Genomic DNA, 72089 nt, shown 5'->3' with positions numbered 1-72089 from the left:
AGCTTGCTAACTAGATATACAGATAGGTGGCTGTGCTTTCCAAACTTGGGTCTCCAGCTGTTTTTGGACTACAACTCTGATCATCCCTGACCACTGGTCCTGCTAGCTAGGGATGATGGGAGTTGTAGTCCAAAAACAGCTGGAGACCCAAGTTTGGAAAGCACTGATGGATTAAGATAGGCAGACATAATAAGCAAAATTTAATATTTTGTGGCTTCCTTATACAGTGGTACCTCAGGTTACATACGCTTCAGGTTACAGACGCTTCAGGTTACAGACTCCGCTAACCCAGAAATAATGCTTCAGGTTAAGAACCTTGCTTCAGGATGAGAACGGAAATCGTGCTCCAGCGGCACAGCAGCAGGAGGCCCCATTAGCTAAAGTGGTGCTTCAGGTTAAGAACAGTTTCAGGTTAAGAATGGACCTCCAGAATGAATTAAGTACTTAACCCAAGGTACCACTGTACCAGCAATGTGCTGCAGAAAAATTACTGTATGCTTCTTTGAGTTGCTGTGGCATAAAGGCAACAAATAAATTTAAATAATAATGAAAATAACAATAACCATAGTAACCTCATATTTCAGAGAGCAGATTGTCCACACAACTCATCCTTGCTGTGACTGTTTTTAGGAGGGTGTTGATTCACACACAGTCCAGATCTGGTTCTTAGGACAGACACTCCTGGTCTTCATCTGCCCTGACAAAAATTTGTGAAGGTACAAAACATTGGTTGATAATAACACAGATTGCATTTTTACATACAATCCTGATAGCAGATTTCATAAAGATTGATTGGTGATGGCAAGACTGAAACCACAGCCAGACAGTATATTCATGTAACTTGGCTGAAAGGGCATAGACATTGGCATGAGGGAAGAACAGTTAGAATACATGAGTCTATACCTCAGAGATTTGGAAACTGTGGCCCTCCAGTTGCTATTGGAATTCAACCCTGACTATTGGCCATGTTTGAATGCTATAACACCTGAGGAGCCACAATTTCTCTCTGTCATCCTGGCAGAAGATGTGGTATGTAATCCATGGGCAATAGATTCTGCCTACTCCAACCTGAAGACACTTAACAAAGGACTAGGTTAAAATCAATTCAATGGCATAACAGTCTTTAGCAATGACTCTCTGATTTAGGATATAGACAGGAGAAGTCTGGACTTATCTTCATTTTGTTTTCAAGGTCTATGTGAAGCAAAGATCAGCCAGTGGAAGCAATTGAAATTAAGGTGGCTTGGTCCATGCAGATACAGACAAATAGGATGTTACATTTAATTTATTAAGCTACATTCTTAACTCTCTGTGACAGGCTGCCAATCCTATTTTAACATCTGATAGGATTACAAAGTTACAAAAGTTTGGTGGTTGCCTTGATTAAAGGACCTAAGCTGATTAAATGAATTAAATGAATACTTATCAAAATTGTAACTGGGACATACAGTTGGCTGCAATAGTGAATGACCAGCTACAGCTGTCTGTATACATTAGATTATGAGCAATTTTATATGACATTTAAAATGCTGAGTTAATCACTTTTCCTACAGTCTAGGAGTTAAGACTTCATCACCACCATTCAATTTCTCTGTTCCTATTTAAACCTTCGCAGCTGGGTGTTCATTGATTTGTCAAGTGTATTTGACCTTAGTGGGAACAGATCACTTGGACCCTGCATTAAGTATTTCAGATGCCTAACAAAATCTTGTTTTATGCATCCAGGAACAAGTACCTGTTAAGTACTGTAAAGTAAAGGTTTGGTTTGCCACCAGCTGTGACTGACTGGATTTTTAACCTACCCAATTCGCATTCCGCAAATCAACATGAGAATATAAAGGCAGCCATTTCTGAAATTTGCACATCTCTGAATTTTGCAATGCAGTTCTTCAAACAAACAAGAAGTACAAAAAAGAGCACATACAGTACTAGGGGGAAGTATGGAGAAAAAAATGTTCATGTTGTATTAGCAAAAATAATGTAGAAAAGTTCATTACATTGCGCAAAATCTTTGCTCTCCCAAGCACTGACCACATTGGCTGCTTAAGGCAAAGGCAGCCCTGCCCCCTGAAAACAGGCAGATATAGGTAAAGGTAAAAGGTAAAGAACCCCTAGACAGTTAAGTCCAGTCAAAGACAACTATGGGGTTGAGGCGCTCATCTAGCTTTCAGGCCAAGGGAGTCGGCGTTTGCCCACAGATAGCTTTCCGGGTCATGTGGCCAGCAGGACTAAACTGCGTCTGGTGCAACGAAACACTGTGACATGTGCCAGAGCGCACGAAAATGCTGTTTACTTTCCCGTCGCAATGGTACCTATTTATCTACTCGCACTGGCGTGCTTTCAAACTGATAGATTGGCAGGAGCTGGGACAGAGCAATGGGAGCTCACCCCGTCATGGGGATTTGAACCCCCGACCTTCCGATCGGCAAGCCCAAGAGGCACAGTGATTTAGGCCACAGGCAGATATATTTCGCTGCAACCAACTTTCAAGAGTTCCCTCCAAAGAGATGGGGAGAGGATTACTTCACAGCCAATCAGAGTGGAAGGGAAGGATCCCCACAGACTTCTGGAACTGCCCTGCAGAGAAATATAAGCCCTGTGTCCCTGACTTCCGGAAAGTCTTGTCTCCAGTCAGGTTGCTTACATTTTTTCATAAAAGAAAATAAACTCAGGCTCTGTGGCCCCTTGAAAGTGTGGGTCCTGGTACAATTACACCTAATCTGGCCTTGGTAGCTGGCAGCTAAGCTTTCTCGGAGCTTAACTTTTTTATTTTATTGACCCGTATCAAAGCTGACTTGCTGCCAACTGTCATAGCAGAATACCACACAAAGCACATAATTGTGTCTTTGGGAACTGAAGCAACGTAGCAGTTTCTTGGCAAACTGGCAACTGTAGAACCATTGTAGCTTCCAGGCTTCAGTTAGAAGCAAACCAGCAGACTTTCCCCATTCTGCAGTTAAGCATAACTAACATCATGTTTTACTTTCAAATTTAATTTACTTTCCTAGCATTGTTACAGGTGCAACCCCCCCCCCCCCCGCGCGCTCTATAAAGACATAGAAAGGAATGAGAGTTAAGGAAAGGTTTTAGGAGGAAGATCGGTTTGTCAGTGCCAGGGTAAAAAAGGTGAATTAACAGGCAGTCACACCCAGTTGGCACCAACCTGTCTTGCTGTTGATGTTCTTTTTCGGAAGATGTTCAGCCTCCCAGTGGACCTTGATCCCCTGGCTAGTGATAGGGGCCACAGTGACCTTCCCTTCACCCCTGCATTATTTCACAGGGCAGTTGAAGTCACGGTAGTTATGAGATTAGGAATTTCTAAATGCAGTGTCATCTCACCATTCATTCCACACAGGAAGAAGAGCCCAGCTGTACCCAAGAATCTAGTGAGTTTGCCATAAATTCCTCTTCAGTTTTACATTTAACTTTGCTATATCTTCTGGAAATAGAACAGAGAGACATTGATTAAGCATCTTGCCACAATTTCTCTTATTCTTAAAGTCAAAGCAGTAATAATTAGGTGCATAAGACCGCCTCATAAAGTTTTCATCGGTGCACTACCTGCAACCCCACTACATTCTGTGGTTTTATAATATCATCCTGCTACTTAGTTTTTACTATTTTTGTCTTCTCTTGTTTGCAGTTTTCCCCCTCCCTCCCTTCATTTTTAGCAAGTATGCTTGCCTTGGTAGTATGGCATGCTGTTTTATCTTGCACATCTTAACATAAAAACTTGACACATGTTTCTATCTTTAACGGTAAAGGGAGAAAATAAAGCTGTAGCAATTGTCTAAAATTCCAAATTATCGCGCCAAGTTTAGATACTATGAGTTGACTTTTGCTGGGATAATTGGTGGGGAAGTAGAGATTTGTGGCAGTTGTTATCAAGCAGGTTCAGTCTGTGGAATCAAAACATGGGGAACTCCTGAGTTTGAGAGAAATATAAAATAAGACAGGGAACTGAATGATGGCAGAAGTTTCAAGAACTTGCAAATACATCACTCAAATTTTTCACAGAAGGGAAAGCAAATAAAAGTGACATGAGGGTGGAAATCCTGTCCTTTCACAAAAAGTGTAAATTGTTTTTTTTTATTTTTATCCTCATGAAAGCCCAATGAAGTAGGCTAGCCTGACAGACAGTAACTGGTGAACTTCATGGCCAAGTGGATATTTGAATCCAAATCATTGATCTCAGACTACAATACTATGCATGCTTACTCTGAAATAAACCTTATTGAACTTAATGAGCTTGACTTCCAATCAAACATGCTCAGGGTTAGTCTAGCATGCTCCTGCAGCCTGTCCCAGGGGCAAAATTATTCCTCCACCACCAGTCTTCCTCACCAAACAGAATTAAGTCAGGGAGCAATGATGTGAGCTGTTGCAGGACATTGATCAGTCAGTGTAACTGATTTATAAGGATTGTGTTGACTGTCATCAGAATGAGGCAGGCTGTTTAAAAAATAGCAGGTTCTTTTTGCCATCAATACAGTGTTGACTGTGAGATGAGCAGCCAGCAGTGGCCAAAGCTGAGATGACACAGTATAATCCATAGAATTAAAAAGGGCTGTGTCTTTTTTGGTGAATCTCTGAACAATCAATAAGTTTTGGAATGATGCAGTTTTTAATACAGTCATACCTCGGGTTGAAGTTGCTTCAGGTTGAGCGCTTTCGGGTTGCGCTCCGCGGCTACCCGGAAGTAACGGAACACGTTACTTCTGGGTTTTGCCACTCGCACATGCGCAGACGGTCAAAATGACATCACGCGCATGTGCGGAAGCAGCGAATCGCAACCTGCGCACATGCAGACGCAGGTTGCATTCGCTTCAGGATGTGAATGGGGCTCCAGAATGGATCCCATTCATATCCAGAGGTAACACTGTAATTATCCCTTCCACCAGACGCAAGAAAGCAAACAAAGAGCACGGTATCTTTCGAAACGATTTACAATATTTTTCCAATATTGTGAATATTGCTTTGCATGTGCCGCAGTATTCAGCCCTGGAACTTACAAAGCAATGCTTCCTGATCTCTTAAATGTTCATGACCATATGCCATTGCTGTTCTTCATGGCTGGAATTTCCTCACATGACACCTATGTGATGCCAGTTTTCATTTCCCCTTCGAAACCTTTATCAAAAATCACCTTTGGCGTGATCCCTGCACACACAGGGGAACATTCATTTCCATTTATTCCTCACATCTTCCCTTGTTTGAGTTTCCCTTCTTCCCATCTTCCTCTGTCCTTTCCCACTCTGTGACCTTGAGCATGTGTAAAGGGATTTCCCCTTAATTCTGAGCAACTGAAACCAGACCCCACTTATCTGGGGTTATGAAAAAAGGGACTTCTAACTTAGAAGTAAAGAATTACACAGTGTCCTGAGTCACAGTATCTCTCACTTTAGAAAAGAAACAATGACAAAATGGGGGAGAATGCACACCCAACTTAATGGGGGGTGACTTTGCCACACCCAGAGCTCACCTAAGAAAGCAGACTCAGTGGTATTGCCCAAGGGGGGAGTAGACAATGATGGACAGATCCTAATGGGCCAATCCTGAGTGGGTGTTAGATGTACTTTATTAGGCAGCTCCTCTCCAGGACACCTCACTTTGGACACACCCATGGTCCCTCCTTAGGAAGTATAGGGCCTTCTGGTGATTCCCTCACTGTGAGAAGCCAAGTTACAGGGAACCAGGCAGAGGGCCTTCTCAGTAGTGGCACCTGCCCTGTAGAACGCCCCCCCCCTTCAGATGTCAAAGAGATAAACAACTACCTGACATTTAGAAGATATCTGAAGGCAGCCCTGTTCAGGGAAGTTTTTAATGTGTGACATTTTAATGTATTTTTAATCTTTGTTGAAAGCCGCCCAGAGAGGCTGGGGAAACCCAGCCAGATGGGCGGGGTACAAATAAATTATTATTATTATTATTATTATTATTATTATTATTATTATTTAGTTGCCTGTTTCTGGGAGCTGTGTGGGAATTTTTTGGGAGTCCAGGGACTCTTCTTTTTGCCTACTCCATACTTGTTCTGGAGTGGCGTATTTTCTGTTTGGCTGTTAGTCTGGCCAGGAAAGTGTTTAAGAAGGTGTTTGGGTGGCTTTATTTGTGACATTATTGGGTTTGGGGAACTCTTGGGTCACCCATTGCCTATTCTTTGGGATTCTGGGGTGCCCCTTAATCTTGGTCTATGCATCTGGGTGAACATCAAACCGGTGGGGTTAGTGTAATCTGTGGAAGAAGGAGAAGAAGAGTTTGGATTTGATATCCCGCCTTTCACTCCCTTTAAGGAGTCTCAAAGCGGCTAACATTCTCCTTTCCCTTCCTCCCTCACAACAAACACTCTGTGAGGTGAGTGGGGCTGAGAGACTTCAAAGAAGTGTGACTGGCCCAAGGTCACCCAGCAGCTGCATGTGGAGGAGCGGAGACGCGGACCCAGTTCCCCAGATTACAAGACTACCGCTCTCAACCACTACACCACACTGGCTCTCTCTGGAGAGTTTCATGGGTCAGAATGAGGGGTCTGGAGAGTTACATTTGCCCTCCAGGCCTGTGGTTCTCCATCCCAGTTGTACACTAAAGATTATGCATAGAGAGAAATATAAACTGTAATTTGGAACAGTGTTGCACACAATCTGTGTACAGAGCTTGCAGAGTAAATAAACAAGCAGTTAGCAAGCTAAGATTAAACATGAAAGCAAATAAGGCATAAGCCATATGAATAACTGGATGTTTAGAGATATTTGTCACAGAAGTCCAGAACATACTGACATGGATACAAGTCTTATTGATTATACTTTAGAGAAAATCAGATGTTGTATCTGTCAAATGCTGGAGAGTTAATATCCCTGTCTTTCTGCATTCACATAATATAGATTTATTTTCTGTGAATGCAGATACAGCAATAATACCAACATTCACAAACAGTAACATATAATCTACAAATTCTTAACTGTAGAGGAGAGTGAAGGAAACACCTATCACATTCAGGCTGCAGTACTGCAGACACTTACATGGGAACAAGGGCAGTGGTACCTTCAGGTTACAGACACTTCAGGTTACAGACTCCGCTAACCCAGAAATAGTGCTTCAGGTTAAGAACTTTGCTTCAGGATGAGAACAGAAATCGTGCTCCGGTGGCACGGCGGCAGCGGGAGGCCCCATTAGCTAAAGTGGTACCTCAGGTTAAGAACAGCTTCAGGTTAAGAACAGACCTCCAGAACGAATTAAGTACTTAACCTGAGGTACCACTGTACTATTGAACTTCTGTGTAGACATAACTAAGGTTGCACCAAAAGTGACTAGAACATATGATTTCTAGACATATAGAACTAGTGACCGTAAAACAGTGATAAAATCATTGAAAATAGGTTCACATGCCAATTATAATAATGCCAAACCTTTATCAGGGTTGTCAAGGCCTGATCAGAATCGTTGGTATCTCCAGATTCAGGTCCATGGTACCCTTTGTATACACCATACAAATTAGCCATCCTCAGGTAAAAAAGAAAGCAAAACCCTAACTCAATGAAGACATCATGGGTAGTGTGAAAAGTCTATCTGTTGTGTCTAAAGAAAGAATCTAAGAAAAGCCATGTTGGATCAGACCAATGGGGAAAAGCTATAGCTCAATGGTCACAGAGCATCAATTTCCCCCAATGCTTCCAGGTAGAGATAGAAATATCCCATCTGAAGCCCTGGAGAGCTGCTGCAGACAATGGTTTGGCTCTGTATATGGCAGCTTTAGAAGTGAGAGCTGGACCATAAAGAAGGCTGATCGCTGAAGAATTGATGCTTTTGAATTATGGTGCTGGAGGAGACTCTTGAGAGTCCCATGGACTGCAAGAAGATCAAACCTATCCATTCTGAAGGAAATCAGCCCTGAGTGCTCTCTGGAAGGACAGATTGTGAAGCTGAGGCTCCAATACTTTGGTCACCTCATGAGAAGAGAAGACTCCCTGGAAAAGATGTTGGGAAAGATGGAGGGCAAAAGGAGAAGGGGACGGCAGAGGACGAGATGGTTGGATAGTGTTCTTGAAGCTACCAGCATGAGTTTGACCAAACTGTGGGAGGCAGTGGAAGACAGAAGTGCCTGGCGTGCGCTGGTCCATGGGGTCACGAAGACTAAACGACTAAACAACAACAATGGCAGCTTCCTATGTTTCTGGGTCTGCCTAGCCCAGTGTTCTGAACACACAGAAATGTACATCTCTCTCTCTCTTTCTCTCGCTCTCAGAAAATGAACTTTAAAACACATTTTCTCCAAGAATACTGATTTCTCACCATATATTATTTCTGAATGCACTTCTGAATTTACTTTGATTTGTTCATTGTTTTCAGTGGAGAACTGAATCAGAATGTTTAGGAAATGTGAAAGCCGCTGATCTGCCCATTAGTCCAGGAAGTGGTGATCAGGTTTCAGTGGTCAGTTCTGCCAGATGGTTCCTCAGAAGAGGAGCAAAGGGAGCAAGATCCCCCACCCACCCAAAAGATCCCACCCTCCACATCCTCAGAGAGCCTGAAGAGCCTTCTGACCTAGACATTCCAGTCATGAGACTGGAAGTCTCTATACCAATTGCCTAGTTTCCCGACTGAATCCTGGCTGGCTCTTGTCATTCCAACCAGGAGCTGCATGGCTGTTTTCAGATGCAATTGAATCTATTCGGTAAGAATGGGAAGCTTATATGAGTGTCTGCACAGATCAGGGTCTACCTGAGAAGCATGAAGGGGTGGAACCTTAATTTGTTATATATGCTCTCAGTCTGAACTGAAACATTGCTGAGGCCGCAGTTTCAAGCTCAGGTAGCCTTTCTTGAAATGGGTAAGAAAAAACAGGTCAGTTTGTATCAGAGAAGCAATGTGTAATTTGACTATGGAGGCCATGATTTATCTGTAGGACGGGTGCTTAGATCATGGGAGCTGCAGAGGCAGCGTAGTGAAGGGATTTGGGTGTGTTTTGCTTGCAAGATGTGAAAGAGTAGCATATTAGAACTGACAGGTCAGGATAGATATCAAGTAGAAATTGTTCCCGACTTTGAAACTGGAAACATGGGGGTTAAAATGAGTGTGGTCCCAGGGCATTGGTTGGGTGAGAATAGATTTGAATGCAACAGCCATGCCTTATATGGAAAGGAATTAATAAAGGCATTACATATGGCAGGCTCATTTGCACAGCATCTTTTTGCATCGGTGCTAAAAGATGCCTCCAAGGAATTCACACTGTTTCCTAATATGTCTTATCCAAGGGATAATTTAATTTCATAGTGCCTCATAATGCGCAATCTTCTAAACAGTGCTGGATTGCTTTGTTTGAGTCATCTCGCTTAATAGGCATATGACAATGATGGCTGGATGGAATATTATGTCAGCATTAGGTTCTTACGAACCAGAGAGAATTCAGAGTAATTTAGCCCTCCAACTTTTTTTAAAAAAATCAAACAAACAAATCAGCATTAAAATGCCTTCCCTTTCCCCCTATTTTAGGAACAAATAAATGCCTTAGAAAAGAAATATAAATATGTAAAATCAATCATTATCATATCTTATCTTAAAAACACCACCACTATATACAGTTAACAATAAGCCTCATTCACACGGGCTTTATAACATGCCAAAAGTTAGATACACTTTGTTATGAGTTGAGAGATCTGTGACCCTCTGTGACATAACTCCCATCAGCCCCAATAGTGAATGCTGTGGTTGAGTGGTGCCACTCATCTGAACCCCCTTGCTATTACTTCTTCTTCTTCCTCCTCCTCTTCTTCTTCTTCTTGCATTCTCAGTGCCACTAATTTAAATTTAAATGGGCCTAATCAGTTAAGCCTTAAATGGTGACACCCATAGAATCTTGCAGGCTTACATTTTAGGGGTTAACGACTGACTGCTACTTTATTCAGTTTTTCTTTTTCTTTTTGGTTGTTGTCCTGCTTTATCCTTTCTATGTATCCAAGAATATGGCAGAGAATGATTACAGCAGCTTTTTATCCCTGCTGATGGAATGTGCCCCCTATTTTAAAATGACATGTTGATAGGTTTATAAACTTACCATTAGCAAGAATAATACTCTCAGGATGATATCGTACAACTTAATGGTACACTCTCTGTAACAGAGGAGGATTATGTCAAATTGGCATGACCTGTTGAGGCTGTCTGAGGCAACCTTAGAGCCTGCGGGGAGACAACAGCACACATTATCTTCGTAAAAAATGTTTTCTATGAGGAAAAAGGGGAATCTTAGAAAGGAAAGCGTGAATCTCCAGAGTGGTTCCATCCTGTTTCTACAAAATCTGCAACAGCTCCTAGAAAAGGCTCCTAGAAAAGTCTCCCAGAACAATTATTTATTGTTGCCAGTTAGTGAAAAGGTCATTCCTCTAGTAGGAACCCATCACAGATACAGAGGTTCTATGGGACTAATGGGGAAAATCTTCCAGGAACCTGCAAAAGGAGTGAAGCCTAGCAGTGCAACAACTGGGCTAATTAAGAAATTTCATCAGCTTAGACTTAGATTCCCCAGGCATGCCTATAGTTTTTTTCTTCCTCATCAAATATAGGCTTTCTACAGCATAACACAGGGACACGGGTGGCGCTGTGGGTAAAACCTCAGCGCCTAGGACTTGCCGATCACATGGTCGGTGGTTCGAATCCCTGCAGCGGGGTGCGCTCCCGTCGTTTGGTCCCAGCGCCTACCAACCTAGCAGTTCGAAAGCACCTCCGGGTGCAAGTAGATAAATAGGGACCACTTACCAGCGGGAAGGTAAACAGCGTTCCGTGTGCTGCGCTGGCTCCCGGCCTGTAGAGTGAGATGAGCGCACAACCCTAGAGTCTGGCAAGACTGGCCCGTACGGGCAGGGGTACCTTTACCTTTACCTTACAGCATAACACAAAAATTTTCTGTTCCTAACTTCTGGAAAGACCAATGATTTTTTATATATATATTAAAAAACCCCAATCAATATAGTTTCTTTTAGACATTAAGGTATTTCATTGAATTTTTAAAAAGTGTTTGCTATTCCATTATTTATTTCTTAGAAACCATACATTTATCCCAGAATTAATACTGATAATATAAATCAGTTCAGGTTTGCCTCAGGGCTATCAGTATTTTGCTGCAGAGATTTAAGCACATATTAGAAATTTAGGTTTGCACAATTAAAGTGGATTGAAATGCTATGTCAGCAGTGTTATTTTTCTAGAAAAAGAGGTGCTGGAACTCACAATGAACACCCCCCTTGTTCTCTTAGAATGGCACATGAGAGGTGCCAGAACTGAGTTCCGGCGAGTTCCAGCTGAAAAAAAAGCCCTGTTTGTCACTCTAGAAATCAAATCTGCTTAGAAAAAAACAAAACAAAACACTTCATGTGGTTAATAAAGTGACAAGGAAAAGTGTAGGATTAATGAATTATTAACTTGAACATGTATAAACATTGCACAAGCAAATCACAATGTATGTTCATTGTCATATAAACTCCTGGCAAACAAATCAGAACAAACATTCTATAAGGACTAGACCATTTGCTGCATAAGCTCTGTGCAAGCAAATTAAGATAAATTTTCAATAAACAGGTTGTCTGGAGTAGCCCCATATCTGTCAACAGTTATTAGCCATTATAGTTAATCCTCTTCCAATTGCCACCACAGGGCTACCTAAGGACCATATTGCCTTGAGGAGAGAAGAGAGAGAGACTACCGATCACCTCAGAGAACTGACCTCCATCTAGCTCAATCGTGGGGAACCTTTGGTCCTCCAGTTGCTGTTGAACTACAATTCCCATCAGCCCAAGCAAGCATGGCCAACGGCCAAGGATGATGGGAGTTAAAGTTCAGCAGCATCACAGCTAGGGGGAGCTGAGGCTGGTCTCTCCTTCCCACAGAGCAACTCAAGAACCTTTGTTCCTTGCAGACATAGCCCTAATATCTGTGGACCAATATTAGTTTATAGTCTGTTGAATAACTTGCTATGTTCCCCATAAGTAATTGCTGATTCATGAGTATACCATCTGAACAGTATGGTTCTTAATTCTCTGAACCGTGAGTAAGAATGAACAAAAAGATGTCTAGGCAAGTATATTACTTGTGCACAGCAGATATGTGTGTGTACCAACATATTAATTGTGTATGGCCAGAACAGCCAATGAGTTGTCAGTGGACTTATTCACATTTCATCACCATCAGAATACAAATATCCCATGAGGCTGAGGAATACAAGGTCAGAATGTGTCCCAAAAATTCTTTTTCTTTACCAAGATTCTGTGGATGTGTTCAGCAAAAATCTCCAGAATAAGAAATAGGATTACATGCCCCTTCAATGATCCTACACAGAATGTCAAATAGATTTAACTTCGCTTTTGGTTACATGATTCTTGATTGCAATCAAAATGTACCCAGCATGGACTTACACAGAGTGTTCATGATTTTTAATCTTGATTGGCACATCTCAGCTAAATAGCGTGCAGATTGAACATTCATGGATGGTGTTGTAAGTCTTGTTGAAAGACTTTCTCATTTTCATTTACTTACAGAAATATAAAATATAAAGGGCATAAAAGCTATTTTTTCATCCAACCATAGTTTCGTAGTCATCAGTATGACTGTTTTTGGCAGGTACCGCAGGACTGGAATGAGAAATCCTGTGGTTCAGTATTATAGTCTGGGTCTGGGAGTCTCTAAAGTATATATATATATATATATATATATATATATATATATATATATGGGTTTAAGAATAAGCTTCATAGACATAGACAAATTTTCAGTTGGTGTCCCCACATATAGCCTCAAGGAGGCTCCGATTCATTCCAGAATCCTTCTCATTCTTCCAATATAGTTTAAGTCCTGGGATAGATTTGGCATTCTGAGGTTGTGGCTTGTATCAAAGGGTTGATCTGGCAAAAACATCACAGTCCGATACTGGCTGCCAATTTCCTGTGTAACCAGAGTTCCGTGGTGAATGGTGAAATGGCAGTTAGCTAGATACTTACACAACAGCCCAGAATCCTCCTGATATCAGATGACCGATCCACTGTCTCTGCCTGATAAAAGCTCTCAAACCCACTGTCTTCTTTCACTTTGTACAACTTGTCATCGAAGGAGGACAGTAAGTGATCCCTCTGTATTGCCAGACAGCCTACAGTCAAGTAGCTGCAAATTCTACTGTTTAGTTTTTTGAACACCAAAGCCAGTGAAAATATTGGCAAGGATAATATTCTCCTGAAGCTTGTAAACTGTTTATAATTTGTATTTCAATAATTGGGGTTATTCTATTAACAGGAATTGCATTACAGAGAAAGAGGTAATAGAGAGGAATTCCTTTATCTCAATTAAAAATGCAGAAATATGTGTTCTATGTCCTTTGTGTGCCCAGCTTTTAACAAATGTCTTTAAAAGATGATGTGCTACCTTTTGCATTCACCCCAACACCAGGATAACATCCCTTTGTATCCCCCCCCCCCCCGTTACAACCTTGCTGCTCACTTTTACATTCTGTATTGCTAATACAAAGCTGTTCTTAATTAACTAGATGTCTACAGAGGAGAATATTTCATTTCACCCCCTCCAATACTTGAATAAAGGTAACAAGATTTAAAGATGTCTTCCACAAAGTCATCTAAATACAGTTTGAATCCTGTCCTTATCTAAACAAATCATTCTTTTATGTAGCTATGTAACATGATGCTAACATTTATATAACACTCCAGAAAGTGCAAAGCAGTTTATTCACAATTAAATTATGTCAGTAATCCTTACAAAAATCTCTCTAGTAGGTGAATATTATCTGAGGAATCGTATGTTCTCTGCTCACCTCCCGAAATGAACCTACATGGAACCTTCACTCTACTTTAGAAGTGGAGCTTATCCAGATCTTGTAATAATAATATAAATAGTTTAAAACAAAAGCCTGAAGTTGACTAAGTACTCTGCCTAGCCATATAATTGCCTCACCATATGTTTAACCAGCACAAGCCCATGCTATAGATCTTTGAGTCTGGCTGTGGGAAGGGTTAGGTTTGAGAAATACAACTTCTCTACTCTCAATGAATTTCATAGCTCAGATCTGTCTCTGGCTTCGAAGGGAGCAGTTCTATGTGCTTAAGTTTAGCTAGCATAAAGTTACACCTAATCCAAATCCTATTCAGCAGCATGGCTGCTGTTACTGTCTAAACCAAACAAATGTTTTCTTCACCCTTAGTGATCTTTGAATAGAAGACCTTCGGTCCCTAGATGTTGTTGGATTACAGCTCCCATCATCCTTGACCACTGGTCCTGCTCGCTAGGGATGATGGGAGTTGTAGTCCAACAACATCTGGGGACCCAAAGTTGAGAAAGGCTGCCATAGACTGAGGTGCATATCAAAATTTAGCAATCCATCACAGTTTTTTTCTGAAGCTGTGACACAGTTAACATGTATCAGAAAATGCAACTTAAATAAAAATCACCATCAAGTTCACACAGAAATGGAATGGGATGACTAGCAGAATAATGCAAAAGTGATGTATACCAGAAATGTACAGATCCCTGCCTATCCAGAAAATCTATGATGCATATTATCTGGAACAGACTCCTGGGGAAATTATGCCTGACCGCAATGTCCTGCCTTTAGGAGTAGCCTGCCCTCTTGACAACCATCAGAAACTTAGGACCTAAGACACACCCACACCCACGGCAAAGGGTGGAGACAAGGAAGCCACCTGGGGAACCCACATAAATCTCTGGGGCTCCGTGAAATTTACAGAACAAGCCTGCCATCTCTCCACTCTCAGTTTAAGCCTCCTATGCTTGCAGATTGTCACCTTTGGCACATTCCATGGCTACGGATGGGTCTGCAGTACTCTCCTGCTTTCTCTGTGGGAGCTGGTAGGAAACAGGAGGAGATACAGAAAAGCATGGTCAGCATGCTCACACTACAGAATAATAGAATTGCAACACGCTGCAATGCAGAAATCATTTACCCCATGTGGGGTTCAAACCCATGACCCTGAGATTGGGGCTGGATCTAGGCACGTCAAAAAAGTGATTCAATTAAACGCATTGCAAACTCTTACAGGGAAATCCGGTAGGGAAAGACAGGACTCCACAGCGCCATCTGGTGTCACAGTGTTATATCGCATCTACAACACACATAAAACATTTTTTTCTTTACCAATCTAGCTGGGTCCTAAGAGTCTCGTGCTGTATTGACTGAGCCACTCTCTCTGTTTGTATGTAACTTTCATATTTGAGCAGAATGTCCAAATTGGGAGGGAGAAACGAAGGTAGAAATGGGAGCATGTGGGCCAATAGAGTTACAGATGCTGAAAAACTTCAGTGACAGTTTTGAATAAGGGGATTCAAGATGAATTAAAGATTAAGCTAAAGGGCGCCCAGAACAGTTGGTGTTTAGTAGCTCTTTGCAAGGGAGAAAGGCTGAAATGCATATATTTTCAGAGAGGGGATTTCATGGAGCAAAAAAGGACTGACAGAGTTGTTTGCCAAGTTCTTAGACTTCCATGAGTTGCCCCCATCTAGTGACTCTGCTTCCCTAATAGACTATCCGAGTTTTATTTGTAGGCGTTTGCTTGTAAGATTCTAAAAGTTAACAAATATATATATATTCTTGGCTTACTTTAGGTCCTCTCAAAATGAGACTTTCACTCTGACAGGGGCCTTTTGGTTTTGACAGAAAATAAATAATAAATGTATGGATTAATCAATGTTTGTCTAGGGGGCTTTAGCAGAATGTACACATGGCAGCCTAACCACCTGATCACTAGGTGACGACTTTAAAGCTGGCTTGCAGAAAGCTGTTACTCAAGATCACCATGTCCAAGAAGATTTTACATTTAAGAGACAGGATGAAGCCGTTTTAGTGGAAAGCAGAAAATCCTTTCATAAACAGGGGGCTGATCAGCCTGGCTTAGATAAAAATACACACAAAACTCAATATAAAGCTTAAATTTCTGACAGCTCCATAACTCCTGCAGGGCAGACGCTCTGGAGTTACCTGACCCCTGCTTATTAGAGACATTTTCAGCTGAAGCATTTTGAACAGCAACCCAAACTGAACTTCTGCGAGGGGATGCTGCTCCATCACCTTCCATGGAAATAGAGATGCATACTCTGTCACAAGACCTGGGGCTAGAGATGTTCTGTTTGGAAGGAGTTGCACCAGCTGCCCGTATGCTACCGGGCCAAGTCCAGTGGGTGGAATTCAACAGAGTGTTCTTCCAGTCCTTCTGTCTGCACAAACATTCCTCTTTGCAAGACAGAACCATCCACCCTCTCCTACCTGTGCAAACTCTTCTGGTGGTTTTATTGACTCCCCCCTGAAACAGTGGAAACCCCATTTCACAAGCTGTCAGGGCTGATGAGCTGTTCCCACCCAAGGTGCTTGTGTTGACATACAAAAACCTTTATGGCATGCTACCTCAGTGTCTAGGGGAGCTGGCGGTTTGAATCCCTGCGACGGGGTGAACTCCCATTGCTCTTTCTCTGCTCCTGCCAATCTAGCAGTTTGAAAGCCTACCAGTGCAAGTAGATAAATAGGTACTGCTGTGGCAGGAAGGTGAATGATATTTCTGTGCGCTCTGGCTTCTGTCCCGGTGTCCCGTTGTGCCAGTAGCGGTTTAGTCATGCTGGCTACATAACCCAGAAAGCTGTCCGTGGACAAATGCTGGCTCCCTCGGCCTGAAAAGCGAGATGAGCACCACACGCCATAGTTGCCATTGACGGGACTTAACCGTCCAGGGGTCCTTTACTTTTAACCTTTTGCCTCAGTGTCTGATGCAATGCATTCTCCCATATGTAATTGTCCACTTAGTGAGACCTGATAGGGCTGCGCTTTTGACTGTGCCACATTACCTTGGAGTTCAGTTTGCAGCAACCCATGTTTTCAGTTCAGATAAGTTCTATGATGAGTTCAGATCAGATCTGTGATGATAAGATCTTTATTATTTTTCACCATCATTTAAAAATACATATTTTCATCCCGGGGGATTTTCCCCACTCCTTTGCACCTGGTATTTTTATTTGTATTAAGTCTTCTAGATTATGTGATGTTGCTTTTAACCACATATTATTATTTTAATTTGTTCAGAATGTTCTAATTGTTGTTGTAAACTGTTGTGGTCTTCACACTGCCTGAAAAGTTCCATATAAACTTAATAAGTATTAGTGATGGTTCTGCTATGAGAAAAGGGCTAGGGTTGAGATTGGCTCAGTGTCTTTAATTATATATGTGTGCAACTGTAGCTGAGCAGAGCCATAATCTTCTGTCACTATCAGTTTCTGTTTTTCATTGAAAATAAATAAGCAAAATACACACTTGGGCAAATCCACACAACAAATTTGTCTAGCTCTGGGGCAGGGACATGACACCTTAGCATTTGCCTCAAGTATACAGAGAATTTACCTCCTGTGTTACAAAGGAACTTTTCTCACTTATATTTCTCATTCCTGGTCCTCATCAGCAGCTAGTACTAAGCATCTGTGTCTTAGGAGCAACCCCCCCCCCCCTTTGCTACTTTTGTTTGGATAATCATTCTGTCCTATGTCAGTATATGGAAACATCACAGCTGCAGACAGCCAGATTGTTGACATCACATGATGCGCCTATCTGTGGGAAAGAAGAATTTCCCCGGACGTTCACAGGCTGGATAAGTCTTTGTGAAGAGTGTAACTTGAAACCTTCCGACTGCGCATGCTCAGGAAGTTTGTCAGACTTGCTAGAAGAACTGAACTGAAAGGACGTGTTTTTCTCTAGTGCTGTAATGTCAGAAATAAACATCATGTAAATAGATTTCTGACTTATTTTCTTTCCCCTGCGGAAGCAGGAGGGAGGGGTTGTGCATTTTACCCACGCTTGGGAAAATGTCGCCTATCGATATGTCCCTGGTCTGTCTGGATATCAGCCAGAGGAGGTTACTGGTAAGCAAGCTCCGAGGACAGTGAGAGGGGCCAGCCTCTGTGGAGGGGGCTTGCAAACCGACATCCTACCCCCTCCATTCATCAGTCTTGAAAACCACCATCAAATGGTGTGGTTTTAAGTATTCTCTCTCCCTCTCCCTTCTCTCTCTTAAGCAAGTGTAAGAGCTAGCTATATTCAACTGTATTGCTTATATTTAATTTACTGCTACCATTCGTATTTATTTACTTACAGGCTTATACCGCCTAAAAACACACAACACCAAGGAACTTAGTATAGCAGCAGCATTAACATTTTTATAAAAAGCACAGGCCACTTAAAACAAGTAAAATATCAATCTCTAATTCCTGCAGGCATAGAAAAGTCATCCATCTTCAAATAGCTCTCTGAAGGCCTTATTTAGGAGAGATCAGCCCAGTTTAAACAAATACTGTCTTAAAGTTTGCAGCATTGGGGCCAAATGCACCCTTCGTGGGAGTCCTACAATCTATTATCACTTGACTTCTTCATAAAGTACTTAAATTAGAAGTATGGGAATAACTAAGTGCTTTACAAACTCAAGATTCTCTTACCAAGACGTGTTTACCCAGCTTGGGTCTATGCTATATATTTGTAAGGAAAGGGAGCCAGCCATGCAGTTAAGTAGTTTTAGACTGTAGATGTAATCTCTTTAACTGGAGTGGGTAGTTGCTCTGTAGACAGTAATACACATTACTTCACTTATTTCAAAATGAGGTAGGGCAGCCTTGCTAAATTTGGGGGCCATTCTGCTGGATGGGACCCTGGGCATCTCTCCCAAAGACTTCCCTGATGGCATCAATGAAGGATACAATAACCAGATTCAGTCTACTGGGCAGGAACCAGATCTATAGCTCAGAAGTGTGTTCCTCTTCAAAGCCAGCAAGATCACAGAGATATTGGTGGCAATCCATTATCATCTCCTTGTTTGTCACATCAGGATTTTGTACTATGCAAACCATTCTCTGCAGACCCTTCAAGTGTCCCTATTTTCCAGGGACTGTCCCAGATTTACAGAAGTCGTCCTGGTTTCTGATTTGATCCAAGAATGTCCCGCTTCTCCTTAGAACATCCTTGTTTCCATTGGAGAAATGTTGGAGGGTATGGAGTTATCCAGCCCCTAAGCCAAGCAGATAAGTAGCTATACAACCTTTAGAAAACATTTGAAGGCAGTCCTGTATGGGGAAGGTTTTTTTATGTTTAATATTTTATTATGTTTTTGGAGAAATATTGGAGGGTATGTTCTCTGTAGCATGAAATATATAACAGCCTTTGGGCAGGTTGTTGTTGTTGGAATTTGTATACTGTCCTATACCTGCAGGTCTCAGATCAGTTTAAAGGATAAAAATCACAATAGAAAACCACAAAATACATAATCAAAATAAAAACAAGAACAACCAAATAACCCTAATGTGGCATGTTCCTTATTGAAAGGTAAAGATCTTTGCTCTGGCCTCTTTTGTGGAATGGGCATAAGATCTCATGCTAAAGGGTTATACAGTGGTACCTCGGGTTAAGTACTTAATTCGTTCTGGAGGTTTGTTCTTAACCTGAAACTGTTCTTAACCTGAAGCACCACTTTAGCTAATGGGGCCTCCTGCTGCTGAAGCACCGCCGGAGCACGATTTCTGTTCTCATCCTGAAGCAAAGTACTTAACCCGAGGTACTATTTCTGGGTTAGCGGAGTCTGTAACCTGAAGCGTATGTAACCTGAAGCGTATGTCACCCGAGGTACCACTGCAATGTTTATAATGTTTTATTTGTTCAACTGCTTCCATGCAGATTCTATGACTACTTTATGTTTTAGCCAATTTGTATTCATCTCTAGGATCATTTGGTGAAGGGCAGGTTATAAGCACAGCAAATAATAACACACAATATTCCAGCTGTAATTGCCAGACACTGTCACCTATCCACTGTTTGGGGCATTTTGTACATTGGGTGGGGGCAATCCCTTTCACTGCAGTGGCAAACATGTGTATTGGATTGTTCCTTCTCAACTGTAAGTTGTATTGAAAATTGCAGCTTACTTTGATATATCGATTCAGCTCTAGGAAAAGCAAACAAATCAGTAACTGTGTAGGTTTGGGTAGTAAATTAATTCAATGCCAGAAACACAGTCAGAAGCTGTCCCAGTAAAACAAAACACGCTCACACATTTTCCCTTGATGAAGAATGCTGATAAGACATGGCTGTTAGAAGTCAGCGAGGCTTGTATCTTTGTTTTGCTGTGGACCTTCTCATCAGGTGACAATCTTTTGGTAGCACTAATTAAAGATATTGGCATCTGAAGCGCACTGCAGAAGGATTACCAATGGGAATTGTGTCCTTCCCTTTTAACTAGCAGTTCTAAGCAGCTGACAGCACCTCTAGCAAATGCACAATGCCTTCCATCTTCCACAGGCTCGGCAAACCCTCTGGGGGATTGCATGCTCAGCCCTGCACGCGTTCTGCTCAGTTTCACCTCTGCATGCCTTGTGGCCCCCATGCAGCTGATCAGTTTTCTTTATTAGTATTTACCGGGCTGCTTCTTTGTTCCTGTTCCCCTGCCTGGGGTTGCTGTGCCAAATTACTGTAATGGCAATGTCCTTAATCAACACCCTCTAATGGTTTTATAAAAGCCTAATGAATGAGGCCATTTTTCTTTCTTAAAGAGCTGTAAAAATTCACGCCTTCATCTTAAAAGGTAGTTCCATTTCCTGGTAGATCTCACAAAAATAGACACTATACACCCACACTCCAAAACTTATGAAGATGCCCTATACCAAGTCAATGCAATGGGTCCATCTAGCTGAATATTGTTGGTACTGATTGGCAGTATTTCTCCAGCATTTGCAGGCAGGAACCTTTTCCAGCACTAAACCTGGAAACACCAGAGGTTGAATCTGAGACCACCCCCACACAGAGTATGAGCTCTTCCACATGCTTGAGTAACCCACAGTTAATCCCCTATAGCTCATGCTGTTAGTTAATCCAGAACTACCACTAACGCTTGGTTCTAGAATTCCAATTGCTAGCAAGGATTTGGCTAGAACACCCTGACTTTGGCTAGAACATCCTGATTTTAACCGGCTCTAATTCTGCAGCAAGAAGATCTCAGTTGGATCAGACCAGAGGCATATTTACAGATGAAAGGCAAATTAATACTACTACTTCTACTAATATCTGGCACCCTGAAAGTAATCAGGGCTCCTACCTTCTCCAGGGAAGATGCAGCTGGTGGTCAGGTAGGTCTGGATATTTTCACAGGGTTTCCCCTCCTAAGGCCAGCCTTTCCTTCCTACCTGATGCCCTACTCCCTGACACCCTTGGATCATTCTGGGCCATCCAGCCATTACTTTCTGAATCCAACTCAGAGAATGCCCAAATCAAGTTGAATAGGCCTTATTTGGCTGGACCCAGTGGAGTCCTAGAAGACAGAAAAGTGCTTTATCAGGGACTTCCGGGGTGGCGCCATCGGTAATGGCGGATTCCCTCTGATCTGGAGGGACCAGCTCCACGGGAAACAGGTCTTTCCCGCTACGGCAAAGCGGGGACCCTTTCAAAAATCACAGGCGGATGAAGCCTGTGACCATGGGACTCAGCGGGCACCTTTAGCGCCCCCCCAACCCGCAAAGGAACCCACTAACGGGCTCCGGAGTGAAGAGGGGGAAGCGGCGCGGTGCTGAGAGTCAACTGCTTCTTCCGTGGAGCGAAGCCGCACAGCCGTTGCCGGAGAGCGCTGCCTTTTTCCTGGGACAATTTGGCTTTTAAAACAACTACCCGTGAGTACTTAAATTTCGGACAATTGGACTTCAAATAATGATTTGTGAGCAGAAAGGAAAATTGGATTAAGAAATTTACCTCAATTTGGCACTGAAACGGGAAGGTCTAAACAGGAAGTCAGCCTTCCGTTTCTTGTAGATAGATTAAAGCAAAGACATGGCAAACTAGAGTTCAGAAAATCGCCTGTAAAGGATTAACTTTCATCATTTAAAATTGTTGAACCCCCTTCGGAAGCAGGAGAAGAGGGGGGATTTTTTCTGGACTGTTTAAACCTGCAGAAGAGAGTGTAACGCAAAGTAACTTTCCACCGTCTTGATCCTGGAGCGGGGTGTCAGGACTGATGTTCTTTGGGAAGCTCATTGACCAGAGACAAGCGTCTTTGACAGATAGTTAAAAGAAGAGAAACATAGTAATTCCATTGTTCCCCTTCGCATTTTAAAGGAACAAATATTGACAAAATATCTGAAAAAGGAAACTTTGTTGTTAGATCTGCCTTTAAAAGAAAAGAACAAATAGAAGCTCTTCCCCTAGAGGGAGCCTGTGAAACTGTTACCAATTCTGAACCGGGGAGCTTGCAGCTGCAATAGATTACGATCGTGGGAATAGACTTCTGACCTTGCAGAACAATGTATTCAGAAGCTCTGCTGCGTGCTTTCTGTAAAACAAGTGCCCTACTGGAACAGCTACATGAGAAGACGGACTTGATGACTGTCGCGATCAGAAATTTTGGACAGGTAGTGGGAAATTATATAGAGCCCACCAAGGAATCAAATCAGGAGTGTGCTCTGACAGAACAGATGAGGGAAGAGGATGCTGCTGAACCTTGGGCGCCAGAGATGGAGGGAGCTGTGGCCCAGCAGGAACACGAGTTCTTGGATTTGACAAATGAACTTGGAAAAAGCCAGATTTGGAAAGATAAAGTTTGGTTTGGTTTGGAAATGGGGGGTTGGATAGACCCCCCTATGCAGGGATGTTTGGACTTTTCAAATCTGGCAATGGGCCATGAGATGTTTGGGGTTGTGGGGGCTCTTAATTCTGGAGGGACTTTGAAACATGTTTTTAAATACCACATGGAGTTTAGTGTGGACTATGGAAAAGGGGCTGATTTGTCGAGAAGGGTCAAAAACACTGTTAAGTTGGACTTCCCACGAGTGAAAGGAGCAGGAGACAAAATAAAGTACAGGTACAAATATGAAGAAGAACTGCGGATGGGACATGGAAGGGACTTAAGGGCCTCGGACATAAGATTACCAGGTTAATGAGCTAGATTGATGGGATAGAAAGGACTGACAAAACCCAGGACCAGGAGGAAGAGACGCTGGATGAAGATTGGAAGGAAGAAAAAAAAATTATTAGGATTGTTTTATAAAATTGATGAACATTAGAAAAATGTTGGAATGAAATTATTTGGCTTTAGCAAAAATGTTTAAAGAATTATGTAAGAATATTATGGTTAGGAGAAATTGGTATAAATAAGATCTAAGTTTTAAGGTCTTTTATAGTAAGATAAGATTAAAATAGATTAAGGTAATGTAATGACAGAATATTATGAAATATGGAAAGGATTTGCTGTGACAATTAACAACCAGGATACAAAAAAAGGGAGGAGTGAGGAGGTCAAAGAAAGAAGGTAATGACAGTTAAGGATTTGAAAACATTGGATTTGTTTTTAAATGTTTGTGGCATATTTTTGTTTTTGGATTGTGTTGTGTTATTTTTTTTTTATTTTGATTTTTATCTATTTGTATTGTTCGATTGTGGTTTGTTTTCCTTTGTTTTGTTTTTCTTTCTCTTCTTCTTTTTTGCTTTTCTTTCTGTAATTCTAAAATTCTTAATAAATATCATTTTTTAAAAAAGGAAAGTGCTTTATCAGTGTTGAAAATGCTAAGCCATCTAGACCAATCAGACCACTGGTCCATCTAGCTTCAGGTTACCAGATTTTTTTCAATGAATCTGGGGACACTTTTCAACTTCAATGGATTTTGTATGGGGACTGATTTGTAAATCTGGGGACTGTCCCTGGGAAATGGGGACATCTGGTAAAGCGTGTTCTCCCTAATAGAGAGCACGTGTTGCGGTGGGGTCTAGCAGGCCACCCCACTGTTGCTGGGCAGATCTGTTTGGAGGGCCACAGGCAGTCATTGGGCAGTTGAGTTTCTGGAGAGATTTTCATGTTGCCAATTTGGGGGTGGGACACAAAGGTTTTAAATACAGGTCACGCAGCTTTGGACTTTCTCTTTTGCTGCGTGCACTGGATCACCCGCCCACCCTCCCTGAAATGAGGGTAATTTCGCTTGACCTTGCTATGCCTGTCATGGGGTCGTCTGCTCTTGAGGCAGGGGCCTGGTAGGAATTTTGTCCATTTGGCTGATTGGCTGGTGCCATTTGGTTTTTGCCTACTGTGCAGCAAAGTGTCACAACTTTAAGGTTTGCGGTTAGGCATTGGTTTAAAAATTGGTTGGTGGAGGGGTAAGTGCCTACCCCTCCAATGCTGGTGCTGCAAGGGAATTCTGTTAAAGGAATCTGGGGGCTTGCCATGCCTTCGTCCAAATCCCTGGCATCGGGATTGGGCTGTGTAAGCCCCTGGGAGCATGCGGGGAGAGGTGAGGGTCTGTTGCCCAGCTTCATTGATCCCCAATATTGTTTTCCCTGACTGGCTTCCGCTGGAATCCGGAAGTCAGTTCTGTCCCTGGGGCATGGACAGATAGTCGTAACCAATGCCTAAGCAACCACTCACGTTTCTGTATTTAAATAAAGTTGTGGCCAAAATTCTGCCAAAAACCTTAAACAAAAATTTCTGTGTGAAGTGTGAGTTAATTTGGGGTGGCTTGGGGACCTTGACACGCAACCTTAAACTAGCTCAGTATTGTCAGTACTCTCAGGTTTCAGACAGGAAGTCTCTCCTAGCTCCACCTGGAGATGCTGGGGACTGAACATGTGATCTTTGGCATGCATAGCTTCCATCAGCAAGCTATTGCTTTTCATGCAAAATGATGGTCAGGGTCTCAATACAGTTGATGCTGCTGCCATTTTCAGTGATGGTGGTGACTTGGTAATAAAGAAAGAATCTGCAGCTTATGTCCAGCCAACTAAATTCTACTCAGATTAAAATTAAAATTAATGGACCTAAGTGAATCATTGCTATTAATCTCAATGGTCTACTCTAAGTAGAACTAACACTGGGTGCAACTTTTTATTATTATTACTTTAAATGATGAATCCCATCCCTGAGAAACTGTGGCAGAATTTCTCCCCTAATTTCCCTGCCCTCATCTAGGGTTGAAGTATTCCAAGAGGCTACTTGCACCCAGCTCTAGCTTTTCTAACTCTGTTCTTTTCTCTCCTTTGTTATCTTTGGGCACTTCAGAGCTGAGCTTGCCTCGTGCCTTGCCATTCCCAACAATTAAACCAAAACATTTTAATGAGCATTTTCGTCTCAGCATCTCCATGCCTTTGCTAATGAAGCCTGCCCACCAGTCCTGTGCCGAAGAAAACTGCAAAATTGTCTTTGGGATAAATTCACATCGGGAGACTAATGGGAGCACAAGGCTGGAAAATAAGAACAAGCTTAAGAAACGGCAGTAAGCTTCTAAATGGAATCTTATAAGATTCATAAAGATTGCTCAGCTCAGCCTTTCTCTGATGAGGGCTGATAATAGGAGCTATTGTAGCACTGAGAGGGCAAAAGAAGAAGAGAGGAAAAAACAAACCAAGAAATGGCTGATGGAGGAAGGGAATTTAACTGGAGGTGGCTTGAGACATTGCCTGAAACAGAAACCCTGGCTGATAAGTGTCATTCTATCGAACATCTATTAATATTTACCAAGGGCATCCTTTTAACATGAACATCTGTGAGATGATTTAGATTCTAAATTCTTCCACTTACCTGGCAGAAAGTGAGGTAGTGCACCTAAGGAATGGGCAAATCAAGTTTGTTTCTGGTCTGTGTCACTTCGACAAATATTTACACACCTTTCTGCATCCAATTTCTGCTTTAATATACATTTCAAAAAGTCACATTTGAATATACATGTCCAAATTAATATTATTATTATTTTCAAAATATGCATCTTAAAAGTTATTTTTCTCTCAAAATGGCATTTTAAAATGTATTTTAATACTGACCTTGAGATGGGAATTATGTAAAAAAAAATCAGGAAAATGTAAAAGCCGATGAATTATTCAGATAAGATTAGTTCAGAATAACTCAGTTCAGAGCCAGCCTGGAAGGTATGGATCAGGTGACTTCCTATTGGTATCCCAGCACCTCCAACATTTCTCCAATGGAAATAGGGACATTCTTTTCCATAACCATAATGATAATAATTTTTTAATTTATACCACACCCATCTGTCTGTGTTGCCCCAGCCACTCTGGGCTGCTTCCAACATATATAAAAACATAATGAAACATTTTTAAAAACTTCCCAATACAGAGCTGCCTTCAGGTGTCTTCTAAGGGTTGTCTCCTTGGCTAAGGGGTTGCATAACTCCATACCCTCCAACATTTCTCCAGTGAAAACAGGGATGTTCTAAGGAGAAACTGGACATTCTTGGATCAAATCAGAAACTGGGACGGCTTCTGTAAATCTGGGACACTTGAAGGGTCCCTGGAAAATGGGGACACTTGAAGGGTCTGCAGAGAATGGTTTGCATAGTACAAAATCTTGATGTGACAAACAAGGAGATGCTAATGGATTGCTACCAATACTTCTGTGATCTTGCTGGCTTTGAAGAGGAACACACTTCTGATCTATAGATCTGGTTCCTGCCCAGTAGATTGAATCTGGTTAATGTTTCCTTCATTGATGCCATCAGGGAAGTCTTTGGGAGAGATGCCCAGGGCCCCATCCAGCAGAATGCCCCCCAAATTTAGCAAGGCTGCCTTACCACATTTTGATACTTGGAGGGTCTGGCATGCATAGGATTGGTGTTTTAATCAAATATATCAGCTTTGCCCCAAGCTGCAAGCACATCAGTTACAATATTACTGAATCAAAAAAGGCAAGACTTCTGTCATACATGTTAAGAAACTGAATTTTGTTTCCCCCCCTTTTTTAAAAAAAGAAGAAGTCCCATCTCATTGTTTCTGAGGCCCTCAAGTCTCTGAAATAACATTGGACACCCGCTTTTTCTGCAAGCTTTTAAAGCCGTTTATATTCACCACAGGTGTTTCTTCCTACTTTCCTGTCTCTCCACATGCTTCATAAATACAAGGCTGTCAGGGTTTATTTATTGCTTCAGATTATTTTCCCTAGGACTTTTCCAGTGTTACTGTGTAACTTCTTTGGTCTGCTGTTGTGCTTAACTCCTGCCATGCATGTGTATGTGTGTATGTATATCTATATCTATATCTATATATCTAATACTACTACTATTTCTCAACAACTATGGCAAGATGTGGTAACTATCATATCGTGTTGATACTAAATTTAAGTACTTACAGATAAAATAACTTTAAAAAGACACACATTGAGGCAATACACTGGTCTGGTTCGAATGACACATTTGATCATTTGTAGTCCAGCTCTGAAGGCTTTCTGGCAGTTCCCTCACTGTGAGAAGAGAAGTTACAGGGAACCAGGCAGAGGGCCTTCTCGGTAGTGACACCCACCCTGTGGAACGCCCTCCCATCAAATGTCAAGGAAATAAACAACTATCTGACTTCTAGAAGACATCTGAAGACAGCTCTGTTTAGGGAAGATTTTAATGTTTCATGTTTTATCGTGATTTTAATATTCACTTGGGAGCCACCCAGAGTGGCTGGGGAAACCCAACCAGATGGGTGGGATATAAATAAAAATTCATTATTATTATTATTAAGGAGATGCTCCTTCAGGTATACAGGGCTTCCAGATGTTGTAGTTCAGCAGCATCTGGAGAGGCCCATTCCTTTTGTAGGATTATGAGAAGAAGTAGGGATCATGAACAGAGAATTCTCAGAAGCATAATTTAAATGATTCCATAACTGTTCTGCTGTGATAAACCTGCTGCCGTAACTTGGCAATATATGCATAGCTGAAACTCATGATCAGAAGTCTTCTGTCACCATCCTTTTAAGTTTTCAATTAGGAAAAAAAATACTGAAGGTTCTTGCATTACTTATCAGCATGCTCAATTTCAAAACTTCACACAGTCAGAGCTATGCTTTCCTGGTAACCCCTCACAGATCTTTTTGAAAGTCTTAATAAACTATATCTCTGCATTCACCTTCATTTACTACTTGATTCACACATCCCAGTACACTGTCAGATTAATGAGGTACAGTTACCATTGAAGAAACCATGCTGTTTTAGACCTTATCAGTCACCTCATCCAGATGCTTGATTATTCTGCTTTTAATTAGTGTGTCTACAAGTATACTAGTAGCCAAAGCAATTAGGCTATCTGGACTCTACATCTTTTTTATGACTCCTACAGCCCCTAAATAATATAAACATAACCTAGTTATATCATTCAGCCTTCCAGGATATCAAAGCATTGAATGTTTACTCAGGCTGGAACAAGAGTAGCTATTCAATTTGTATATCTGATTCAGCAACTTCTTTTTTTAAAGGCATCAAGTTGCGATAGAAAATGATGCCAGTCAACCTGCTTCTCTCTGGGAGATGTCAATTTTGGAGAGAACCCATTATTACCAGGAAGGAGCATGCCTTAGGAAATAGTACAGGTTAAACTGAATCTCCTTTTTATCTTCTGTGACAAAAGGATAGTTTGGAGCATCAGTTTAACCTATTGACAACTTTGTAGTCATTTGTTGGTAATTTAATGTCAAAGTGCATACTATCTAAAGCATATTAAAATGTAATACTATCCTGATATACTAGCATCTGCCATACCACTTCTTCTTTCCATTGGTCAGGGAATGCAGAAAATGGGATGTTGGGTGTCTGCAACTTTTGTCAAAACCCCAAGTTGTAGAATAATAGAATTGTAGAGTTGCAAGGTACCCCGAGCGTCATCTAGTCAACACTTCTGCAATGCAGGAATCTCAACTAAACCATCCATGACAGATGACCATCTAGGTAAAGGTAAAAGGACCCCTGACCATTAGGTCCAGTCGTGACCGACTCTGGGGTTGTGGTGCTCATCTCGCTTTATTGGCCAAGGGAGTCGGCATACAGCTTCCAGGTCATGTGGCCAGCATGACTAAGCCACTTCTGGCGAACCAGAGCAGTGCATGGAAACGCTGTTTACCTTCCCACTGGAGCGGTACCTACTTATCTACTTGCACTTGGCAGGAGCTGGGACCGAGCAACGGGAGCTCACCTCGTCGTGGGGATTCGAACCGCCGACCTTCTGTTCGGCAAGTCCTAGGCTCTGTGGTTTAATCCACAGCGCCACCCGCGTCCCAATGACCATCTAACCTCTGCTTAAAAACCTCCAGGAGAGTCTGTTCCACTGTCAAACAGCAATTACTGTAAGAAAGTCCTTCCTGATGTTTCGTCAGAGTGTTCTTTCTTAAAAGCAACCCTCTTTAGCCAAAGAAAACAAGCTTGTGGTCCAAACTTAGCAGATCCATTCTATCAAAGTGGGGCTTGTGGAATGATGAACTGATCCTGGGACCCAATGCCATGCCACCCCTTGCCCTGCCTGCTGCGGTCAATAAAGATTTGGCCTGATTTTATCCCATCACCATTGCACAGTCTTGTTATGTTGCTGATCTCATGGATGGCATAATGCGCCTGCCTGGGCAAATATATGTGAACAGAGTCAGCAGTTCATGTTTATAGTTGTATCTGATGTATGGACTAGACACAGATGGCCTCATTTAACTATCATTGCTAAAATTAGCAGTATTATTCATGGGACTGTATAAACTTGTAAACGTAACCCAAATTGAAATGCCACAAAATGATGAATCGTACAACAACAAAACGAAAAGCAAAAGTAACAGTTTGGGTTATTTTGAGAGTTTTCATGGGGGATCTAACCTCCTGAGTTCACCAAGAGCTCTAGATTGAGATGGGTGGTGCTAAAACATAAATGCTAAAGGATCTGCACTGGCTTCTAGTCATCTATTAAACCCAATATCTGGTGTTGGTTTTTATCTATAAAGTAAGTCCTAAAATAACTTAGGAGCAGGTGATCTCCATGATTCCCTTTCTCCATGTAGTTTGGCCAGATCTCTGTGATCTGTGGGTAGCACCCTTCTGACTGTACTACAGTCTACTGACATTTGCTTGGCCAGAGCGCAGAATAGGGCCTTTTCTGCTGTGGCATCAATTTTATGGAGTGGAGATCAGGTGGGGTGCATTTGCAGATTCCTGAAGACTTTTCTGTTTACCTTGGCATTTGATAATGATGGTGTTGTTGGTGCTACTGCAGTTACGTTTTATTATCTAGGTGCTTTTAACTGTTGTAAAAAGAATAATAATATTGTGAACTGCTTTGAAGTTTTATAAATAAAAGTGGTGTATAATTTTTAATAAATACATGAATAAATAATAGCCAGTGATTTCTCTTTCTAATCACTCCAATCCTCAATCCTTCATCACTGTAATGTTGGCTCGCTAAGTACTCTCAATAGCAACCCAACTACCAGTCTAGTTTACTAGACATTTTCAATCAATTGTTAATTGGCAAACAATAAACAGGCAACAGGTAGCAAAGCAAAGATAAATAAATAACTAAAATCTTGTACAAAAATGGTGCCTCATCACCTTCATTTCACTGCTTTCATTTGTAGCTTAATGATTATTTATGCTTTAGCACATTTCTCTGGACCAGAGTGCCTCCATTATCCAACACACCCTTCTCTCTTAATATCTTATTTCCCCATTGAGGTGCTGGAAGTTCTAATAAAGCCATATCCATAATTGTCAGGTCCGGTTCTGCTTTTTCAGGAAAAAGGAATTTTGGACTTCAAATACATTTTTCGTACGCATAAGCCAATCTTCACATTTTTAAAACATAAAATTATTATGTGCTATGCTAATTGGTTGTCTTACATGAGATGCTCCATACTTCAAAGTTAATTAGCATTACTGCACTACATGCTGTTTGAATAACATTTTTTTCTAAGTTGTAACGCAGGATGCACAACACTTTGAGGGAGCTGCTCAGACAAGTCTAATGAGGGTTCCATGTACATGTGTGTTTACCATTGATTTGTGGGAGATGATGACAATGTATAGCTTTGGAATCCTTCAGCTTGCAGATGCCCCTTCCTTGTTAACATTTTTAATTATCTAGCATGAGAAGCAAGTATTGGGATTTCCGCTTAGTATACTACAACCTGTTTAAGACTCTAATTGTGCCCAAAGAAACTAGAGTATACTCATTTTTACCCCAAGTGACAGGACCAATTAAAAGCAAACCAGTGTGTCTAAGCCTGTCAGTGGGGAAAAACCTTTAAGGGAGTGTTGGGGGGGGCAGGTCAATCCTAAGGCACATTCTGCTGTGATTAGCAGTTTAGGATGGAGCATTGGTATGCCCAAGGCCCTGTGACCCACAGTTCCCTTTGTTGTTGTTTAGTCGTTTAGTCGTGTCCGACTCTTCGTGACCCCATGGACCAGAACACGCCAGGCACTCCAGTCTCCCACTGCCTCCCGCAGTTTGGTCAAACTCATGCTGGTAGCTTCGAGAACACTATCCAACCATCTCGTCCTCTGTCGTCCCCTTCTCCTTGTGCCCTCCATCTTTCCCAACATCAGGGTCTTTTCCAGGGAGTCTTCTCTTCTAATGAGGTGGCCAAAGTATTGGAGCCTCAGCTTCACGATCTGTCCTTCCAGTGAGCACTCAGGGCTGATTTCCTTCAGAATGGATACGTTTCATCTTCTTGCAGTCCATGGGACTCTCAAGATTCTCCTCCAGCACCATAATTCAAAAGCATCAATTCTTCGGCGATCAGCCTTCTTTATGGTTCAGCTCTCACTTCCATACATCACTACTGGGAAAACCATGGCTTTAACTATACGGACCTTTGTTGGCAAGGTGATGTCTCTGCTTTTTAAGATGCTGTTTAGGTTTGTCATTGCTTTTCTCCCAAGGAGCAGGCGTCTTTTAATTTCGTGACTGCTGTCACCATCTGCAGTGATCATGGAGCCCAAGAAAGTAAAATCTCTCACTGCCTCCATTTCTTCCCCTTCTATTTGCCAGGAGGTGATGGACCCAGTGGCCATGATCTTCGTTTTTTTTTATGTTGAACTTCACAGTTCCCTAGTGATTAATAAATACACGGACATGAGTATTTAGGTTTATGGGATCAAATAGGCCACAACTTTATTGTTTACAGATGTGAGCAGTTTGGCTTAGGCATTGGGTGAAGCCCGGCTATATCTCAACTCCTGCCCATCTGCAGGGAGTCCACCTAAGGGTAAACCACCAGAAGGGGAATCCCTATGATTTACATCAAAAAGGGGCACCCTGAGGAGTTTCCGTTGGTGTCGTGGCATGGCCCTAGTCTACGTCCGGACATTGGACAGGATGCACACCCCCGGATCCCTTTTACAGGATACCCTTAATGAGGAGGGGCAGGAAGAGGCTACAACCTCCCCTCCATCCAAACAAAGGCTTATCCAATGCCTAACCTCACAAAGTTGTGATGATTGTTACAAGGTACTGTAAGCAAAAACCAAATGGCTGGAGGCAATCACCAAGTGGGGAAAAAATCCTACCTGGTCCCAACAATATGGCGGCCGACATTAGTCCTTACAAAGGTTTTGTCGTACCAATGCATAAAAAATAGAGTGGGTGTGATGCAGCCAGATTTGGCACGAGAGGGGCATCAACTTCCTGCCCCCAAGCCGGATCGCTACAGGGACCCAGGTCCCTGGCCGCAACACCACCCACCAAGAAAGGTGAGCAGACATCTCCAATTAAACTGACTGCTTCCTAGCTCAGCCAAGTTCAGTCAGCATCAGGGGCACTTACCTGCCCCCCATTGAGGGTGTCAAGTGTCTAGACTATGCAGAACTAGATAAACTAACAGGAAGGATTCGAAACCGGCGGGACCAGAAATTCACGGAAGACTGCAGTAAATTTACAGACAATTTGAAAAGTATTTGTGAAGATCAGACGACGTTTGTAGGTTTGCAAGAAGATTTGTGAGGAGTATTATTGGAAGTATTGCAAAAATGGAGAAGGGGAAGGATGATTTGTTAAGAAATGTAAAGGCAATATAAAGTTAAGAAATGCATAAGAAGTGGTTAAAACGGTGGATCATCAGAGGTGCTGATGGAAGTCTAAAAAGACTGTATAAGTGATAAGTTTTGTGGTACATTTTATAATTTATATGTTAAAATCAATAAAAAAAATTAAAAAGGGTGTCAAGTGTCACATGGTGTCATACGCACAATGCCATGCACCCCTCCACGCGTCCCACCCCTGCCTGGTGTTTGAGCACTTCCCAGCTGCGCTGGGCTGCGGGGGATGGCGGCCCACTTAATATTGGGTGGGGGGGTCAGCCCATACCCACAAATATTGAGGTGGCTGAAGCCCCTTCCACCCCTATATTTGGCGCCCAGACCAGCATTAAGCTTTCTCTCTGCCAGTTTCTTGTGTGATAAATTACACCAACTTTTTCCTTTCTTAATTTACACTGGATTACCAGGTCATGTGACTGAGTTGAATTGGCTTAAGATCTGTCCTAAGTTCCTCCTCTCCGGTCCTGCCTTGTCATGTGCCCAGAATGCCCCTCATTCAGGGTTTGCACTCGTTTAAGATCCTGCAGGCTCAATGCAGACAATTTGATGAGGGAGTTCAGCCAGCAAAGTCGGGCTGCAGTGGGAACCTCAGCTGAAGATCTGCTGGAACGTTCGCATGTCCATTCCATTTCAATGTGTTACTTCTGCAGATATATTTGCAGAGGACTCTCATATCACCTTTCAGCTGCTTTACAAATCACTCCACCTGCGTGCCCAAAGATTAAAGCTTTCTGGGAGTGATCTATAATGAATTGAAAAAGGTATTTAAATAAACCTTTCTAAAGAAACCAGAAGCCTTTCTGTTGGGCATAGTCGGCCAATTGGTGCTAAAGAAGGATAGAACTTTCTTTATGTATGCCACGAGAGCAGCAAGAATACTTATTGCAAAGTATTGGAAGACACAAGACCTACCCACTCTGGAAAAATGGCAGATGAAGGTGATGGACTATATGGAATTGGCGGAAATGACTGGCAGAATCCGAGACCAGGGAGAAGAGTCGGTGGAAGAAGATTGGAAAAAGTTCAAAGACTATTTACAGAAATATTATAAAATTGATGAATGTTAGAATGATGTTGGATAGAAACTAAGTGGTTTTTAGCTGTAATATTATAAGGGAATATGAAAAAATGGACTATTAATAGGTAAAAATTTAATGTTACAATACTTTAAGATCGAAGACTAGGATAAACAAAGAGGGGAGGGATTCGCTAAACTAACAATTGAAGTGGAATACAGAAAAGGGAGGCGTGAGGAGGTCTGGGAAACAAGCAAATGAAAGATAAGTGATTGAAAGACTGAATTCTTTTTAACTATTTTTACTTTGTATTTTTCTTTTTTCTGTAATATTTGAAAATCCTAATAAATATCTTATAAAAAAAATAAATACAAATCACTCCACCTGCACCCCTACCAAGCTAATCTAGGACAAGCTGTTTAACTCTGCCAGTGTGTATCTGTGAGTGATGATAGATAGATAGATGATAGATAGATAGATAGATGATAGATAGACAGATAGATAGATGATAGATAGGCTTTTCTTTTCTGCAATTGTTCTTCCAAACAACTTGGTAGTCAGGTGAGTTTCTCAGCCTTCCCTGTGGAAATGGTTATTATCCCTGCCATTTACTAGAACACCTGCTCCTTGCACACCAAATCAGCATGCAAAACTCAGAGGTGACCATTTAAATAAAGCACAGGTGTCTCCAAATTCACAGGCCACCAATCCCTCTTGGGCTGTTAATATAGCTGCAGCTCCATTCTGGCAGGCAAACCAAGATGGCTTATATATACCATTCAACCTTTTGTGCTACCTCAGTTAAAAAAAAAATCAGCTCAGAAGTGCCACACAAGTCTCTGAAAGAGATTTCTCCCCAAGGACATGGTTCTTTGGCAGCCTGCCATTCTCCTTGTTTTTGCTATTATTATTTTTCTTCATCAGCTGCCATCACAATATAACATATATCCTCTTAGACTTTAGAGCACTTCGGTACATTATTCAAAATGAAGAGGCAGCAGACTGGATCGTATCACTGCAAATGACATGCAGGGGGCTTCATTAAAAAATAAAAATAAAGGCAGTCCCAAATTTTCAGTATAAAAGCAATCTTTCCATGTAGTAAGCTAGTGTTACAAGAAGGAATATTTGGAGTAGCCTTTTTCCTGAGGTACTAGTTTAACTTCTGCACACAGCTGGGTTTTCTTTACATGACAAAATACATCTTTGGTATGAATGTAGTGACACAGTTGAGAACTCTGTCACATTTCAGTGCAATCACATACATTGGGTATTGGATTGCAGTTTTGTTATCACTACATTCAGTGCAAAAAAAATGTCTTCTGCTGCTTCTGGCAAAGGCCATCTTGCTGCATTATGTATTTATTTGTGGACTACTGAATGAGAAAAAGCAAGGGGGAAAGGGTATGGGGAGATAAATGTTTATGAATTAAGTAGGGCACTCTAGAAACTTAGGATTTATGGTTGAAACTCTCCAATCTCTTCCTCTACTTTCATTGGGTATGCTGGAGCATTTGTGGGTTTATCTAAGGTCAGAAAACACAGAAAGAAAGCTTAAACTCTGGTTAACTTTATTCTGGAGATTGCAATGTTACAAGACCCTGGGCTCAGGGTTTGTCCAGCAGGCTTATTCTCCGAACTTGAGATTTCAAGATGAAGAATTGTTTTAACCTCAACAACAGAAAAAAATGACACTTGATGGTTTGATGGTCAAAATTGAAAACAGAGAGTTTAAAGAATCACTTCAAGACAATAGGCGTAAACGATAACTCCGTTTGGAATGAGGGGTGTAAGAAGGAATCACTTTTCATTCCACCTATTGCATGCAGCACTGTTTCTGTTAGGCTGCAGTTCAACTTCCATCAGAAGTCTCTGTGGCAGAATTCCACGGTGGCAGAATTCCATAATTCCATAAATCATGTTGTCATTACTTTATTGCATTCCATTCATTTCAGTGTGAAGGAAACACTAATGCAAATGGCACTGTGGACGGAAAGCAACGTGCTTCGGGCAGGTGTGCGCAAGGCTTGGGCCTGCAGCCGCGGCTGGGGGGGGGGAATAATTTTTTTTATATTCATTCCCCCCCCCCAAAAAAAACGAGGTGCGTCCTATGGGCCGGTGCACCCTATAGGACGAAAAATACGGTATACTTTCACTGAAACAATCATATTGAAGTTCAGATCCTCAGTCTACATTTCCTTTCCCCTATCTTCTTTAAATTCTAGGACTCAGCCCTCAACTTCTCTCACTTTTCAATTTCAATGACTTCCATTCACACAGCATTGGAGGCAGGACTATTTCAGATGACATGGGGCATGGGTAGATACCAGCACATCTCTTCAAATTACCCACTATGCCGATCACAGGAGAAATAAATAACTAAAATAATAATAGGGGGTTGCCATCCAATGGCCTGGCAAGTCAATCTCCAAGGCCTGGTGGCCCTATATAAGCTCACAGGATAGAGATTTTTCAACCATGTCATCAGGAATCCTAAGAGATGTGTATCCATCAGAAGGGCAGCATAGAAATGTGCATATAAATAAAATTAAAATCATATAAAGCCTATGTATAAAGCCCAGTCATTCTTCAACTAGCATAACCATGTTGAAAAATTCCTGTGTATTTGTGACAAACTCTTAGGTGAATTAGATGTGGGGTGCATCTAATGAATTGGTTATTATTATTATTATTATTATTATTATTATTATTCTATTGGCTTCATAGCACAAACATTCAGACTGTATTCCTTACAGCATCCTCTTCTATATTTGTCTCTGGTAAATATATGTACATATTTTTGTTACATGCCACCCCACCTCCAAGCAGTGCAAGATTCCTGGGGTTCCAGGTGCTCACCCAGGCTCTGTGTTTTCATTTGGAAATGAGGCACAACAGAGACTGTGGTGTCTTTATGATATAGGGCTTATTTACACATATATACAACCTGAGTATGTGATGGAGGGGTTCACAGCATCAACAACCCAAGAGGGCCCTTTTTCTCCCATAGCCACAGCCTTGGATTCAAACAGGCATCAGTAATGGCTTTCCCTCGGCCTTTTTGCAGTTTCTCTGCATCTAGCTCCCATCGTAGCAAACTCTGGCCTTTTGTCTTTCTAACTATGTAAGAGCTGGAGGAAAGGCTGCACCATTTGGCTTCTGGCAGACAGTCCCCTGTCCTTTGCTCTCTTACTTTCCCTTGTTCTTTTTAATGCCCCCCACCCAAGTTTATCACAAAACCAGAAGCTAGCCTGGCTTATATTCCAACACCTGCTGGGTCTAGGAGTTAGAATGGGTCTGGCAACATTAACCCCACCTTTTCAAAATCCTTTGCAGATGAACGCAGTGCCTGGAGACAGACAGTCAAGTTGTGTATCCACAACAGTGACCAGAGGGAAAATGACCACTGGGAGGAGCACAGAAAAAATGCCAAGGTGAATCTGTAACAGTGAAACCAGACATCTTCTTCTGCCTCTTGTATGACTCCATACAAACACAGCAGGCACTGTAACTCTCCAATGGACTGTCTTTACCCCCAATGAAAAAAATCTTCTATTGTCTTTCAAGACAAACGGATACGGACAACAACAATAATGAATGCATAAAGGAATAAAAGTAAATGCATTTTACCAAGGGGAAAACAATTGTACACTAATTATTTTTGAAGAGATAGAATGAATAATTCATTTGCCCATTACTATAAATCATTTCACTTTTTATGCTGAATGTGGTAAAATAGAAAGCATAAATTACAAGCAAGTAGATGTTAGAATAGAAACAGTAAATTTGCCACAGGAAGAAAGTAAGACTTCCTATATGTGGGCTATTAAGAACAGTATCATTCCTGCTTTCGTACCTTAGGAAAACATTAACTACTTGAAACCAAATGCATGGACATTGATCCTTGGCATGGAAGACAAGTGGATTATTTCATTAAACAACAAATGGTGGTCCGAGTACGTGAACTATGTTTCCTGACACTATAGAATTATTCTTTTCAGCTTTGAACATAATGATATATGGATTTCATGGGAACTTTCATCTACTCCAAACTTATTCTGCTTTTAAAAAAATGGGATGGTTTGAACAAATATGTATTGCTACAGAAAATCATTGTATTTTGATACTTTTAAGCAGAAGTTAAAACAAATATTGGTTGAATATGTCGGAAAGTACACAGTTCCCCCACTCCAAAAGATAGGAAGTTGAGGATGGCCTTTAACAGAGTCAGGAACAAGCTAGGTGTGACATTTGTCACACACTTTTGACACTGCACTTCTGATATTAGTTAAATGAGTAGCCTGCACAAGGGAAAGGGAAAAGCTGGATCAGGGCTGTAGTATGATGAGAGGGGGACTTCGAACCCACTGTAGTCCTGACTGGAATCATGCACTGTGGAGAAAGTTGTATACACGTCAGTGTGGTGTAGTGGTTAAGAGTGGTAGACTCATAATCTGGTGAACCAGGTTCGCATCTCCGCTCCTCCACATGCAGCTGCTGGGTGACCTTGGGCTAGTCACACTTCTCTGAAGTCTCTCAGCCTCACTCACCTCACAGAGTGTTTGTTGTGGGAGACGAAGGGAAAGGAGATTGTTAGCCACTTTGAGACTCCTTCGGCTAGTGATAAAGCAGGATATCAAATCCAAACTCTTCTTTATACTTAAAAGAGAGAGATATTTCATGACCTTTGTAGCTGCCATGAAGCCTTATATTGTGATAAAGTTGCAAGCCTGTTTAGCAGTAGTTGCTAGGTGACAAGCTTCTGGCAGAGATGGAGTCTGTGGAAACTAGTACCTTAAGTCTCCAATATAGGTAACAGATTTTCTTTTTTTATATAAAAATTCCCTTAATGAACCAGTTTGATTTAACCTTGTCTCTGCAATCCATATCATGTCCAAGCCTAAGCACATTACTAGGTGGTTGTGAAGCCTGAAGGAATTGGTAACAGTGAACAAATAAAAAATACACAAACATGGGTACTTATGGTACAAACAAGTGAGGCTGAGGAATCGGGGACCTCTGACATTGAAAAGGGATCATGGGAGGTGGCTTCAAGTATGGCCCAAATTATATATTCTTAGAAAAGAACTATGACAACTTATGTACCTCAATATGTTCCTATGGAACAGAGAAAAATGGCAAATGTGCAACTCAGTATGTTCTTATTCTCAGAGTTCTTATTCTCCCTCAAACCTGTATTTTTGAAAAGAGAAGAGGATACTACAGTGGTACCTCGGGTTACAGATACTTCAGGTTACATACGCTTCAGGTTACAGACTCCACTAACCTAGAAATAGTGCTTCAGGTTAAGAACTTTGCTTCAGGATGAGAACAGAAATTGTGCTCTGGCGGTGCGGCAGCAACAGGAGGCCCCATTAGCTAAAGTGGTGCTTCAGGTTAAGAACAGTTTCAGGTTAAAAACGGACCTCCGGAACGAATTAAGTACTTAACCCAAGGTATCACTGTACTAATAATGGATATTATTTATTTATTTACAAGATTTACACACTGCATAGTAATTTAAGTTCTTTGAGCACATTTAAAGATTCTAGACTCTTCACCAGCAATTGTATTCACAATGTAATCAAGTTCTATTGAACCCACTGAGCATGTAGGACTGAACTGCTCAGTTGTTTCATTGACCTGCCTTTCAAGTGATTGATCCATTACATTTTTATATACAGTGGTGCCTCGCAAGACGAAAAGAATCCGTTCCGCGAGTCTCTTCGTCTTGCGGGTTTTTTCGTCTTGCGAAGCAAGCCCATTAGCGGTTTAGCGGATTAGCGCTACAGTATTAGCGCCTTAGCGGGCTTAGCGGATCAGCTGATAAGCGGCTTAGCGATCAGCTGTTAAGCGGCTTAAAGATCAGCTGATAAGCGGCTTAACGATCAGCTGATAAGCGGCTTAGCGATCAGTTGTTAAGCGGCTTAGCCGATCAGCTGATAAGCGATTTAGCGGCTTGGGAAAAAGGGGGGGGAGGGAAAAAAACCTGCAGGAACTCGCAAGACATTTTCGTCTTGCGAAGCAAGCACATAGGAAATTCGTTTTGCGAAGCACCTCCAAAACGGAAAACCCTTTCGTCTAGCGGGTTTTCCATCTTGCGAGGCATTCGTCTTGCGGGGCACCACTGTAACTGCGTATCTGTATGTAAAGGCTGAGAGGCAAAAACCTATGTCTTTTATTTCCAAACATTTGTGATAGAAAATGCTTCTATCATGTTTGTGCTGTTGCTCAAGGTAGCCAGCTGCTGACTTGGAAAAGTCTTGAAAGTGCAAATCTTCCTGATCAGGTTTTCTGTCTTAGATGTATCCACGCAGATACTGCCAAGATCTCTTTAATATAGAACTGTAGGACAACTTCCTGGGATAGAACTGGACCATCTGTGCTCCAGGGCAAGATACCACAACCCTACCACTTCAGCGTTTGATCTCAAACCCACCAAATGCTAATGGGCAGGCTCAGGAAAAGAGGGACACCAGGAGTCCCATGCAGATTCACCAAGGGTCAGGTTCCCCTCACTCTCCAACCCCTTGTGCCCCCCCCAAATCTGCTTTGGAATTTGAAACCCAGAATATATTCGAGAGACGGGATGCATAGGAAGGGAAGTTGTTCCATTCACACAGCAATTTCATTGGACCCTAACCATGAAGTTATGGTAGCTGCAGTTGGGGAACTATTCCATGTTATACTCTCTCAATCTTTTGTCCCAATCTTCCCCCCCCCCATAACATTCTCTCCCTTTCTCTCTTTTTTTAAAATAATATTTATTATTTTTCCAAAAACTTAAACACTAAAAAGGAAAAAAACAATACAATACAACACATCAAATTAACAAAACAAGACAAAGACAATAAAATAAATCAAACAATTTCATTATCCCATCTTTCATTCACTTATTTCCACGACCTCCTCACACCTCCCTTTTTGTATTCCACTTCTGTTAATTATCTCAGCAATTCCTTTCCATCTTCCTCTGTTTTCTATCCTATAATTATCTTAACTCATTCTAACCTTATTTTTTCCTTTAATGCTCTATTAACCTATCTGTACTTAATTCCTTATAATATTTCTACTAAAGCCATATAACTTCATTCCAAGATTTTTCTAACATTCATTAATTTTACAATATTTCTGTAGATAGTCTTTAAACTTTTTCCAATCTTCTTCCACCGACTCTTCTCCCTGGTCTTGGATTCTGCCAGTCATTTCCGCCAGTTCCATGTAGTCCATCAACTTCATCTGCCATTCTCTCCCTTTCTCTGGCCCAATCTAAGTCAACCCAAATGATTTGTGGTGGATTCCTTTGGGGCTGTTAGTGGATTATTTATTTATTATATTATTTACTACATTTGGATACTGCCCTTTACCCACAGGTGTCAGGGTGGTTACAAAATAAAAACACAAAACAAAACAACCCAATAACACTCCCCTCCCCAACACACTTTAAAAGGACATTGGATGTTAATCAGCCAGAGAACTGGTCAAAGAGGAACATTTTTGCCTGACATCTAAAGGTGCATAACGAAGGCGGTAAAAGTAAAGGATGAGGGTGGCGCTGTGGTCTAAACCACTGAGCCTCTTGGGCTTGCTAATCAGAAGGTCAGCGGTTCAAATCCCTGTGGTGGGATGAGCTCCCGTTGCTCTGTCCCAGCTCCTGCCAACCTAGCAGTTTGAAGGCACACCAGTGCAAGTAGATAAATAGGTACCGCTGCGGTGGTAAGGTAAACGGCGTTTCTGTGCGCTCTGGTTTCCGTCACGGTGTTCAGAAGCAGTTTAGTCATGCTGGCCACATCACCCACAAAGCTGTCTGTGGACAAATACCAGCTCCCTTGGCCTGAAAGTGAATGAGCACTGCAACCCCATAGTCGCCTTAACTGGATTTATCTGTCCAGGGGTCCTTTACCTACCTATACATCTTCTAATGAAGGCACCAGCTGAACCACCCTGGGAAGAGCATTCCACAAATGGGGAGCCACTGCAGAAAAGGCCTGTTCTCATGTTACTACTCTCCGAACTCTCATGGAGGAGCCACACCAAGAAGGGCCTCAGAATATGATATCAGGGTCTGGGTAAGTTCATATGGAAAGAGGCTCTCCAGCTCTATGGGTTGTATTTTACTTATCAACTGCCTCTTTCTTCTGCCTCCTTCCAGATTCCCCCCCCCCACCGAACATCACAGTAACTGCCTGTCAGTAGTAAAGGTAAAGGGACCCCTGACCATTAGGTCTAGTCATGGCCGATTCTGGGGTTGCCGCGCTCATCTCGCTTTATTAGTCGAGGGAGCTGGCGATTGTCCGCAGATAGCTTCTGGGCCATGTGGCCAGCATGACTAAGCTGCTTCTGGTGAAACCAGAGCAGCGCACGGAAACACCATTTACCTTCCCGCCAGAGTGGTACTTATTTATCTACTTGCACTTTGATGTGCTTTTGAACTGCTAGGTTGGCAGGAGCAGGGACCGAGCAACGGGAGCTCACTCCGTCGTGGGGACTCGAACCACCGACCTTCTGATCAGCAAGTCCTAGGCTCTGTGGTTTAACCCACAGCACCATCCACGTCCCTTGCCTGTCAGTAGAGCCAGTTGCAAAATGGCAAAGGGTATGAAAGCTAGAATAACAAGTGGAGAACTCAAGCATACACCTTTCTTCCCCCCCTTTTTTAAACAACAAATTGTATTCACCCTCTATGTGTGTATGCTTAGGAGGGCAACAATAAGTGGAAAGGTTGAACATGAGGATATGATAAAATTAGGTACTGCATTCTCTGTAGTAAAATATCTTCCTGACTTCTATTCAGAAGCAAAAAATAAAATAAAAAAAAACCAGCACTGACAGGCCCTTTGCCCCTGATAGATTATTTCTGATGGCTGCAGGCCGGTTGTCAACTAGAGGGCAGTTATCACTGTCATAAATTTGCTGCACTATGTAAGCAAAACCGATGTAGAATTCATTTGCTGTTTAGCCACTGGAAGGCTCCAAACCTCTTACCGCCTGCTCCACAGTGGTCCTATTGCATAGGCTTCAGTAAACCACTTCCAATTCCTCAAGGCCCAATATGGTTCTCTAAATCGTCCAAATGAGGATATATCGGTAGCTGATTTTTCAGCCAATATAGTTCGACCAGTGGACATCCTTTAATTAAAAAAAGAAGCTATTATAAGAAATAGAGTCAGTATTCAACTGAAAGCATTCAGCATAGTCAACCATTTCCTGGGCATAAAAAGAACTATTTTAAAAGAATTATAATCCAGTATACCCTCTTGTTGAAAATCATTTGCATGTGGAAAATTGCAAATATAATCTTGGTGAAATGTTAGATTCTGTTGCTTAGACCCACCAACTCCAATGAATGTGACTTGAATAAGTTCTTAACATGAAATTATGATTGTCTTTTAATTTCATGCTTTGTAAGATAACAAAACATTTAAAAAAACTATGAAGGGGAAAATTAGCATGTGCCTTGTTTTTTAATGTAATCAACTGAAGTGATATATTATGTTTCACTTGAGACAATTGAAACTTGTTATAAAATTATTTATATGTGCTGATGCATCTTGGAGATAGGTGTGTCAGAATATTTAGCTATTCCTGCATTTTTCTTAATTATTTTTTAAACGGATCACTTGATGAACAATTTGCTAGATTTCCATGTCATTAGTCCCCTTAAATACATATATGATTTATTACAGCTGTGTGAAAGAAAGCAAATTATTATAAGTCTTATACAAACTTTTAGCAAAAGCTATATTTTTTTCCAATACTGAGGACACCAAAGAGCATTTAGCGTTCTCAATAAAGTTTTGTTACTCATGGCGAAGTTTTCAAGACAAGTTGACTTTTTACTGTTCTGCTCTAAAATCAATTACAAGATAATGAGAGGTGCACAGAAAAATATTGATCCAATAATTAAAATCCCAGCACATTTCAGGATATAAGGTTATTTCTTGTTAGTAAAGGTAAAGGGACCCCTGACCATTAGGTCCAGTTGTGACCGACTCTGGGGTTGCGGCGCTCATCTCGCTTTATTGGCCGAAGGAGCCGGACTACAGCTTCTGGGTCATGTGGCCAGCATGACTAAGCCACTTCTGGCGAACCAGAGCAGCGCACGGAAACGCCATTTACCTTCCCACCGGAACGGTACCTATTTATCTACTTGCACTTTGACGTGCTTTCGAACTGCTAGGTTGGCAGGAGCAGGGACCAAGCAATGGGAACTCACCCCATCGTGGGGATTCGAACCGCCGACCTTCTGATCAGCAAGTCCTAGGCTCTGTGGTTTAACCCACAGCGCCACCTGCGTCCCTATTTCTTGTTACTTGTTTCAAAAGACTCAGCCCTGATATTAAAAACAGATTTTGAATTTGGTACTGGCCAAATAAATTAATGCCATTTGGTATACCATCTTGGAGGGGCTGGGGGCTGCCATCCCAATTTTTCAAGGAGGGGCTGGATCCCTAAAAATTCTGTCGTGGCCATGCACACATGCCATGAGGTGTGCTCATGCCAAATCAGCACGCCCCATGGCATGCACACATGGCCCCAGCCCCCTCAATTGTGATGGCAAAGCAGCACGCTTGGTGGAAAGCTAAAAGATCAGAACCACGTTTATTACATCTAGAATTACCTCCACTGCCTTGTCCCATATTCCAATTTGTGTGACCATGTGCGACAGCCACAGCCCCCAGGGAACGTGGGAAAGGAAACAAAGACTCTGAAAATGTTATGGAATTAAAATTAGGCCACAACTTTATTAAACTTCCGAATGTAGGAAGACCTTGGCTTAGGCCTTGGGCGTGTATCCATCCCAGCCCCTCAGCCAGGGTGAACTGGGGCTCATCAGGGTAAATGGGATATGGGGGTGCTCTGCGCGATGTAAATGTAGGCAGGCAGCCGAGCCCATATCCCCACACGCAGGGTAGTTCACTGACAACCTTTCAGTGTTTGGCCAGTGACACCCATTTATGTTACCCCTTTAAGAGGGGACCCTGGAATCGCCGCTCCAGGGTGTGTGTGAAGTCACCACTTCACACACACACACACCCCATTATAGGGAAGAAAAAGACTAAAGGATTCCACCCAAGGCCATAACTGCCAAAGTTGTGACAAATTGCTACGGGGAAGACCAAAGCTGCCAATGCAGGGAAATTTCTTCCCGGTCCTTCAACAGCAACCAGTCAAAGACCATAGCAGCGCCTGCTAAACAGGAAGAAAAAGTTAACCTGTAAACAAAAAACATTAAACAAAGGGAGGGTGACTCTCCAGAGCTGACTGCCTGGCTAATACGGCTCCTCCCCCTATTTATAATGGGTCTGGCCCCACTTCCCAGGAAACGAAACTTAAAGCTGAGGCTGGGTGTGAACCTCTGAATAATACACTGAGAAGCAGGCCAGCCCCCTTCTACGAGTAAGTTCCCTGGGAACTGTAGCACCACACGCGATCCCGCAAAAGGCACCCACAATATAGTGTGAGTGCTCATTTTGGAGCCAGCATCTTAATAAATCCATCACTATTGTCTAATATGGCCCAGAATACAGAAATGTGGGGGTGAACATGTTCACTGACAAAAGTAAAATAGTTGTAAAGGTTTGGGTGGTTTTCATTCCCCAACTATATCCTGCTCAGTAGACCCACTGAAATGAATGAACAAACGGTGCTAGTGTTATAAATCCTGTGACATAGGAGTAGGCAGTTGGTATTGTGAAAGAAGTTGCTTCAGCTGAATATCTGTGATAAATTATTTACTCCGTGCTCTCTCCCCCTTCACCTTCCATCATCATATAATTTAAACTAACATCAGCAGAAGTCATGAGTGGTCAGGCCAATAAATATTGTAATGGTGCCATGGGTTAAAGGAAGAGGTGCAACAAGGAGAAGGGCATCTTAAAGTGCCTACATTTTAATGCTAAAAGGGTATCTTCTGCTTGAAAACTTTATAGAGGTGAGCCATAAGTTTTTTATACAAACGTTGGAAGAGTGTCAGGAACTTGGGCAGGAGACAATGCAGAGCTTTTTTCTATGTTCCTCATTAAAATTTATGCCTTTTGAAAGTTATCCCAGATGTACTTAAAACAAAAATCTCCTTCCTTTGTCGAGTAGGATATGGACATCCGAGTAATATACAGCACTCTTTTCAGTGCAGAAAGATGAAGCTTCCTTATGCTAATTCACTGATTTATTGCCCCAATTACCTATATTGGAAGAATGATTTTCTTCTTTGCTTGCTCTATTGTATAAGCAGTGCCTGCCTCTCTGATATCTATGGGCAAACTGATCTAAAAGTTCAATTTTCTTGAAACAGTAATACTTTCAAGAAAATAAGAAACTTTGGCATGTTGCAAGCACAGAAAATGCAGCTAAATGCAATTGTTTAGACACAACTAAATGATTATTAACTGAATTTTTCACATTGTAGAATGAGCTCACAAACGTCTGAAATTTGCATTTAATCTACAAACATTCTTATGATACAGAATGCAGGGAAATAGCAAGGGCAATTTCTGTTTTTCTTTTCTTTTTATGGGTGCTAAGGATTGCTACCTTAATACTGGTTTCATGTTGTGTTTTCGTTCTAATGATATTATTTACTGTTTGTATGTTGTACACCACTTGGTGTTTTTTTTAAAAAAAAGCAGTTTAAAACTACTTTAAGCAAAATATTTATAAAACTCAAAATGCATTTTTAAAGCATAGGTTTTAATTCTATTAATATATGTATATTTGGATTTTTGGCAGGGGAAATGGCACAAAAAGTTTTGGAACAAAACTTATATTGTGAAAATCTCTATGCAGTACACAACTGGGGGATTAATTGGTTGAGAGAAGACATGCATATGCTAGCATGTCTTTGTCTAGGACAATCACGATTGTGCTACAAAGTATTTGAGAACTCTGGTGTGTGATAAATGAGTTTGATTCTGTTCATTGCATGAATTCAGCATGTGGATTTGAATGCACAGGGTCGGAAGTGGCTCCTTGGATGAGGCAGAACTGCTGATCTCACTTCCTGGCATATGGGTTGCTAGTGCTTGCCAGGAGGGATGGGCAAGGCAGAGGCGAATTTAGGGGAGAACAACCAGTTTGGTCACACTGGGTGCGGAACCTTGGGGGTGCTGCAGGGAGCACCACAACTATGGTGAGAAGCAGGGGCACTGAATTTTGGCATCACACAGGGTACTGCTGAAATTTGAGGTCCCAAGGTCTGCCACTGGGCAAGGCAGCAAGGTCTCTGCAATGTTAATGTACCTGCAGAGCCAATTCAGTACTCCTGTTGTTGGGTTTGCCCCATGTCAGCATCATCACTACTGCCTCACCCTTCTTACAGAAAGCAGCAGCCAGGAAGCTAACATAGCAGCTTTTCTCTACCCAGTGAACGGCTTCAGTTTAGGGCTATAAATGAAGTGAAAGTTTAAACCATAGGGAGGTTCCTTTTCCACACATGAATCGGGCCCACAAGAGCTAATGATGCATTCCAGCGGCAGCTATTTCAACCAGGAATGCAAGGTTAAACCAAGGCATTTTGCTGTCTGGTGGAGAATGCTAAGGTGGCTCCCCCAGCCTCATCCCATTGCAGGCATTTTCAAGGAACGGTAATGAAAAATTCAACTGGACTAGCAGTTGAATCATGCTCAGACACTGGTAGTATCCTCCAAATCAATGCAGAGTAGCAGGCTAGCTTAGGGGGACACAAGGCAGTCTGTGTGCCATGAACAGCTCTGTCCTCCAACGGCTTGTCAACCCCCCCCCCAGTACCTGCTGCCTGGGGGATCAACCTCATTGCCTAACAGCTGGACAACCAACTTTTTATAGTTGTAATTTAAAAATTGGCAAAGCCAGACACCAGAGAGACCGCCTTCAGAGAATAATCAAATTCCCAAATTGGGAAATGAGAGATTGCCACTGACTACCTGCAAATATATAAATATAATAAAGTCATTAATAAGTGCTAAAAAGACTTTTGACATTATTTTGTAGCAGTTTTTTTTAATATATAACAAGAGCAACCTTAAATTTTTGATAATGGAAAAAGATGGAATCCACACAGAGTAGTCCTGTCATCTTAGAACTGGAGGATGATGACATTGCAGGAGAACGCTATTAATACAGGGACATCTGAGAACTGCACCTGACAAGAAACAGATGACAATTCATAGATGCTGGATTATAGCACTTCTTCCGAACTCCAGGAATAGCTGGGGACAGGTTCCCCCCCCCCCCATTGTGCAATACCTATGGATGTGACTTCTCCGCTAGTGATGGCTGTGGCTTTGAAGTGTTGCAACATGAGGAATCAAAAGGTACATCCACAGCATACAAATCATGCTTGCCAAAGAAGATGAATAAATTCTTCCATTTACACAAAAGCACGTCCAAAAGTTATAGAAGCAGAAGAGCAGACATGGTAATGATGGACATTTTTTTCCTCAGGGATGCAGGTAACTGTTAAACATTGTTTGTTGTGACAACAGCAGATGCTGAAACAAAATCACAAGACCAGAAAGCCACACATCCTGGAAAGGAGAAACAAGCCAGTCACATTTAATACAAACTAATCCATGGTTTAGATGTGAAACTGATGCACACCCAACTTCTGCCTCTCTATAGATGTTCCAAGCAGCTGGCATCACATTGAAAAGATGCTTATCATGTGTCCATGTAGATCACAGGTCCATTTCATTTTTATTTTCATTTTAATATTTATATCTTCCTTCCAGGCTGTAGCAGATCAGAAGGCAGAAACAATAAAGTGATAATCCAGTTGGTAAATAATGAAAGAAACCCAGAAATCGGCATCCATAAAGCAGAACACTCAAATACTTCCATCAAAACAATATATATTCCACTACAATATGAAACAATGCCAACTTTAGTCGTGATCCCAGGTGAGAGCTGTCTCTAGGAGTACACTCTGTATTCTACTTGTTCTGTTTGTAGTTTCTGTAGCTGCTATCTTATTGTATTGTGAAAAATGTTAATAAAAATATATATTTATGAAACAATGCCAGCTTTTACTCTAATATCTTTTTGGGGAGGGGTTGAGTGTCATGGATTGGCTGGATGCTGAGAAGTGCTGGGAGACACCAGCTGGGGAAGCCCCAATTGAACCCCCAGAGGAAGAAGGCTCAGAGTCAGAGACTTGGTGGTGGGACAATGAGTGGTCAAGGGGAGAAGAGAGGGCAAACTGGGAGGAGGAGGTGTCAGAAGCAGAAGCGGTGACAGGGTTTGACAACAATTTTTATTAGTTTTCAATTACAATAATTCAATGGTAGCCTCATTATAACAATGCCAAATTACAATACAGTAGTTATTCCCAATCATTCAGATGCCAAATTATAAAATTTAGGTGGCCTCCCGTGTGCTAGAACTGATGGTTTGATGATTTGCTTTGTTTCTGCATTCCAAGATCTTATTCATCTCAGTTACATTCCATTCAAAATAACCATCCCCTATACAACAAATGGGACACGACTGGCACTGTGGTCTAAACCACTGAGCCTAGGGCTTGCCGATCGGAAGGTCGGCGGTTCGAATTCCTGTGACGGGGTGAGCTCCCGTTCCTCGCTCCCAGCTCCTGTCAACCTAGCAGTTCGACAGCACGTCAAAGTGCAAGTAGATAAATAGGTACCGCTCCAGAGGGAAAGTAAATGGCGTTTCCGTGCGCTGCTCTGGTTTCGCCACATGACCCGGAAAAAATGTCTGCGGACAAACATTGGTTCCCTCAGCCAGTAAAGTGAGATGAGCACCGCAACCCCAGAGTCGTTCGCAACTGGACTTAACTGTCAAGGGTCCTTTACCTTTACCTTTTTTTTATGCAATAATTGCAATATTAATGGCATCCATTCTTGTTGACATATTAAACGTTTTATAAATCTATAGGTGAAGCATTCAAACTATATCCTTATTCCTCCTGTGTGTGACAATTATTCTATCCGTGGTGTTCCATCCTGTCCGTGTAAAATGTTATGTCTATCTTTTCCCAGGCATTGCTGCTCTCCATCATGCCCTGGGTAGAGCTAATATTCCATTGTCATTTCAGAAGTTCTCCATTGTTCTGTCGTGTGGTTCATCATTTTACAACTTCAACAAAAATCACGCTGCTCCAGTATATATCCTCAGAGGTAACAGGGTTTGGTGAGCAGGAATTGGCTATGGCAGAGCTCAGTTCTGACTCAGAGGCAGAATGCAAAGTGGGGCCAGGAGGTGGAGGCGGGCTGCTGAAGAAGGCAGGGATTCTTTCCCTCCTGTGACCAGCTCCCCTCCCCCTTGGTATCCAAGAACATGCAGAGAAATGAAGAGGTTGGAGCAAAGAGAGACAAGATGAAGGACCCTTGGTCTTTGAAGAAGGCACCAGGGGAGGAGTCTTAGAGAGCAGTGGGAAGGCAGGGACCTTCAGTCCTCACACTTCCTCCTTGGGGCAAGACCTACTGGGAAGAATTGCTGTGATCATTAGGCCTGTGCTGTTTTAGTTTCTTTGAATAAAGACTTCGCGGACACCAGTGGTTTCTTTTTTATAGCTGACCTACTCCTGAACCCAGCTCCAGCGAGGGAGTGAAGAGTCTGAAGAGCTGGTGGGAGTGTGGAATAAACATCTTAAAACAGTCAAGTGTGGCATGGTAAGGTGGCGATGGCAGTTTTTCTCCTCTCACCCACATGCTCATAAAAAGTAGATCGCCACTCACAGTTTAAGAGGGCAGTCACATGCTTTGGAAACATGGACGAAGAAGAAGAAGAAGAAGAAGAAGAAGAAGAAGAAGAAGAAGAAGAAGAGTTTGGATTTGATATCCCGCCTTTCACTCCCCTTCAGGAGTCTCAAAGCGGCTAACATTCTCCTTTCCCTTCCTCCCCCACAACAAACACTCTGTGAGGTGAGTGGGGCTGAGAGACTTCAAAGAAGTGTGACTGGCCCAAGGTCACCCAGCAGCTGCATGTGGAGGAACGGAGACGCGAACCCGGTTCCCCAGATTACGAGACTACCGCTCTTAACCACCACACCACACTGGCTCTCCTTTGGTCCTATATCTTTGTCTTTTGGTAGGAGAACCCAAATGAGAAGCCTAGGTAATACCATTATAATGACAATTTGATGGTAACAACAATGTACTACACTAATTACCAAATTAAGTACATGAGATTTTATTTCTTAGTGGAATGAGTCACTCGTAAATATATATTATGCATATGAGGCAATTCCCTGGTGAAATTATCTGTGTTTTGGTGAGGACATCTTATGTATCCTGAAAGGAAATCCTGCCTCCATCGAATGCCATCATCCATAAATCCCATTGACTTTGGGAGGAAGAGGCCCGAACGATACGATTACAGTTTCAAATTATGCTGCTTTACACTTGCTTGCCTAAGAATGAAAAGTCATGCAGGACAGCTTTAGTAAGAGTATTTAATCTTTGTTATTATATGCTCCATTATTCTTCAATGCACTCACTGCTAGAACCCTCAGAACTTTTGATTTCTGAACTCCAGAACAGAAAGGACAAGGTTTTTAAATCACATTTTAGGTGCTGTAATTTCCACAGAGTTAAAACTCCAGTTGTACTTTCTTGCTGTTACTTAGCAACAGAATTTGAGACACTTAAGAGATGGCATTACTGGCAGAAACTTGTGATGCTGTTGCCAGTTGGGTGCAGCTTTCTCAACCTGTCCCTGCTCAAATGTGGGTTCAATAAAAGTAGCAACAGAACCAACGGCCATAGAGCTAGAATATTTGAAGGAATGTGTACTGAAAGGCATCAATAACATGGAGTCTTTTAGCAACAGTAAACTATAGGTCACAATACCTACCCTTAAAAATTGGTTGAGGAATGCCTGAGAAATAGCAAAAATGGGAATATTAACATTTGTTTGTAAAATAAGGACAGAGGGGTGAGGGGAAATTTGAAGATGCCCTGAGATCTATTCTCTCTCTTTTTATTACAGTGGTACCTCAGGTTACATACGCTTCAGGTTACAGACTCTGCTAACCCAGAAATAGTGCTTCAGGTTAAGAACTTTGCTTCAGGATGAGAACAGAAATCGTGCTCCGGCGGCCCGGTGGCAGCAGGAGGCCCCATTAGCTAAAGTGTTGCTTCAGGTTAAGAACAGTTTCTTTTTAAAAAAAATGATATTTATTGAGAATTTTAAGATTACCAAAAAAAAAAACAAAGAAGAAAAGAAGGAAAAAACAGATAACAATTAAACAATACAAATCGATCAAAATCAAAAAGCAAAAGCAAAACACATAATACATCAAAATCAAAAAGCAGAAATAAACAAAAAAAATTAAAAGCAGATCCAGTATTCTCAAATCCTTAACTGTCATTACCTTATTTCATCGACCTCCTCACACCTCCCTTTTTTGTATTCTAGTTGTTAATTATCTCAGCAAATCCTTTCCATTTTTCATAATATTCTGTCATTAAATTACCTTGATCTATTTTAACCTTATCTTACCATAAAAACCCTAAAACTTAAAACTTAACTCTTATTTATACCAATTTCTCATAACCATACTGTCAGGGGTTCAGGGACAGAGGCACAGGGTAGGCAGGAGATGGAGAGCGATGGGGATGAGTCCCAGGACAGCGAGGAAGAGGATGACAATGACTCAAGAGATTCCATGAGTCTTTTCAGCGAATCAGAGGATTCCCAGAAGGGGGCGCCGGTGGTCAAGGCCAGGGGAGCCCCAGGGGGAATGTGTCAGGAGCAGGGGGCCAGCGGGGGATCCCAAAGTGGCAGCTGGGCGTCAGGACCAGCCTCCCCGCCAGAGTGCAGCGAAGGGGGTGGAGGTTCCAGTGTATCAGGGGAAGCAGCTCCGGCAGCAGAGAAGGGAGGGAGGTCGGAGCAAGCCACCCTCCCGGAAGGGGAGGGGAGTAGTGAAGGGAGTAGTGTAGCTGTCAAAAGGAAGGTTAGAGGTTGGGCGCGCGCGCCAAGTTCAAATGTGGAGGCGCGCGGAAGTACAGGGAGCCCGGAGGAGGGGCCAGGTCCCAAAGCCCGCAGGAGGGGGCAAGAGCAATCTGGGGATTCCGCGTCAGAGGAATCCAGGAGGGGCGAAACCCCAGCGGGCAGGAAGACCCTGCGGAAAAGGAAAGAGAGAAAGAGGTGGAGCAGCGCAAGCCTCTTAAACTGGTGCAGGGGAGGGACTGACTCAGAGGGGACTTCAGCGGTCTAAGCGTAACAGACGTAGGGCTGCGCGCCTCGGATGTGAAGCAAACAATGAACTGCAATAAACTCTTTTGTATATAAGAAGAGATTGGCGTTGGTCTTTTGTGAGCTGAGACTTGAGGCAGCCCTGACACATACCATATTCTTACATAATTCTTTTTAACATTTCTGCTAAAGACAAATAATTTCGTTCCAACATTTTTCTAATACTCATTAATTTTGCAAAACTTTCCTAAATAATTTTTTTAAAACTTTCTTCCGATCTTCATCCAACGTCTTTTCCTCCTGGTTTCGGGTTTTGTCAGTCCTTTCTATCCCATCCATCTAGTGCATCAACCCGGTAACCTTATGTCCGAGGCCCTTAAATCTCTTCCATGTCCCTTCCGCAGGTCTTCTTCATGTTTATACCTGTACTTTACTTTGTCCTCTGCTCCTTTCATTCGTGGAGACTCCAGCTTGACGATATTTTTGTCCCTTCTCGACAGATCAGCCCCTTTTCCATAATCAACACTGAACTCCATGTGGTATTTAAAAGCATGTTTCAAGGTCCCTCCAAAGTTAAGGGCCCCCACAACTCCGAACTTCTCCCGGCCCAAAGCCAGACTTGAAAAGTCAAAACATCCCTGCATAGGGGGGTCTATCCAGCCCCCCATCTCCAAGCCAAACAAGACTCTGTCTCTTCAAATCTGGCTTTTTCCAGGTTCATTCGTCAGATCCAACAACTCATGTTCCTGCTGGGCCACAGTTCCCTCCATCTCTGCCTCCCAAGGTCCAGCAACAACCCCCTCCCTCATCTGATCTGTCAGAGCACACTCCTGGATTAATTCCTGAGTGGGTTCTATATAGATACCCACTGCCTATCCAAAATTTCCAATCACAACAGTCATCAAATCCGTCTTCTCATGTAACTGTTCCAATAAAGCACTTGTCTTGCAGAAGGCAAGCACCAGAGCCTCCGAGTACATTCTTGTGCAAGGTCAGAGTCTGATCCCACGATCTTAATCTATTGCAGCTGCAAAGCTCCCCAGTTCAGATTTAATAACAGTTTCGCAAGCTCCCTCTAGGGGAGAAAGCTTCTATTTGTATCCATCTCTTTAAAAAAAAAAAAAAAAGGCAGATCTAACAACAAAGTTTCCTTTTTCAGATATTTTGTCAATATTTTGTTCCTTTTAGATGCGAAGGGGAACAATGGAATCACTATGTTTCTCTTCTTTTAACTATCTGTCAAAAACGTTTGTCTGTAGTCAATGAACTTCCCAAAGACATCTGTCCTGACACCCCGCTCCCAGGTTCAAGACGGTGGAAAATTGCTTTTCCTTACACTCTCTTCTACAGGTTTAAACAGTCCAGAAAAAGTTCCCCTCTCTTCTCCTGCTTCCAAGGGGGGTTCAGTAATTTTAGATGATGAAAATTAATCCTTTACGAACGACTTTCTAAACTCTAGCTTGCCGTGTCTTTGCTTTAATCTATCTACAAAAAGAGGAAGGCGGACTTCCTGTTTAGACCTTCCCGCTTCAGTGTCAAATTAAAAGAAATTTCTTAATCCAATTTTCCGTTCTACTCACGGACAGTTAGTTAAGATCCAATTGTCCACAGGAAAAAGTCAGCGCTCTCCGGCAACAGCAATGCGGCTTCACTCCGTGAAAGAAGCAGTCGATTCAAAGCACCACGCCACTCACCCCACGTCGCTCCGGATCCCCGAAACCGGGTTTCCCTGCGAGTAGGGTGCCAGCAAAGGTGCCAGCCGAATCCCACGTCCAGAGGCTTCTCCCACCTGTGGTTTCTGATGGGTCTCCACCTCGCCGTGGCGGTTCAGACCCTTTTTTCCACGAAGCGGATTCCTCCCTATCGGAGGAAATCCGCCATTGCCAGAGGCGCCACAGGTTAAGAACAGTTTCAGGTTAAGTACGGACCTCCGGAAGGAATTAAGTACTTAACCTGAGGTACCACTGTAATGGACTAGAAGTATGTCCAAAATAAAAATAGGACTACCTGTTCCTTATAAACAATTGAGTTATAATGGAGCAAGGGGCAGTGGCATAGCTCATCTTGACACTATCTCTGAGACACCTCTTCCTTAAAAATAAATAAATGTAGGGCTATAACTCCATGGTAGAGCAGCTGCTTCAGACCTCGCTTCAATCCCTGCCACCTCCAAAAAGGGCTGGAAGAGCCTCCTGCCCCAAACCCTGGAGATCCACTATCATTTAGTGTAGACCACTGATCCTCATCTAGTGGGTTTGGATCCACTACGAGCTCATGGCCTAATCTAATGTGGGCAACAGCAGCTGCACTACTACCATAGAAATATATGGGGTTGGGGGAAGAGAGAAAAGAAAGGGGTCCTCAAATGCATGCTTGGATTAAATTTGAGTCCCAGGTCTTAAAATGTTGAAGACTTCTGGTGTAGACAATACTGAGCTAAATTGAGCAAAAGCTGGCTTAGGATAAAGTCACTTCCTATGTTCCTAGATTCCTCTGGGTAACTGTGGGCTCAAAGGGAAGTGAATGGGTAGGACTGAAAGCAGTGAGAAAGACTTGGGCCCAGACTGAAAAGAGACCCTCTGAAGGTATCTTCCTCAACAAGAATGGCATCATTATCCATCATCCCTAGGCAACTGTCAGTTCCCCAGCACAATGAGATCCTCCGCTGCTTATGCCTGCCCTGTTCCCTCTTATTCCCCCCCCCCCAGCTGCCACTGCAAGTAGGCCAATCCACCAGGACCCACTGGCTAGAAGACACTGGCTTGGAGCTCTACAAACCGTCCACTAAAAAGGTAAAGGTAAAGGGACCCCTGACAATTAAGTCCAGTCGTGAACGACTGTGGGGTTGTGGCGCTTTGGGGAGCCAGCGTTTGTCCACAGACAGTTTTTTCCGGGTCATGTGGCCAGCATGACTAAGCCACTTCTGGCGAAACCAGAGCAGCGCACGGAAACGCCATTTACCTTCCCACTGGAGCACTACCTATTTATCTACTGTGTGCTTTCGAACTGCTAGGTTGGCAGGAATTGGGACCGAACAACGGGAGCTCACCTTGTCATGGGGATTCAAACCGCTGACCTTTTGATCAGCAAGCCCAAGCAGCACAATGGTTTAACTCACAGTGCCAAGCGCGTCCCAAACCGTCTCTACAAATCGTCCACTAAAGCCCTCCTCAAATCCCAGAGCCACCACTGCTAGATACAACAATGAAAATGCCACTTTTTCCCCCTCCTGCTCCCTCCCTCCCGGCACCCAAGTTTGCAGTGGTGACCTTGAGAATGTCATCGTCTAGGAGCTTTTTGAAAAAATAAAAAATAAATCAAAGAAGCACAAAGGAATGAAATTGGGTGATCATGGAATACTTGTCAAAACTGCTGCATTTGACGTGAAAGGTACTATGTGTGGGAGTGCTGCATTCAAGGACGATATTTGAAATTATTGTTTTTCATCCCATGGGAGCATTATAAGCTTAATTGGGTTATGTTTATAAAACCTTTTTGCAACAGTAATGAAATGCTATTACGAATGCTGGGCATTGTTGCCATTAAATAGCAAGAGTAGTTGTATAAAATGGAAGGAATGATTCAAAGCCTTCTTTTCCCCTCTCAGGAGTTGAACTGTGAATGAGGATTAGAAGCGCAAATCTGTAACAAATGTGCTGTGAATAAAATTGGATCAAGAGTATAATTTGGGTTTTATACATGCATTTTATTACCATTACCATTATTATTATTATTATTATTAATTCAAATGGCATTGGAAGGGAGGAAGGGAAAGTGAATGGAAGCTCTTAAGTTCCCTTGAAATTTCACTACATCATGCACTGGGAGGATGCAACATGAAATTACTGAAACATTCTCCTCCTGTAGAGGCATGATAAACACACTACGGCCAGTTTGAAACAGCTAGTAAAACATTACACATAAGACAACACAGCCAAGATTGTGCAAATGCTTAACCTTCTCTGGCTGAAATAAATGGAATTTAAAAGTGCTCAACTTTGTCTGAAAATATGCCCACTATTGTTGGGCAATATTGGACACACAATCCCAATCTCAAACTGTTTTAAAGTGTATAGCTATAAACAGTGCTTTTTTTCTTAAAAAAATGTTTAGGGGTACTCTCATTTTCCTACTCATATTGAAATGCAGCCCCTCAATGAGGAAAACTTAGATTCAAAAAAAGTTTAGGGGTATGTGTACCCCTGTGTACCCCCAGAAAAAAAGCAGTGGCTCTAAAGGAAGGAAACCTGGGAAATGGAACTAATTCCCAGTACAATCCATAACCAACAACTATGGTGGATTTTTTCTCCTTCAAATCTAACAACGCTGAGGATCTGCAAACCACCAAATTAACACAATTAATCAAATCAAGACAGCATGAGCAGGGAAGTTACCAAAAATGGGAGAGTTTAGGTTGCTCCCTACTCCAGGGCATGTTTACAGGCTCCACCTCTGGCCCTGCAGCAAAGGATTGGAAGGAATTCTTACCCTGTGCTACCTCCTCTTCCCAGTCTTCTCCCTGTGACCACTCATTGTTGTCCCACCACCTGGGCTCTGAGACTTCTTCCCTTGTTGGTTCCCCAGGTAGTTCCTTCTACCATTTCTCTGTGTCCAACCAGTCCGTGACAGCTGGCCTCCTCATCCCTCTTCAGTCTCCCCAATTTACTTTTATCTCACAGCTACCCTGTGAGGCAGGTTACAAAAAGAACAGGCAGTTGACCAAAGATCAAGTGTAGCTTTGCACCCTGCTCCCTGTGATCTAAGTCCAACTTTGTTTCCATGTACTTTGTTTGGCTCTTATATGCCAGAAGGATATGATCAAAATAAGCTGTAACTATTACTTGATTCTCATTATATGGAAAAAACCTGTTTTGATGAAGTGATCTCCAATGTCAAATGTACGCAAATCTGAAGCAAGGTATCCTGATTAGCCCATTCCTTCAGAAGTTTTGTCTTTGAGGAAACTTCTATGGATATCTCAGTCATAATCTCACTAACTCTGGAACAGTTTCCTCTTGGGAGTCCCTCTGCTTTGGAAACTGCCCTAGTTCTTTTCAATTTCCATTCACAAGCAGAATGGAGCATTACAGAATCTTACAGATAATGCAAAATAATGAATATGAGAAAGCTGATATTAAAATGAACAGAATAAATATATTATTTACCGATACAGAACCATGTATAATACGTATGACAAATATCACATACATATCTCTTCCTTGGAAAAATTAACAAATTCTACCAAAATAAAATAAAAAAATCCACTACAGTTAAGATTTCAAAAGCTTTTCACTTTCTCTGTAAGTGATGGGCCCTATGTTTCTGCTGTACAGAATAAAAAAGCTCACCAGAGATCAGCTTTCAAATCTGTGATCTTGGAATCTACTTTGAATTCCAGGGCTCAATCCGGAGGCATTAAAGAGGAACTGCATCTGTGCATGCCATTGCTTCAGCACTAAGTAACCCCAGTTCATCTTCAAAGGGCAGATAAGAAGGCAAGGATTTCCGTTTAATAGGATATATGGGGCTGTTGCTGCTAGCCCAAGTAAATGAGTTACTGGATTGCAGTCTCATTTTTGCAGTCAGCATAACATACACATGCTAAGAATCTTTCTCTGTGATTTGGTTTTCTAAATTCAATGAAGATACATCACTTCCAGTCTGTATAGCAGAATTAAGAGTTTTAATGTTATTTGGAGGTCATAAAGATTTGATGCATATGTTCTTGTTTATCAGTGTTGATTGCATAGCATTTTTCAGATAATCCATGAATGCAGAAAAAATATGGAGGGGCATGTAGAACTACCTCTCCTATGAGCCACTAACTTTTTCAACCTCGTATATAAGAGGGGGAAAAGGGAGGAACAGGCTCTCCACATCCCCATGGTACTTCTCTATCTCTGACAGCAGCTGCCAAGTCTTCAAAGGGAAGGGGGAGGTGATGTCTATGAATAGGGAACTAATGGGAAAGGTGATTAGAGGATTAGGCAGGGCTGGTGTCAAGGGCTGGTGGGGTAGGTGAGTGAGTAACTTCTGAACCTCAAATTGGCTTGGAAAATGCTCCACAGTGTTTCTGTTTTCAGAGGAAACAACTTGGGTTCATTCTGAGCAACAGAACACATTTGTTCAGTTTGCATTTTAAGGTAAAACTATCCTTTGTAATGTGCAAGGTTCCAAATCTTGCAATGCAGTTCTTTAACACTGGGGGGGAATTGCTTGCAATTTTTTTGTGTGTGCACAAAAACTGTGTACAAAATATGTACATTAGAAGAAATGTGCATGTAAATGCTTATGGATTTGTGAGTGGCCTTTTTTTAAAAAAAGAAAAAAATCAAACTGATGTGGAAATGGGACAAACTGAACTTAAGTTTGGAAAAATAAGAAACTGTTAAAAACCCCAAATTGATTGATTCACCCATTCCTATTTCAATATTAATTAGGGTTGCCACATTTCAAAAGGTGGAAATCTGGCACAGAAGTTGTTGAGCTTTTTTTTTTAGTTTTTAGTTTTGCCCAAACTTGAGCTATTTTTCTATTTTCCGGGATATTCCACCGATGTGTCTGGGAAATTTTGGACGTATGGCAACTCTACATTAATCCAATATGAGTAGTAGGGAGGTTGCAACATCTCTTACAGCAGCAACTATTTTTGTTGTGGTTATACTATAGAATAATTATTGTTATAAAGCTATCTTCTCACTGACCACCTCCCCTCGAAATCTATTTTGCACCCACCATCATCCATCTGTTTTCCCTTTTTCTCATTCTATAAAGTCCTCTGCAAGGCAAGCACTTCACAAATAGATGTCAGAGGCTGCCAGGTCAAGGAAGCCTTGATGGCTAAATTTCACTACCACTTCTGAATACCAGTTGCTGGAAACGTCAAGAGGGGAGAGTCCCTAAGGCATCTGTTTGGCCACAAGATGGGCTACTGAGCTGATTCAGCAGGCTTTCCTTCTGTTCTGAAGGTGTTTCTGCAAGTCTTACTGAACTGCTAAGTCAATACAACCTCTTGTGCCACATACAGATCTGCTGAAGAAAGTTGATGGTCTAGTTTTGAGACCTTGACCTATCCATGGCTCTCAAAGTTCCTGTAGGTGACAAGAGGTCTACAGGGTCTGTGAGTAATATTCTCAACTTGGGAAAACAAAAGTGTGGCAACAACAACAACAAGAAGAAATGTTGGAGAAATGTTTGCAGCTGGAACACAGTTCTGGCTTGCTGCACATGCTGTCACATTACCCTGAAAAACTGACAAAGCAAACAAGAGCAGAAATAGCTCCCTTGCAGGAAAGAAAGAAAAGCAAAGTAAAACACATGCTCTATAGCAGACAACATGTTAATGCACAAATGCCTGATATTCTTCAGCACATTGTGTTTGTTTTAGCAGGATTCCAACCAGCATTGGCGTTGGTAATATGAAAGCATTCTGTGGTTTTGGGTTGCTCCGTAGGCTGCAAGCAAAATGTGAGTTGTTAATCATATTTGTCTCCCATCACCAGCTTGTGAAATACAATAGATGTAGTATGTTTAATGGTAAATTTATCTCACAGAACTTGCTAGTGTCCTGATGCTACTGTGTTCTGTGCCCTGTGACCACCCAGCCCTGTGACAGTAATGGTTGTGGAGGGGAAGAGAAGCACCATGCCTACAGTCCCTGTTCTGGGGTGGAAATGGAATCTGACAAAATAGGATTCTGAAGTTGACTCACCTGGTGTGTACACCTGGATCAGTAATTCAATTGGATCCAGTCTCGTGGATTCCATTATGAGGTGGTCCAAAGTCTCTATTTCATTTTTTAAAAAAGGTAACTACAGCTATGTGGACAAGTGGCTAGAATAAGGGGCTCTATGAACCCGTCCCCATGTGTGTAACAAATCTCACATTCCCCCTTGGGAGTTATGGGACTGTGGTGCAAACCAAGCAAGCAATGTCTCACTGGGCAGCTAGGTAGGGTGCAGATTCCAACCAGACAGATGACCCAACCCAAACTTGCAGGTGCTGTGGTCAATCTCCCCTCCCCCTTTACCTATACTATACTATACTATACTATACTATACTATACTATACTGATCCTGCCCAATGTCATTTCCAGCCTCAACAAACAATGTTATTCCACCTAACAAAGGAAGGCCATGATTTCACTGAGACAAAGGATGGGAAAAACCTACCAAGTTCTAATAGGTTGAGAGAGAAAAATAATTTCTGTACCTGTCAACCAATGACACAAAATTGCTCAGTGAATGCTCTAACCTAAGGGTGAGTAGATGGGAAGCTCTTGAGATGAAATGGCCATGAGCTCCAGGAAAAGCAACCTTAAATAGGCTTTACCCACCACTCTGCAGCAAGGGCTTATAGGACAGCTTTTTCCCATGAGCCCATTGCACAGGCAAGATACTAGGCAAAAACTTGCCCAATATTTTGCTTCAGTTTACGGACCTTAAAACTGCTGGGCAAAGGTGCCACACAAAGAATGAGGCTTGTAATTGTAAATGCATATACAGCTTTGTACTGTATGAGCTTCTGTACAGCTTCTGATATAGTACAGCTTTGTACTATATCAGTGAAATGATCAGTTGCAGAAATTTCCTTTTGTAGTGGTTGTGTTTCATTTATGCACAGAATTCTTTCAGACAGGTTGTTTAGGTCTGTATCCATGGAGGCCTGTGCATAGGGATGGATGAACATGTCACTTTCAGTCTCTTGTTTTCCCAATTTTAAATTCAGTTCTCTAAATTTCCACATGAGTTTGTGAACTTATTTGTTTCAGTGCAAATTTCTCCTGGCATGCACATTTTGGTATGCATACACTTTTGGGCAAAGCAATTTTTTCCACTATAATAAATTTTGTTTGCTAATTTCACTAATGCACACTTTACCCTAGCAAATGCAATTTTTGAATACATTACTAGGCTGGAGAAGTGCAATGCAAAATTCAGAGAAGTGTGAATTTTGAAGAATAGTTGTGTTTTGAAGGATGGCTGCTGTCAAATGTGAACGGAATCCAATTTCTCCCTATCCCTACTGTGTGTCTTATTTATCCTACACCTGTCCCCAATCTCTATAACAAATCAATTATATAAATAAATCTTAATTCCACCCCTTCTTTATCTCTCTCTCTTTATTTGTGTTGCTTGATTTGGTTCCAGTTTCTATCACAACGAAGGGTTGCCATACGTCCTGGAAATCCCAGACATGTCCTCTTTGGGGGGGCTACATGCCCATTCAGAGGGATTTTAACAAGTTATAGCAATTGTCTGGGTTTGGGAGGGTTTGATTTTTTGATTTTTAATTTTTTGTGTGGGGGGGTGGTTTGGGTTCAGGCTCTGGTGAAGTCAGCCTGGGCTCTGGTTGTGCTCTGGTTCTGGCAGCAGCTGGGGGGGGGGACAAGCAGGCAATCGCCCCCAAAAAGTCAACCAAGTTTCCCCCCCAGATGTTTACCTCTTGAAATATGGCAATCCTACCCCCCCTTTTTTATCACTCTGCTCAGAGTTTTTCAGTGAGATACTGCTGCCTCTATGTGATTTCTAAACTTTGGAGTGTGCATAGCTTGCTTTTAAAAAAATTATTTCTTTCTAAATGTTTATTTCTAAGTGCCCACATGCATGATCAGGAGACTAATCTTCAGTAATGTATATGTGGCTTTCCAAATGAAGATATGCATTTTTTGTGCACATTGTGTGCCTTGTACTTATCTGCAACCAGCTCAATTGCACTTATGTTCCCCATTCAAAAGCACACTCTTCCTTAGTGGCATAAGGCAGATCAGAAACAGTGTTGCACACTGCATGCAGCAGTTTGCTTAATTGCACGTTAATATGTGCAGCTCGCTGGAACTTCTTAACAGTTTCAGGGATAATATTGTCACACATTATCTGTGTGATTTTTATAAAAGTATCTGCAATGGGGATATTTTGTTTTCTCCTTGGAAGTAGAAAATCACAGATATTCTACACATAGCAGTTTCCAACAACTGCTACATTTTTGTAACTCTACAGAGAGGAATTCACAAAACTCTTATTTAAAAAGAAAGCAATTTTTAAAAAACTGAGCATTTGAAGTGCTATGAGAAATAACCAAACTTATTCTGAAGAAAAATCACGCACACACAAATAAATAAATATATTGTGGCACTAGAAGATAACCATATTTTCATTACACTTTATATTCAATACCATTTCTATTATTAAGATGTTGTGTATCTTAGCTAAATACCCTGTGCCTCCCCACGTAAAAGTAAGAAATGGAAACAATTTCCAAAGCCTCTTTTAGGAATTTTGATGCCCTGGGTAGAGAGAAACAGTTGCTAAACCTACTAATATGAGTTTTCCTTGAACATTCAGCTGTTCTTCATTGCGCTAAAAAGGAAGCAACTAATTTCCCAGCCCCCATGATTACAGGTTAAGCAACTCAACTGAAAGTCTAGATTTCCCATCATCAAGGCCACTTTTCTAAAATGCAGTGCATCAGCACACATCACATATTTCTCAGTATGCTAAGTAAGCACTAGAGATGGGTTGTTAGTCTACCAAGAATGCCCTTATCTACTTGTCAGTCAGGCATGAAAAATACTTTCCAATGTGATTTCTTCTCGGCGTAGCTACTGTCGTCTAGAATGGCACTAATAGTACTTAAAATGTCTATCAGACGGTATTCATATCAGACACATTTCTTAACTCTGCCAACCATGCTACTAGTTTATTTAAGCCTAAGGCTACAAGTAAGGACACTCACTTGGAAGTGCCATTGGAAATAAAATAGAATGCCTCAGCTTTCCAAATAGGCCATGCATGTACTTATAAATGATGGCACCAACTCAGCAAGATAAGATGAAAGTGGGACACAGGGAACCACTGGTTTTTGTGGTGTGCAGAAGGCAGACTCAGACACACATGACTGGGATTAAAATGGCAAAAACTTTATAGAGGGATATGATTAGCATAATTAAACTGAGTGAGATCAAGGCAGAAGGGAGTCCCATCCACTTTCTTCCTGATGTTCTATCAAGGGACATTCCAAGTGAAGTGTGTGGAAAACCAATTCCAAAGAGTTCTAAATTGGTATATGGTTTGGTACGTGGAGTGCACATGCTTGTGATGTCATTTCTGGTCTATAGTACAGCCAAGGCAGAAACACATCATTGCACAAGGAGCTGCTTATTGTGCTGTTTTGCTGCATGTCACGAATCCCCATGTCTTCCCATCAGATTAGTTGCTAGAACAGAGAGGAGATTATAATCAGTGTTGAAGTAAGGATAGAGAAATCACAGCTAAGGAGCTCAAATCATATATATGATTGACAACCTTATTTGGAAATTAAACCAATGTCAAGACATTGACATTCAAAAACTTTACTTGCAGAAACTTAGAGTTATAGATGAATTAAAACAGTGTGACGCGGCAGCTAAAAAAGCCAATGCAATTCTGGGCTGCATCAATAGGAGTATAGCATCTAGATCAAGGGAAGTAATAGTGCCACTGTATTCTGCTCTGGTCAGACCTCACCTGGAGTACTGTGTCCAGTTCTGGGCACCACAGTTCAAGAAGGACACTGACAAACTGGAACGTGTCCAGAGGAGGGCAATCAAAATGGTCAAAGGCCTGGAAATGATGCCTTATGAGGAACGGCTAAGGGAGCTGGGCATGTTTAGCCTGGAGAAGAGGAGGTTAAGGGGTGATATGATAGCCATGTTCAAATATATAAAAGGATGTCACATAGAGGAGGGAGAAAGGTTGTTTTCTGCTGCTCCAGAGAAGCGGACACAGAGCAATGGATCCAAACTACAAGAAAGAAGATTCCACCTAAACATTAGGAGGAACTTCCTGACAGTAAGAGCTGTTTGACAGTGGAATTTGCTGCCAAGGAGTGTGGTGGAGTCTCCTTCTTTGGAGGTCTTTAAGCAGAGGCTTGACAACCATATGTCAGGAGTGCTCTGATGGTGTTTCCTGCTTGGCAGGGGGTTGGACTTGATGTCCCTTGTGGTCTCTTCCAACTCTATGATTCTATGATTCTATGAAAACATAATATTTATAGACACATGCTTATCCAAGCATGGGCTTACAGTTTCTTCTTCTAACTTCCAAACAACTATATGTTCTCTCTTTCCAGAGCTCAGCACTCAACCTTGCCTTGCAGCTCCTATGAGAAATTTCCACTTTTACCTTCTCCTGCAGTTTTGCTCTCTTTCTTTCAAGCAGTGAAGAAGCACCCTAACTCTCTATGCAACTCAGCAGTGCTCACAGTGGATTCTAAAACAGAGTCATCTTGCTTCACATAAATTGGAGTCTCTCCTTCACTAGATACCTGCCATGTGACCAATGTTAGCCAATCACATGAGAACTACAAGAGAACGCTCTAGAATTCACTTATCAACCTATCTAATTTTAACACGTAGTAATGCATACAAATATGGTTTGAAGCTCAACATCAAAAAAACGAAGATAATTGCCACTGGTCCCATCACCTCCTGGCAAATGGAAGGGGAAGAAATGGAGGCAGTGAGAGATTTTACTTTCTTGGGCTCCATGATCACTGCAGATGGTGACAGGAGTCAGGAAATTAAAAGACGCCTGCTTCTTGGAAGAAAAGTGATGACAAACCTAGACAGCATCTTAAAAAGCAGAGACATCACCTTGCCAACAAAGGTCCGTAAAGTTAAAGCTATGAATGGAAGTGAGAGCTGGACCATAAAGAAGACTGATCACCGAAGAATTGATGCTTTTGAATTATGGTGCTGGAGGAGACTCTTGAGAGTCCCATGGACTGCAAGAAGATCAAACCTATCCATTCGTAAGGAAATCAGCCCTGAGTGCTCCCTGGAAGGACAGATCCTGAAGCTGAGGCTCCAATACTTTGGCCACCTCATGAGAAGAGAAGACTCCCTGGAAAAGACCCTGATGTTCGGAAAGATGGAGGGCACAAGGAGAAGGGGATGACAAAGGATGAGATGGTTGGACAGTGTTCTCGAAGCTACGAACACTGCGGGAGGCAGTGGAAGACAGGAGTGCTTGGCATGCTCTGGTCCATGGAGTCACGAAGAGGCAGACACGACTAAATGACTAAACAACAACAACAAATGCATATAAGCACTTAAATTTCAGTGAATTAATTTACTATACTTAACAATCAGCAGCTCTTGTTGCAAAACTGGCAGTAGCTTTGCCACCCAAAACAGTGGTCTGGTGTCAAGTTATTTCTGCTTTCCAGCTTAACAGGCAGAAAAACTTACCCATTTTTTGACATCGTCACAATGTGTATTTTCTCACTTCCCATCCACATCATTAGCTGCCACTAGTCTCTGCAACGAAACACACAGCACATTAGCATCAGGTTATGGAAAGGAGGGAGAAATCAACATGGGGCTGCCATTTTCAGCAGAAAACCTGAGCTCAACTCGAAAAACTACCCTCAGTTCTGTGTTTAACAGTTCTTAAATAATGCAGGTAAGCTGAAGAGTAAAATAGTGTGTCGGCCTCCTGAATGTCTCACTTGCTTTGCTCCCATTTTCTGCTTTCTGAGAATGAGCTCACTGTACAACCACATGTCTCATTGCCTTCAGTCACATCTGTTGACAGTTACATTACAGAAATGGAAAAGGGGAGGGGGACAAGCAAGCACCTCTTCACCACTGGAGAACAGGAAAGCTCCAAGTATGAATATTGCAACAGGTGCCTGGTAAACCTATGGAGAGAGCATAGAGTGTCAAAATGAGTGCGAGATGAGCACACTGCTTGCTGTTGCTCTGAAGAAAGGCTATTTCATGGTGCTCACCGCACAAGGGAACACATGGAAAAGCAAACAAGTAAAAAAGCATACAAAACAGAAAGTGATGCTCGCTGCCCAAGGTGGGGGGACTGGGACAGCCAAAGGCATATTTTCCCCAACCACTGGTCCAGAACAAGGTGTCTGATGCCTTTTCAGTGGGGATAGTGATGAGCTATGAAGCACACACAGGGTTTCCAATGTCTGTGTCAGAAATCCTGCTGGTGATGTGGGCATAAATTCAGATTAGAAAGCAAAGGGATACATTCTATACTTTTTGCTGGCAATCAATCCACAGGCAAAAGCTGACAGACTTAACAGGAGTTACATCTGAGCCACAATGATCCACAGCTTCAATATCTCTTAGCAAATAGAAGGGTGGGGAAATGATGAATTGTGTAAAGGTTTTCCTTGCTCCCTTCTTTCTCTCTCTCTGCAGATGGCACTCTACAGAAGAATGGTTCTTAAACTTGAAGATAAAAAGTAAATAAAATTCTAGAACTGTGTGCAAATGACCTCTCAAAATTCTCTACAAGAATTTAGGGCAGAGAAAGAAATGTAGAGGTGAGTGGCGAAATTCACTGATTTTATTCAAATTTCTCCCCGGGGAGGATACATTTCCCAACCATTTTCCAGGGTTGAAGCTCTAATTTCAACAGTTCAGCTTCTTCCATGACCAGCATTTTGACCACCATTTTTCTTTGCTGTGGGACATTGTGTGTGCTGGGGGAATGGCAGCTCTATAAAAAAAAGCAAAAAAACTTGGAAACAATTAGGTGAAAACTGCACCAGAAGATTCAGTGTGAAAGCTGGTGGGAAACTAAATTCCAAAGCACACATTAGTCCTGGAGGCATAGATCAGGTCCATCTGTATCAAAGGTTCACAAAGATCCAATTCCTCAAAGATCCCTAGCAAAACATGCATGCATGATGCTGCAATCATTGTTGAGCCCGCAAGCATGAATTAGTTCCCAGAAATGTGAATATTCTGTTCATGTCTTATTTGGCGAGCTGTGTAGCATTTTTGTTTAGCCAAATGCATGAATGCCAATCTAACAATAAATTAATTGTAACAATTTATACTGTATGTGTCCATCAGTGCACCCACGGTATGCTGACAGACATTTAATAAATGGCTAGGAAAAATAGGGATAAATAATTTCAAAATGTGCACAAGGGTCAAAATCTGTTCATTAAAGCTGTGACAAGGAAAGCAATTAACTTGTAATTTACTAGGCTGTGTTGTTTTTAATGTGTGTGTGTGTGTGTGTGTGTGTGTGTGTGTGTGTGTGTCGCTTCTAACCGATTCCCTTCTGGAAATTCTTTTGGAGCATTTACTTCTCTGGAACTGCTTCCACAGCCATCTGGTGTGGCAGAAGATGCCTATTTACAGCAATGTTCCCTCATCCTCTCTCAAGAGATCAAGGCTTTTAGCCCAACCCACCCTATTTAATTTTTACAGCATCATGTCCTCCCTCTTATTGGAGGCATAGCATTTGCTAACATAGTTTTCCCATATCATAATCTGCCAATGAATCAAGGAGACCTAGGCTTGACAAACCAATATCAGCTATCAAAACCATCAATAGCAATTGCCATTACATGGGAACATGCTGCACATCCTGCCAGAAACAGATAGACAATTTTCCAACTGATCTGAAACACAACAAGAGGAGAAGGAGACAGGGAATCATGAAGTGTCGGCACATCTGTCCCAGTTTCCATCCTTATTGTTCATGAACACAAGCAGGGGAAAACATAGATTTGTATGAAAACATGATAATACTGACTGTTCTGTTTTGGTCCCTTTTCTAATGATCCCTACCATGGAACATTTTCCACCCCCAAGCTGACATGCATAGGGTCAACATTTTTGTTAAGCTATCCGCCATGTCAATCACTGCTAGTGGAAACTCTATCAGTGGGTGACGTTAAATTATATTTTTAACCCAACTTGCAGCACCTTAAACTTGCCTACATCGATCATTTTATGGCATTTCTTTTTCTTTTTTTTATAAAATATTTATTGAAATTTTCAAAATATTACAAAATAAAAAATAAAAAGGAAGAAAATACAAAAAATAAAAATGATTAAAAACAACTCAATCTTTCCATTACATATTTTTCGTTAGCTTGTTTCCCAGACCTCCTCATGCCTCCCTTTTTTGTTTTCCAATTCGAATTATTGGTTCAGCAAATCCATACCCTCTTTATTTATCTTAATCTTTAATCTTAAAGTATTGTAACATTAAATTTTTACCTATTAATAATCCATTTTTCATATTCCCTTGTAGTATTACAACTGAAAACCACTTAATTTCTATCCAACATCATTCTAACATTCATTCATTTTGCAGTATTTCTGTAAATAGTCTTTAAATTTCTTCCAATCTTCTTCCACCGACTCTTCTCCCTGGTCTCGGATTCTGCCAGTCATTTCCGCCAATTCCATGTAGTCTATCACCTTCATCTGCCATTCTTCCTGGGTGGGTAGATCTTGTGTCTTCCAATACTTTGCAATAAGTATTCTTGCTGCTGTTGTAGCATACATAAAGAAAGTTCTATCCTTCTTTGGCACCAATTGGCCAACCATGCCCAGGAGAAAGGCCTCTGGTTTCTTCAGAAAGGTATATTTAAATACCTTTTTCATTTCATTATAAATCATTTCCCAGAAAGCCTTAATCCTTGGGCACGTCCACCAAAGGTGAAAGAATGTACCTTCAGTTTCTTTACATTTCCAACATTTGTTATTGGGCAAATGATAGATTTTTGCAAGCTTGACTGGGGTCATGTACCACCTGTATATCATTTTCATAATATTCTCTCTTAAGGCATTACATGCCGTAAACTTCATACCTGTGGTCCATAACTGTTCCCAGTCAGCCATCATTATATTATGCCCCACATCCTGTGCCCATTTGATCATAGCAGATTTCACCGTTTCATCTTGAGTATTCCATTTCAACAGCAAATTATACATCTTTGACAAAATCTTAGTTTTGGGTTCTAACAGTTCTGTTTCTAATTTTGATTTTTCCACCTGGAAACCAATTTTCTTGTCCAAATTATATGCCTCCATTATCTGATAATAATGAAGCCAGTCTCACACTTTGTTTTTTAATTTCTCAAAACTCTGCAATTTCAGTCTATCTCCCTCTTGTTCCAAAATTTCCCAATATTTCGGCCATTTGGCCTCCATATTGAGCTTTTTCAGAGCTTTTGCTTCCATCGGTGACAGCCACCTTGGGGTTTTATTTTCCAATAAATCCTTATATCTTATCCAAACATTAAACAATGCTTTCCTGACAATATGGTTTTTAAATGCTTTATGTGCTTTGACCTTATCATACCACAGATATGCATGCCATCCAAATACATTGTTAAAACCTTCTAGATCCAAAATGTCAGTGTTTTCAAGAAGCAGCCATTCTTTCAACCAGCAAAAAGCTGCTGATTCATAGTAAAGTTTGAAGTCTGGCAGGGCAAATCCACCCCTTTCCTTTGCATCAGTTAATATCTTAAATTTTATTCTGGGCTTCTTGCCCTACCAGACAAATCTAGAAATGTCTCTCTGCCACTTCTTGAAGCAAACCAAAGATCATTTTACGGCATTTCAACCCAGTTTGCAGATATCCTTTTGGAGCTCATTGCAATCCCCTTTTGTTTTTACCATCCTGAATAATTCGGTATCAGCAGCAAACGAGGCCACCAGTCTGTTCAGAGGTAACTCTAGGGTCATTTATTACCAAATTAAAAAGCACCAGTCGCAATACAGATCCATTTCTTACATCCCTCCATTGTGAGTTCTGTCCATTTATGACGGTTCTTTCATTTTTCTACTGGAACTGCTAAGTTTACTAGAAGCCTTTGATGAGGGACTGCAAGAGCTTTCTCAAAGTCTGAGTAAGCTTGCTTTCCACTTGAGTTTTTTGAAGGAGCTTGCCTGAATAAGCAGAGAGTTACTGGATAATTCCTCTTTTTTCAGCTCACTTCCTCTTTAAGCAACGTAAGATTAATAGGGATGCAATACTTCTCTGTTGAAGTTTATGTGAAAGTCAAGACAGAACACAAGCTATGGGTTTTCTCAGCCAAATAGTTTCACATCTGATTTTACTGGAACTTTTCTTAAAAATCACTAACAAAGCAAAATCCCTAACCATGCCTATCCTGTTGAATTAGGTAAACACAACTCAACCATGCTGATCTTGGGTTTGGATTGCTCCTTAAACCTTACTTCTTAGGAGACACAAATAGAAGTGCTAATCAAATTCTAACTGCCCATTCTACTGGATGTTTTATTTCCTGTTCAGCTGTTAATACAGGGCCAGATAAGATGTGATGATAAAAACACCTATAGATCTAAACTGTGCCTGCAAAAGTACATGTTTCCTCTGCAGACATAGTTGTCATCCGATTGGTGCTTATGATAAGCCCACTTGCAGGTATACAGTTAGCACCCAAACAGCTGATTGGTGCTTACAATGCCCCTTCAAAGAAGTTTGCCAGTCAGCTGATTGTTGTTGATAGAGAGTGCAGCTTTGTGAATGAACTGCTTTAATTGTGCTATTGAGAGTGCCCTTGAAGCTGTTGATTGTTCCTTGTTACTGATACCCTGAGTGGTTTGGGGAAAATGCCTCATAGGCCACATTAGGACCCTGCCAGACATGGGCTCCATTTTCTCCACTGCTGCTGTAAACAAGGGAGGATTGTTAAAGGTGTGCTGCTCATGCAACAGCTTCATGTAGAAGGAAGTTCCTCTTCCTGCAGAGGAAAGCTTAGAATATAAATACTCTAAATAAATAAAGTAACTGTATTAGGAGGCTTTATGTAAGCAGTCTGATAGAGCCTGAAACAACAGGCACAAATTTTTGTTTGCTTTGGACAGGGGGTGAAATGCAAAATTAATGTGTGATAGGCCATAAACCAAAAAAAGAAAGAAAAAGAAAATCATTAGAAAGATGGTTACTGAAACCTCAGTAGTGATAATATGTGAAGCAAATTATATCCCCTCTCAATACACAGAATATCTTATTATATCCTTTTCAATGACATGCTCTTTAAGATAAAGTATTGATGAAAGTATACCTTATCTAATCTTGATCTGGTGGTAATATATTTCCTTGTGATGTATTCAGCTCTGGGGTATCCACTGGGCTTTGCATCAAATCTCTGTTGCTGTGGGACAGTTATTCTAATTACACATTCATAATGTCTGCAGTGTACATTGCAAGTTGCAAAAGGGGAAAATATATTAAGGTGATATTTTTGTATCCAGGCTTTCTTATTTTATTATAAGCTCAAATGTTAGCTGAAACCTCTAATTAGAAAACAACTGTACTGTTGGATTTTT

The sequence above is a fragment of the Podarcis pityusensis genome (assembly GCF_964106645.2).
Source record: "Podarcis pityusensis genome assembly, chromosome: 4".
Taxonomy (NCBI): domain Eukaryota; kingdom Metazoa; phylum Chordata; class Lepidosauria; order Squamata; family Lacertidae; genus Podarcis; species Podarcis pityusensis.
Note: the sequence above shows the minus strand (reverse complement) of the source record.